At 41.5% G+C, this 64,110-nt stretch overlaps 1 protein-coding gene across 1 annotated transcript; it reads left to right on the top strand.

Moving 5' to 3' along the window:
* The first annotated feature begins 28,700 nt into the window (after positions 1–28,700).
* Positions 28,701–55,122, top strand: slc35b1 (solute carrier family 35 member B1). Its single transcript, XM_080213521.1, has 9 exons — positions 28,701–28,879; positions 30,738–30,835; positions 32,739–32,869; positions 33,981–34,011; positions 37,717–37,877; positions 44,090–44,216; positions 51,570–51,676; positions 51,846–51,999; positions 52,641–55,122. Exons 1-9 carry the CDS (start codon positions 28,722–28,724, stop codon positions 52,697–52,699), a joined length of 1,026 nt encoding a protein of 341 aa, XP_080069647.1. The 5' UTR covers positions 28,701–28,721; the 3' UTR covers positions 52,700–55,122.
* The last annotated feature ends 8,988 nt before the right edge of the window (positions 55,123–64,110 follow it).

Below are 64,110 nucleotides of genomic sequence, written 5' to 3'. Positions count from 1 at the left end.
AATATAAGGAGTGTATATGATGCTCATCACTGTTATGTACAAATCGGTCAGTTTGTAAAGGGGATGAGGTAACAGATAAATAGCAAAGCACTACAAATTGCTCATCAATTTGTGCTGTTTCTCTGCTAGCTTTTCAAAAATGCCACCTCCTTCCCATGAGTTTAATGAAGCTGCTGCATTTGCAGTTTAATTGTCTGTTAGACCCGCCACTGAAAGTTATGTTCAGTAACATCTGTGCCACACAAGTGCCAAGCAATGGTCACCAATAAGAGACACTGTAACCACCACCTCTTGACATTCAATGGTCTTACCATCACCAAATCCCCCACTGTCAACATCCTTAGGGTTACCATTGACCAGAAACTCAACTGGCATCACCACATAAACAGAGTGGCTACAAGAGCAGGTCTGAGGCTCGGGATACTGTGGTGAGTAACTCACCTCCTGACTCCACAAAGCCTGTCCATCTGCAAGACACATGTCAGAAGTGTGATGGAATACTCACCACTTGCCTGCAGCTCCAACAACACTCAAGAAGTTTGACACATCCAGGACAAAGCAGCCCCCCTTGATCGGCACCACATCCACTTCCTCCACACCATGAGCGCTAAGTTGCAGTGGTGTGTACTATCTGCAAGAGGCAATACAGAAACTCACCAAATATCCTTCGACAGCACCTTCCAAACCCTCGACCACTTCCATCTAGTAGGACAAGAGCAGCAGGTACATGGAAACACCACCACCTGCAAATCCCCCTCCAAGTCACTCACCATCCTGACTTGGAAATATACCACTGTTCCTTCATCGTCGCTGGGTCAAGATCTTGGAATTCCCTCTCTAATGACATTTTGTGGGTCATCCCACAGCATGTGGACTGCAAATGCTGGCCAGCCACCGAAGCCCATATCACTTGAATGAATAAAAAACTTATAGCGTAAGTTCCCTTCTGGTGATAACAATGCTTGTTGATGATGTCCAACTCATCTTTTGCTCAGAAAGCAAACAATCTTAAATGTGGTGTTGTATTTCTTCAGACTACAACTTGTTTTAGGAAGTTTTAATAATGTTACCTTTTAATTTTTTACGTTCATCTTGTTTTTCCTTTCTGTCTTTTTCTTGCTCTTTTAATCCAATGTTCCTTTCCCTCTCTTTATTTCTTTTTCTGTGCCTGAATTTACCAATATTAAATTCACACAGTCGAATTAGGCATCCTTTTAAACTCTTTCCCTGTTTCATTACCAAAAACTTACGCTTTATTGGTTATGGAGATACGGCCTACATTTTATAACCTCACTTGGGCGAGGCTTATAAAATCCATCCTGAGCCCAATGAAGAATTGTTCTGTGGGCTGCACCCACCCTGATTTTGGAGTAGAAGTGATGGTATAATTCCGACCACACTGTTTAATCCATTGTTCACCAAGCTCCAGGTGCCCTGTCCCTCTCACTTTTTTTTATTGATTCATGGGGTCTAACTACCATTGAGAAAGCGGTGGTGCACCAATTCCTTGAACTATTGCAGTCTGTGTGGTGTAACTACACCCACATTGCTGTTAGAAAGGGAATTCCAGGATTGTGATCCAGCGACCATTGAAGAATGGTCATACATTTCCAAGTCGGGTTGGTGTCCCACTGGAAATTCCCAACTGACCGTCAACTGCATTTCACATTCTCCGCAATCCTCCCACTAAAATTCCAGTGGCCGGCGGGATGGGAGAATTCCGGCCTAAGTCTTTGAGAGAGTTTCCGAAGCCTTGTGGAGCAGCGCAACTCCTCTATCTGGGGTGATTCTACAGGACTGCTTTATTTATTTTATTTATTAGTATCACAAGTAGGCTATATTAACACTGCAATGAAGTTACCGTGAAAATCCCCCCGTCACCACACCCCGGCACCTGTTTGGGTACACTGAAGGAGAAATTGGCATGACCAATGCAGCTAACCAGCCTGTCTTTCACACTGTGGGAGGAAACTGGAGCATCCTGAGAGACACTTTGATCCTTAAAAGGACAATCACAACAACCCTCCCCCTTTACGTCCTTTTATACAAATGTCAAGACTCAATTTACACCGTCCAAGAGAATTAAACATTCAGTACGCAATTTTAGTCAATTATAAATTTAGGGAGGAATTCTCCAGCTGCGCTGGTTTAAAAGCCAGAAGTTCCTGCCCAATGTCAATGGCGTTTCACATTCTCTGCAATCCGCCTGCTAAAATTTCAGTGGCAGGTGGGATGGGAGAATTCCAGCATGAGTCTTTGAGAAGCCTTGTGGAGTGGCGCTATCTCGGGTGATTGCTGTCAGCCGGAACCACAATGAGAGGTTCTCCTTCAGGAACAGGCAGTTCAGTTCTATCTGTTTCCATGGAGATGTTGGTTGGGCTTGCCACAGGACAACCAGGTGCTTCAGTGCTAAAACAGTCAGCGCCATTTTCTGATGGCAATATACTTCCTGATGGCAAAGCTGGCTGCTGGGCCTCTCTCTGTGTCTCAAACGGTCAATGTATTTTCAGATGATCCTTCCTTCCACATCCACTTGATAAGACGGTGATCCAGTTTTAGACACAATGATTCCAGGGACCCAACTTGACTCAATGCTAAAATTCCTCACATACAAAAGTGTCATCCACCATAAGTGTCTATATTGACTGACATGCCTTCTGATTGCTTTGGCTGGTCTCTATGCTCCCTGGCAAACATTGGAAACATTAGGCTCAGTCTCGTTCTGAGACATGGTGGTTCATTAACAGCTCTTCTGCCGGGACTCCCATTATTTTATGTGGAGTGGCCCCGGTAACCAAGAAGGAAGCATGAAATTCTGGTCTCCAGGATTTCTCCTGACTGCTTCTTTAGGCCAGACCTAAAAGTTTGTAATAAAATTGGACTGAGATTTTTCCAAATGCAGGAAGGAGGACTGCTGGAATGGATGAAGAAAGACGAGAGTGTCTCCAACAATGAATTAGGTAAAATAAAAGAACTTCAAGCGAAGGTCTATGTGGAACGAGGGGCAACCCCTTGATTCTTTAGGGTGAGACCATATCTTTACAAGAGGAAGTAAATACTGAATGAAAGCAATTGGAAGGACTGGGCATTATTCACTCAATTCAGTTCTCAGAATGGGCAGCACTGATAGCTCCTGTATTGAAACCCGACAAGACTGTTTGCACTATAAGGATTCTATGATTCTCTGAAATTAACCCACATCAAAGATCAGCCATGATTATATTGAACAGCAGAGCAGTTTTGGTGCACTTTAGGATTACAATGTGGTGTACCTGGTGACTACCAAATGTATCACATTGGAGTGTGTTAGGAAGCAACAGAGTGAAAGATAGTTCTGTTGATTTTCAACCCATTTCCAGGAGGAAAGGAGCAGGAAGGAAACAAATTTGCTGAAGTGGGTGACAGATTCACAAATCCTGTTTTAGGCACAGACGGCAAGTTAATAATCTACCCAATTATTTTCCAATTTTGCATTCCTTACTCTTCTACCAGCTGCAAATTAGTGGACATTTCATGACAACTATTCAATATTACTGCATCAGTAACTGAAACTGAGAGCTTCAGAAAGGTCTGGATTCACTGACATTGCTCGGGGCCTGGATTCTCCCATCCTGCTGCAGTGAACGGAGATTTGGCCGAGCGCCAAATTCTCCATGCTCGCTGGCAGCAGCAGCGGGGCGTGAATGGTGGAGAATTCCGGCCAATGACTCAGTCGGTCACGGTGGCACCGTGGTTAGCACTGCTGCCTCACAGCGCCAGGGACCCGGGTTCCATTCCCGGTTTGGGTCACTGACTGTGTGGAGTTCACACATTCTGCCTGTGTCTGCGTGTATTTCCTCCTGGTGCTCTGCTTTCCTCATGGAGTTATAGGGATAAGGCCTGGGTGGGATTGTTGTCGGTGTAGCTTCGATGGGCTGAATGGCCTCCTTCTGCACTGTAGGATTCTATGATTCTCCCACATTCCATATGTTCGATTGATTGGCCGTGCTAAATTGACCCTTAGTGTCAGGGGAACTAGCAAGTTAAATATGTGGGGATTCCATGATTCTAAGGTATAGCCCCCACTTGGTTGAGCTCTGAGTGCCATAGGCGTAGACAAAGGTCATGGGTGGAAGAGGGAACTCACAATGTTAAAATGGCGGCATGGGCTCGTTGGGCCGAAGGGCCTGTTTCCTGTGCTGTGTTGTTCTTTGTTCTTTGTTCACTAAGCCACAGGCACTGGAACATCCAAAGTTCTTTGCTGGAGCAGCTTAAGGCAGTACACCCGGCTTCAGCCCCTCAATGCCTGGGAGGGTAATAATCATGCGGAGGCCTGATCCTCATCATTAGTCAATAACTCCTGCTGGGCCGTGGACATGTGCTGGTGGGAAGTAGGATTGGCTGCCATTTAATTACCTTCCGCAATCAAATACTGGCAATCATGCGATGCGTTATTACAATCAGAATATACTGCCTGATAGGTTGGTGGAAGCTAGTTCAAATTCATTTGAAGCCTGCTTTCCCTTGTGAAATGACACTCCAGCAATGCGGATGCATCCAGAGAAGGCAGTGGAAAAGGGGGAAAATTGGGAACAAAAACATGGAGAAAAGAATCACTTAACATGTGAGAATAACTGTCACATATCCTAGTCGAATGTGGAACTAAATTCAATAGAATTCCAGGAGCATCGCTTAGACACACAGAAATTGGCCTGAATACAAGTACATACGGTAATAAAATACTGGGCAAGCACTTCTGACACAGATTTTGGAAAATAGATTATAATTGTCTATTTATTGGTAACAAATGATTGAAAATTTGAAGTGTAATGTCCTTTGGTCCCAATCATTTACTGTACAAAAAGTAAATTAGCATTTCCTTTCTGACAGACTTGCTGTAAATACATCTTCAGTTTGCACTTGGACCGAATCACTTAATGAGAGTCATTTTCCACACAGCAATGACAATTCATTCACTGTCACAATCTGGCAGCCATTCGCCAAATGATGAAACAATAGGCTGTGTGTAAACACGTCCAGGCTTCAGAAAAAGCAGGCGTTCTGGTAGAACTTCATACAAGGGACAGGATATTTCATGAGGGCATCTCTGGGTTCCTCCAGCCAGCGGACAATCCTAGCGAAATAAAGAGTATTATAACACATCAGCTCAACGGATAGTTTTGTTTGCCACCCATGAAACTAAAGTCTGACAGGCGGGACTTTCTGTCCGTGCTCACCCCAAGAACGGAAAATGTCACCCCAGGTCAACAGATTTTTATATTGTTCTGTCCCGCCCGCTACATGGAAAATTCCAGATTCAAAAACTGTCAAAAACATGTGCTCATGATCGGGAGTGGAAGGTTCCAATTCAGACAACCTTAGATCACAGTGCTAAATAACCTCTCATATAGTTTCAGAAGTAATATTGTGGTTAATCCTGAGACGCAGTGTCAGTCTGAGCTTCACTGAGGGATACTGGTTTCAGAAGGTTAATTGTAGTTTTCCTTCAGCTGTGACTCAATGGTAGCACTGTCATCTTTGCCCATAGGGTGTAGATACAAAGCCTATTGCAGGCACATGCGCACACAAACTCGACTAAGACCTCAATCCAGTGCCCGTTGTCAATCAGGAAGTCTAAGTGCTCCAATGTGAGGATTGCAGAAGCAAGAAGTCTGATGACTCCTCGCCATGCATCCTCTAGTCACTGATGTGCCCCCAATTCCTTTCCCTTCATAGTCGTGCACCTTATTCCCAGTGAAACCTGAAACTTTATTGTCTTGGGTAGCATTTCCTGCACATGTGAGAATGGTGATGCAGGTGCCTGGTGTTTGTATAGGGGCACTAATTCCTGCACTGCCACCTACCAAGGTAGCAGAAGCAATGTATATGAGTACGTTAACATAATTCTCCTATTCACTATTGTATTTAAACATAAATGAAACCTTTGGTCTCAGTCCGAGAGTTAGATCAGTTCATCTTAATCATAGAATCCCTACTGTGCAGAAGGAGGCCATTCAGCCCACTGAGTCTGCCTCACCACAATCCAACCCATGTCCTATTCCCATAACCCCACAAGTTTACCCTGCTAATCCCATGATACAAAGGGGGAATTTAGCATGGCCAATCAACCTAACCTGCACATCTTTGGACTGTGGGAAGAAACCCACACAGATGTGGGGAGAATGTGCAAACTTCACACAGTGACTGGGGCTGGAATTGAACTCAGGTCTCTGGCACTGTGAAACCGCAGTGGTAACCACTGTGTCACCATGCCACCCATATACTTAAGCACTATAAAAATCACAAAATGATGGCACCAGCTTGATACTGACCAACTCATGAGCCCATCCTTCCCACCTCAAGATATACACTGGTTCATGCAAGATTAAGCATGGTTTTGTTTGGACAATTTTTTCAATACAAACTGGCATATTTATATGTATGCATGTATTATGTACAAAGGCTGCAACATTTCCATTACACTGGGTATCTATCCTAACTTTGAACAGTTCCAATTTCCTTGGTATCCATTCCAATTTCCTTGGTATTTGTGGGTAGCTCGGAAAAAATAAATGGCAATTAAACAGCCGACTAACAGTTAGAGGAGCGTGAAAGTAACTAACAATGAGGTGGTGCTTTACAGCCAGTTTCTGCTGGGCACAGTTATCAATCTCTTGCGTTGAATATTAGTTAGCGAGTTTCCAGTGATTTTAATCAGCATGTCCAATAATGTAAGGCAGAGACTGGAATCCTATCAAACGTTCAGGCTGATGGGATTTTCCCATCTCGCCACAATGAACGGAGATTTGGCTGGCTGCCAAATTCCCCCACCTCGCTGTAGCTGGAGGGTGGCACAAATGGCAAGTAGGATCATGCCCATAATGTCGCCCATGTTTAGTTTTAAGGCTCACTCGAGCAGGAATCTTTTTTTGTTCCCAAAATGAACAAAACTGAGAGTTCCTCAGTCTTCTGACTCAACTTCCTGGGAAATTGGTAGTTCACTTGCCATTTGGCAAAGTTGCCGTATGTTGAAAAGTGGTAAAGCAAAAAAGTTGGCACCTGTACTGTCAGAAATGGCACAAAAGAAAGCTTATGCCTCACCTTAGGAAAAAGGTAAGACATTTGGGCATGATAGCTAGGCAATGAAGTATATGCATAAAGGGTGGTTTCCATCTCACTTACTCATACAAAATGCTTTCCAGCTTTGTCAAAAGGTTACAAAGAAAGCGACTACACATACTTGGTTGTTTAAATGTAGATCTGATAAAACTGAATGAGGAATCTTAGCTCATGTTGTGTGACTGCTTCTTGAAGTAGCAATCAGGTTCTAGTTCTATTGCATAAGGACAGTTAGATGAAACAGTCAAAGCTTTCACTCAAGTCACTATATCCCAAGTCAATTCATGACCCAGCCAACTAAATCTGGGCAGCAGTGGAATCCAGCAAAATCAACCTCATATTGCACAGTGTGGTCATGGGAGTGATTACCCCTACCTCACACCAGTCACTCAGTGGGCGGGAGGCAGTGCTGTGCTCTGGGTAGTAAGCACCTGTAAATGCCTCAATGTGTGTTCCCTACAAAATTTACATTTGTTTGCAACAAACTGGCTTCTGCCTCAAGTTATCACACACAGGTAACTAGCCATAACCTCTAACCTGTAAAAGTGTAGTGTATGTTCGATGAAAAGTGAGAAAAGCAAAGATAAACATTGAACACAAGGAGAAAAAGGCAAAAAACATAAATAGCTGAAGCGATGATTACAAATAAACTTGAAGAAACCAACTCAAATCGTGGAACTGTACTTTTTTCCCAAAACTTTTCACATAAGTTTGTTCATAGGTATTGACAGCTGCTCAGTCACTCCTCTTTAACATAAATTTTGCATCATTTAAATTTGCCTCCTTTAGTCTAATGATACCAGGATACAGGGCTGCAAATAAGAGATTAAGGACAGCTACCTTTCCACTGCATTTCAAATGCCTTATCAAGCGAAGTTCCAACACATCTGTAGCTGTATCTAACTACCGTGGTTGCCTGGGTCAACCCCAAAGACCTTATGGGCAACTTGCTTACATCACTGTTTAGTTTTAAAATTCAAACCAACTGCAGGATTTTTTGTTTGTACTTCTCACTGTACTTGATAAACTACCTGTTGAAAGTTTATTGATTTAACATGGTTCAGGTATTGTACAGAGACATCATATCTATTTTAGACTGTTAATCTCAATGTTCACATACGCACATAGACACACACATATGCGCACACATACAAGCACACGTGCACACATACATGCATGCACATACATGCACACACATACATACATTCATGCACACACATGCACACACATACATGCACACATATGCACACATACATACATGCCACATACACTTGCACACGTGCACAAGCACACACGCACACATACACACAAATACATGCACATGCACACATACACACACACACACACACGCACGCGCACGCACACACACACACACACGCACGCACACACACACACACACGACAAAACAGTTTGAGATACAGTTAAGTGTAAATGAAGTTGAAGACTTGTATCAATTAGGTCTTGGTTGTGTGTGGGATCTTTCCTTTTGGACCAGAACATTAGGAAAATTGGGGCTGGTTATGTTTGTTAACCACAGTGAAAAGAGTAGACCTGAGCAAAGCACCACTGAGAAATTCTCATATATTTGAATTAAAATTAAGAAAGGACAATTGGATTTGCTCAAAGTCATTCAAAACAAATTTGTGCATCATCACACAGCTGCAGCAGCAATATCAGCGTTCTGGCGCTAATGAGTTTAAGAAAGAAGATTTTAGAGTATCAATAACAACAATAAGAAAATTGAATCACAAATTGTTCTTATTCCAGAGCAGGCTTTGTCCAGCTGGAGGCTCACGGGTCAGATTGTGGCCCCAGACGCTAGTTTCCAACTCTTTTGTATTGAACAGTTTAAACCAAATCAAACAAATTGAGGGACAAAGTGAAAAGGAGCAGCTCGTTAAAGGGACACTGCCTTCAACGAAAGCAAATCATGAGTGAGACTTAAAACATTAAAATAAAATGTGACTAAAGGTGTTGATAAGGCATCCCAGTCCCTGCGGTGTCCAAAAGGTACGGAAGGCCTTGACGCTGCCAGTGGATAGAGCTGGTACCCAAACTGCCAGTTGTATAGATAAGTAGAGAGGAAGATTCTACAAGGAGCTGTTCCTCCAATCAAACAATAGTCTTCATCAATGTGGAAGAGAAACAGTCTGTGATTGGGGAAGCAGAGAACACCAGCTTTGGTGAGTTAGCTGGCGAAAACTAGGTTTTCTTTCTGGGGAGCAGATCAAAGAATCATAGAATCATACAGCGCAGAAGAGGCCCCCCCGGCCCATTGAAACTCCAACCTAATCTCATCTGCTAGCATTTGACCTAAAGCTCTGAATTTTATGGTGTGCCAAATGCTCATCCAGTTCCCTTTTAAAGAATGTGAGGTGACCTGCCTCCACCACCCTCGCAGGCAAAGCATCCCAGACCGTCACTATCTTCTGGGCAAAAAGATTTTTCCTCACATCACCCTGAATCTTCTGCCCCTCACCTTGAACCTATATCTCCCTGTGACTGACCCTTCAATTAAGGGGAAGAGCTGCTCCTTATCCACTCTGTATATGTCCCTCATAACCTTGTATACCTCCATCAGGTCACCCCTCGGTCTTCTCTGCTCCAACGAAAACAACCCCAGCCTACGCAACCTCTCTTCATAACTTAAATGTTCCATCTCAGGCAGCATGATGGGGAATCTCCTCTGCACCCCTTCCAGTGTGATCACATCCTTCTGATAATATGATGACCGGAATTGCACACGGTACTCCAGCTGTGGCCTCACCAAAGTTCGACACAACTTCGACATGACTTCCCTGCTTTTGTGATCATGGATCATGTTTTGGAGCCTGAATTGCGAGAAACTACTTGAGATGGGGACCAAAGGACCAGGGCACAGCAGGAAAGCCTGGGCCAACCACTGGGGGAAGCAGATTGCCAGGTCCAATGGGGGAGAAATTTGGGATGGGAAACGAGAGTGTGGGGCCTGACAGGGTTAGGAAAAAGAGCACCAGGGTCCAGGGGCAGACAAGGCTGCCAGGACCCTGGGGAGAAGAGGCTGTAATGTCTGGGAGTGAGATGCCATATATCTTGGAGTTAGAAGAATTTGGGGTGGGGACGATGCTGACTGGCATGTGTGAGAGATAGGGTGGCACGGCAGCCTCACAGCACCAGGGACCCGGGTTCAAGTCTGGCTTTGGGTGACTGTCTGTGTGGAGTTTGCAATTTCTCCCCGTGTCTGCATGGGTTTCCACCAGGTACTCCGGTTTCCTCCCACATTCCAAAGACATGCAGGTTAAGTGGATTGGCCATGCTAAGTTGCACCTTAGTGTCCAAATGATGTCTCTGTTTAGGGGATTAAATACGTGGATTTACAGGGATTGGTCTGGGTAAGATGCTCTGTTGGAAAGTTGGTGCAGACTCGATGAGCTGAGTGGCTTGTTTTTGCACTGTAGGGATTGTATTATATGATTTTACAAGGTGGGCTTGGCAGATATGGAAACCTTGAGTCATCAGGGGATACACCTTGGCTGGGAGTCCCCTGCACCAGCTTCTGTTTCGTGCTGTGAAAATATATTGTGCAGTGCCTAAAACTTGAAAAATCAAACTTCACATTGAGGGAATCAGTTAAAAATTTTTATTATATTTGGCGTCCTTTTATTTTACACATCAAGAAATTAGCAATTCTCCCATCTGATTAGGGCAGGGATGAGCAACCTAGGCTAGTGAGTGGACCTCCTTCATCTCAGTGGGCCACAAGATTGAGATCAAACTTGTTCACTAACCATGACCCCATGAATAAGATTAAATAAATTTAATACACTCTGAAGATTTCATAATGAGCTATAGAAAATACTTAATAATTTATATAAGATATGTAGAGCGGCAAGGTGGCACAGTGGTTAGCACTGCTACCTCACAGCACCAAGGTCCTGGGTTCGATTCCCAGCTTGGGTCACTGTCTGTGTGGAATTTGCATGTTCTCCCCATGCCTGCATGGGTTTCCTCCAGGGGCTCTGGTTTCCTCTTACAGTCGGAAAGATGTGCTGGTTAGGTGCATTGACCTGCTAAATTCTCCCGTGGTGTACCCGAACAGGCACCAGAGTGTGGCGACTAGGCGACGCTCACAGTAACTTCATTGTAGTGTTAATGGAAGCCTATTTGTGACACTAATGATTAAACTTTAAAAGTAGAACGGTTAACTTTAAATGGTAAATAAAGAAATATATACACTTTGGACCCGTAGGGAGTACACAGCTCTCACAATGTTGTGAGCAATCAGCACACACCTCACTTCATGTTGTTTTATGTGCGAATCACTTCAGTCACACACCGCTAGGAAAGAAAACTACACAGAGGGAAATCGAGGGAATGTGGCAACCGTGCACATGGCCAGCGGTCAACCAAATGGCTCATGGGCCGCGGCCAGAACCCTGATGGGCCACATGAGGCCCCTAGTGGCAAGTTGTCCACCACTGGGTTAGAAGGCATGATGAAGCATCATCCAGACTCAAAACATTGGCTCAAATTTCTCTCCATGGATGCTGTCAGAACTGCTGAGATTTTCCAGCATTTTCTGTTTTTGCGTTGGAAGGCATGTGTATCAGCTGTTCCTGGGTGGCACTCCTTTTAATAAATATATTGATGCATTCTTCATGCTATTTCAACAATAGTAAGTAGGCTGGTGCTGAATTAATAATGGGAAAAACAAGTGATTATATTGTGTTATGTTGTCATTATAATTCTCAATAAACAAAGCTTTAAAAGCTTTTATTCATCTGTGGGACATGGGCATTGCTGGCTGGCGAGTATTTATTGCCCATCCCTAGTTACCTTTGAACTGAGTTGCTTCCTTCAGAGGCAGTTGAGTATCAATCACATTGCTGTGGCTCTGGAATCACATGGAGGCCAGACCAGAGAAGGACAGCAGATTTCCTTTCCTAAAGGACATTAGTGCACCAGATGTTTTTTTTCTGAAAATTGACACTGGTTTCGTAGAGGTTTATAGAGGTTTGCTGCATGGCAACAGGCCCTTCGGCCCAACTTGTCCATGCCGCCCTTTTTTTTAAACCCCTAAGCTAATCCCAATTGCCTGCATTTGGCCCCATGGTCAGCAGTAGCTTCTTAATTTCAGATATTTTTATTGAATTCAAATTCCACCATCTGCTGTGGGGGGATTCGAACCTCTATCCCCAGAACCAGCAGCTTCTGAATTAATAGTCTTAACGATAATACCATTAGTCCATTGTTTGATAAGCAAAGGAGGGGGAGGGGGTGGGTAAAATGTTATTGGGGTAGTCAGGAATGTGAAGTAGAGGTTAAAATCCGATCAGCCATGATCTCTCAGAATGGGAGAGCAGGCTTGAGGGGCCGAGTGGTCTACTCCTGTTCCTAATTGGTATGTTCACATGTAATCCTTGCCACTAGTGTGAAAACAAGAACTGTTATGACTCAGCCTTGGTCCCGGTAGACCAGGTCATGTTCATAGTGGGCGGCTCGGTGACACAGTGGTCAGCAGTGCTGCCTCACAGCCCCAGGGACCTGTGTTCGATTCCCGGCTTGGGTCACTGTCTGTGTAGAGTCTGCTGGCCTGATTTTACCAAATGGAGCCAAAGGGCTGGATCTGGGTGTAACATGGATCCGAGCCCGGAATCCTTGTTCCAGAGCGCCTCTACGCTTCTTGCCGCCTCCGATCTGATGTGCGCTGTGGGCGGGGCTTAGCGCTAAAAATCAGAGGCAGCGTGCCCGGGTGATGAATAAATATAACAGCACGTCTGTTATACGCTCTGTCTGAGGCCAGTACTCTCCATTCACCTGACGAAGAGGGAAACCTCGAAAGCTTGTGAGTTTACTATCAAATAATTCGGTTGGACTTAAAGCTGGTGTTGTCAGACTTCTTACTGGGTTTCTATGATAACAGAGGCAGTTATCAAAGGAAGGTAGAGCTATCCCTCATTTGAACTATGTGTTGTTCTGTGTGTGATGGGTCAGTGGACTCAGGTTTAAGAATTAACAGTATGCTATGAATCTATGAGGTTCTATTGCACTGAAAGACAAATGAGAACACGGTGTAAGATGAATGTAGATAGGTTAAAAAGAATTTGACTGGGCTTTAATATACGGCTTCAATATTACAGGACAACGGCAAATGGTGCCGTGAGTTACTGAATCAGTAAAATATTTCTAAAATGAAAAGATTAGAATTGCTCCAGAAGACATTAATATATCCTTTCAAAAAATAATTCACATAAGGCCTGATATGTTGACAAGTCCGTGAGATGAAACTGTCAACTTTATGCATTGTAGATCTTTGAAATGTAATATACCCAGCTCATCCAGAGGATTTCCATCTCATATGAAAGTTAAAACTTTCAACCAGAACTGTAATTTGCACCATAATGTATCCTTCACATTTACATTTTTCCTTTATATTTCTTGCTGCTGCCTCGTTCAAGCAGGGTAGCAATAGCTCTTACTTAGTGCACGGTGATCTTTGATTGATGGTCCACTGGATTCTCCTTTCCCTGTGTGAAAAAAAGATTTATATCACATTTATATAACATCCTTCCTGACCATTGGGCTTGCCAAAGCACTTCAGGCCGGTGAGATACTTTAAAAGTGTAACCGCTGTTTTAATGTGGGGCATAGAGCCTGGCAAATGGTGCGCAGCAAGCTCCCAAAAACAACGGTTATAATAGAGCAAAAAAACGAAGGAAGTGACAGCACAGGAACAGGTCCTTCGGCCCTCCAAGCCTGCATTAACCCTGCTGCCCGACTGAACTAAAAACCTCCTGCCCTTCCAGGGTCCGTATCCTCTATTCCCAGTCTATTCATGTATTTGTCAAGAAGCCCCTTTAAAGTTACTATAGTATCTGCTTCCACTACCTCCCCCTGCAGCAAGTTCCAGGCACCCACTACCCTCTGTGTAAAAAAACTTGCCTCAGTACATCTCCTTTAAACCTTGCCCCTTGCACCTTAAACCGATGCCCCCTAATAATTGACTCTTCCACGCTGGGAAAAAGCTTCTGACTATCCACTCTGACCAGATAATTAGGTTTTCTGATGTTGAATGAGCACCAGAATAACTCTCCTGCACTCTTTAAAATGGCATGATCTTTCACATCCAACTGAAAGATCAATGGGAGCTTCAGCTTAATAACTTACCCAAAAGACAGCACATCCAACCATGCAGGTCTCCCTCGGTACTTCACTGGAGTGTCAACCTTGATTTGTTTTTCCACATTCAAATCCTAGACTAGGACTTGTACCCAGAACCCTCTGACCCACAGGCAAGTGTACTACCAATTGTGCTGCAAGTAACACTTTGGAGAGAGTGGATTGTACTGAGTGTATAGGTTTTGATTTTTGATTTGATTTATTATTGTCACATGTATTAGTATACAGTGAAAAGTACTGTTTCTTGCATGCTATACAGATAAAGCATGTTGTTCATAGAGAAGAAAAGGAGAGGGTGCAGAATGTAGCATTACAGTCATAGCTAAGGTGTAGAGAAAGATCAACTTAATATGAGGTAGGTCCATTGAAGAGTCTGATGGCAGCAGGGAAGAAACTGTTCTTGAGTTGGGTTGGTGCGTGACCTCAGACTTCTGAATTTTTTTCCCAATGGAAGAAAGTGGATGAGAGTTTGTCTGGGGTGTGTGGGTTCCTTGATTATGCTGGTTGCTTTTCTGAGGCAGCAGGAAGTGTAGACAGGGTCATAGATGGGAAGCTGGTTTTTGTGATGGACTGGGCTTCATTCACAACCCTTTGTAGTTTCTTGCGATCTTGGGCAGAGCAGGAGCTATACCAAGCTGTGATACAACCAGAAGGGATGCTTGCTATGGTGCATCTCTAAAAGTTGGTAAGAGTCGTAGTGGACATGCCAAATTTCCTTATCCTTCTGAGAAAGTGGAGGTGTTGGTTGGTTTTCTTAACTTAGGATTGGCATGGAGGAACCAGGACAGGTTGTTGGTGATCTGGGCACCTAAAAACCTGAAGGTCTCAACCATTTCTACTTTGTCCCCTGGATGTAGACAGGGGCATGTCCCCCACTACACCTCCTGAAGTCAATGACAATTTCCTTCACTTTACTGACATTGAGAGAGAGATTATTGTTGTCGTACCAATTTACCAGATTCCCTATCTCTCTCTTGTATTCCATCTGATCATTGTTTAAGATCCAACCCACTATGGTGGTGTCATCAGCTAACTTGAAAATCGAATTGGAGGGGAATTTGGCCACACAATCACAAATGTATAAATAGTATTGTAAGGGGATAAGGCACAGCCTTGCGGGGCACCAGTGTTGAGGGTAATCGTAGAGGAGTTGTTGTTCCCTATTCTTACTTATTGCAGTCTGTGGTTTAGTAAGATTAGGATTCAGTCGCAGAAGGAGGAGTCTGGCTCTAGTCTATGGAGTTTGGAGATGAGTTTCATAGGAATAATGTTGTTGAAGACTGAGCTGTAGTCAATAAATAGGAGTCTGACACAAGTGTCTTTGTCATCTCGGTGTTTCAGGTTGAGTGTAAGGCCAGGGAGATGGCGTCTGCTGTGGACCTGTTGCGGCAATAGGCAAACTGTAGTGGATCCATGCAATCTAGGAGGCCGAAATTGATTTGTGCAATGACTAACATTTCAAAGCACTTCATAATGATGGATGTCAGAGCCACTGGGTGAGTCATTAAGGCACACTCCCTGGTTTTTCTTTGGTACAAGGATGATCGTCTTCTGGAAGCAGATAGGGACCTTAGATTTCTGTAAAGAGAGGTTAAAGATGTCTGTGAATACCCCCACCAACTGGTCCGCATAAGGTCTGAGTGTTTGTCTGGGTACCCCATCTGGCCATTTCACTTTCCATGGGTTGACTTTCAAGAAGGCGAATCTGACGTCTGCAGTGACGACCTCAGATATCAGTTTGGCTGAGGTTTGAGGGTCAGAAGGAGTGCTCCTGCTCAAAACAAGAGGACCAGGGATCTGGGTTCAGTTTCCGGCTTGGGTTACTGTTTGTGGGGATTCAGCATGATCTCCCCTTGTTTGCATGGGTTTCCTCCAGGTGTTCCGATTTCCTCCCATAGTCTGAAGGATGTGCTAGTTAAGTGTATTGGCCATTTTAAATTCTCCCTCAGTATTCCTGAACAGGTGCCAGAGTGTGCAACTAGGGGATTTTCACAGTAACTTCATTGCAGTGTTAATGTAAGCCTACTTGTGACACTAATAAAGAAACTTTAAACTTTTAAATGGGCATTGAATGCATTGAGCTCATTGGGAGGGATGCACTGGTTCCGATGATTCTACATGCCTTCGTCTTGCAGTCTGTTATGTCTTGCAGATCTTGGCACCGTCGGTGGGAGTCTGTGTGGATAGCCTGGGACTCCAGCTTGATATGATACTGTCTTTTGGTATCTTTGATGATTCTCTGTAGATTGTCTCTCGATTTCTTGTATAGATCAGGTGCACATGACAGATCAACAACTTGAATTTATATAGCGCTGTTACTGTAAAAAAAATTCTGTGGCATCTGTCTGGAGAGTTTTTATGCAACATTTGTCATTGAGCAACATCACAAGTTATGACAGGATTGGTCAAAATCAGCGCCTGTAAGATGTGAGCTTCACCAGCTGGTGGATGATGTTCCAGTAAATTCCAGTTTTGTTTTTCAAAGTGCAAATTGTGAATGATCTAAATTTAAATTTAATTTATATTTCCTTGCAGCATATTATCTCTCTCATCATCATATATATAATTATATTTCATATAAACTGTGATTTTTATGCCTCGTCTTACTTGTTTCATACTTCCATTGATTTGACATTGCTCCTTGCCCTTGTGTGCACCTATGCTCTGTAATACTACGCTACAGTAATAATTTTTGCTTACTCTTCCCAACCCGGGCCTGTTGTGGGATCTTCTAAGTGATGACAGAGGCAGCAATGGGAGTTCTGTATTTCCTTGGGGTGGCACGGTGGCACAGTGATTAGCACTGCTGCCTCACAGCGCCAGGGACCCAGGTTCAATTCCTGGCTTGGGTCATTGCCTATGCGGAGTTTGCACACTCTCCCCATTGTCTGCGTGAGTTTCCTCCCACAATCCAAAAATGCGCAGGTTAGGTGAATTGGCCATGTTAAATTCTCTCTCAGTATACCTGAACAGAGTGTGGCGATTAGGGAGTTTTCACAGTAACTTCACAGCATTGTTAATGTAAGCCTACTTATGACACTAATAAATTAACTTTGATGTGAGGCAGATGCAGCATTCAGACGTTTCCTCCAAAAAGCTGTGGGCTTCCAAGGCTGGGTTACCAAACCTTTTGCTATTCGTAGTCAAGAATCATAGAATGATAGAATCCCTACAGTACAGAAGGAGGCCATTCGGCCCATCGAGTCTGTACCAACCACAATCGCACCAGGGCCTACTCCCACAACCCCACACATTTACCCCGCTAATTCTCCTGACATAAAGGTCAATTTAGCATGGCCAATCCACATAACTCGCATCTCTTTGAACTGTGGGAGGAAACCGGAGCACCTGGAGGAAACCCACACAGGCACAGGGAGAAAGTGTAAACTCCACATAGACAGATACACCATAGTGCACTATGGTTAGCACTGCTGCCTCATAGAGCCAGGGACCCGGGTTCGATTCCCTATCTCTGTCTGGGTTTCCTCTGGGTGCTCCGGTTTCCTCCCACAGTCCAAAAGACATGTTGGTTAGGTGCATTGGCCATGCTAAATTCTCCCTCAGTGTGCCCGATATACTCTGGCATGTTTTTAGTGGCTCAGTATCTGCTTGAGAAGCATCAAAGGGATCATCATAGCAGGGGTCAACACAAAAAATCTCAGCAGGCCTGACAGCTATGGCTACGATCTACACCCTCTCCTTTCCTTCCCTATGTACATTATGCTTTGTCTGTATAGCACGCAAGAAACAATACCTTTCACTGTATACTTACGCATGTGACTGTAATAAATCAAATCAAAAAGCATCTATGGAGCAAGAACACATTTTGAGTAAGGATGACCCCTTCTCAGAGCTGTGTTTATTATAGCAGGGGTGTTGTAACTGGCTACTAGTTTTTCATTGTCAGTAACACGACAAATCACACATTTAAAACCATATTGTTTTATGATTTTGTTCACTAATATTACTGAAAAATTTCCGATTCTCCTTTTTATGACGACAAGAATATTCGAAAGTTGTTGCTTTTGCTGGCAAGTTGCGAAGGTCAGGGAAATGTTTGGATTGCCAGTGTATGATTGGAAAGTAAGCAGCAAATTGCCAACATACTTTGGCATGTGTTTAAAGTGACATATACCAAAATATATTCCATTTTTGAACCAAAATATTTTTAATCTCCAATCACTATCAATTGGCATATCTATTCCGACATACTGTAAGCGACTTCTGAAACTCTGAACTACACTGATTTTGTTGTCTGGGAATGAAGGTTCATAGAATCCCTACAGTGCAGGAGGCCATTCGGCCCATCGGGTTTGCAATGACAACAATCCCACCCAGTGCCTAACCATGTAACACCACATGATTACCCCTGACACTAATCCCCCTGACACTAAGGGGCAAATTAGTATGGCCAATCAACCTAACCCACATATCACAGTGGCACAGTGGTTAGCGCTGCTGCCTTACAGCACGAGGGACCCGAGTTTGATTCCCGTTTTCCCATGTCTGCTTGGGTTTCCTCCGGTGCTCTGCTTTTCTCCCACAGTCCAAGAAACATAGGTGCATTGGCCATGCTAAATTCTCCCTCAATGTACCCGAACAAGAGCCAGAGCGTGGCGACAAGGGAATTTTCACAGTAACTTTATTGCAGTGTTAACGAAAGCCTACTTGTGACAATAAATAAATAAACTTTATCTTTGGACTGTGGGAGGAAACCGGAACAACCAGAGGAAACCCTTGCAGACACAGGGAGAAGATGTGAGCCCCACACAATCAACCAAGGCTGGAATTGAACTCAGGTCATTGGCACTGTGAGGCAGCAGTGCTAACCACTGTGTCACCGTGCCTGATTAAAGCAGGGAGGCACAGCCTACTGGTACAAATAGGGAGCAGAACTTTATCTTCACACTAACAATGTACATTTCTACAGCATTCTTCAAGTACAGAAAGGTGCTTCAAAATATTCAACAGGGTGAAGAACAGAACAGGCAGTTGAGGAGAAAATGGTTGAGGGAGTGAGATAATGGTTTTCGGGATTCTTAGAAGTCATAGAATCCCTACAGTGCAATAGGAGGCCTTCGATCCATCGAGTCTGCATCGACAACAGTCCCATCTAGACCCTATCCCTATAACCCCACATATTTAACTTGTTTATCCCCCTAACCGAGACATTCCGGGACACTAAGGGGCCATTTAGCATGGCCAATGCAACTAACCCACACATCTTTGGACTGTGGGAGGAAACCAGAGTACCTGGAGGAAACCCACGCAGACACGAGGAGAACATGCAGACTCCACACAGACAGTCACACGAGCCAGGAATCGAACCCAGGTCCCTGGAGCTGTGAGGCAGCAGTGCTAACCACTGTGCCCCCGTGCCGATACTCGTGTAAGATTAAGCTGCTTGAGTTCCAGAAAGCGGGGTATTTGGATCTGCAGCATTTGATCAGAGCACGGCGTCAACACTGGAGAGGAGCAGAGCAGCACTGTTAGGGATAGGAATGGGGGAGGTGGTGTTGGGGTGTGAGATATCGAGACATTTGAAGGCAAGGATGGACTCCAGAAAGCCAAAGATTAGAATTGGAAAGAGAACAGCTATGTATTTGTTACTTGCACATATTCACAATTTGGTTCTTTTGTGAATGGTTATATTGTGAATATTTATCACCAGGATTTGCTGACTTGTTTGCAAGATGAGGTCCCCAGGACAATTTTTCAGTGTGTGAGATTAGTCATGTTGCACATGGATCACACCCAATGGTTGAGGCAATCATTATCTTGCAGCAACAGCTACATAGCTGTGTTTTTGCAGTTGGAACTGACTCCTCCCTAGAGCGAACTAACAGCTACGTGTGGCCAAATGCAGCATGCTGTTTATTGCCCATTGGACATCGTCTGCTACATATTACCAGCTCACTGCTCACATAGCAGCTTGTTATGTACACTCAGCCATCTCACTGGACACAAGGCACCTGTTCTACATAGCATGAAGCTCACTGCTGGCGTGGTGTCCTCCAGCTGACTTCCAATGAGGCATCCCCTCGCTGCACATTGCCAATATTATGGGATTATCTATTCCTATTTTCCACGAAACATGTCCTTCTACTCATCATCGGCTCACTGCCCTGGAATGTGGGACCAGTGGAAAACAATGATAGTTGAGAACCATGTTAGGATGAGAAAGACTGATAAAGCAGGGCTTCAAGCTCACTGCCTGAAGTAAATAGGAGTTGGTATTGCTTGGTAATAAGATTCAACAAATAACTGGCAACTTGGGGAAGGAACGAAAAATAATCTGAATGCAAAATTACTGCAATTACCATCCCATGGGTGGCACAGTGGTTAGCACTGCTGCCTTACAGCGCCAGGGACCCAGGCTCGATTCTCAGCTTGTCTGTGTGGAGTTTGCACATTCTCCCTGTGTCTGCCTGGGTTGCCTCCAACAGTCCGAAAGACTGGTTAGGTGCACTGGCCTTGCTTCAGTGTACCCGAACAGGTGCTGGAATGTGGTGACAAGGGGATTTTCACAGTAACTTCATTACAGTGTTAATGTAAGCCTATTTGTATACTAATAAAATAAACTTTCAATTTCTTTGGTGACAGCTGCTGCTTAGCTCATCCACCAAGTGGCAGCTCCACATCAGTAACAGACAGACTGACGCTGTTGACACTGAATACGGATCTAATTGGATGTTTCAAATATAAGACGCCCAATTAAATTTACATTCTGTCTCTCGGTTCCTTATGGGGCATTTCGAAATCCAACGGTTCAATGCAAAAGATGCACTTCAGTCTATTTGAATTTTAAACCTTCCTGCCGATGCAAAAAACTGGGTGGACCCAATTTTAATTATTCTTAGCAAATAACAGCTGTTAAAGCGACTCTGCGTCCAAAAGATCATTACTTTGCTTAAACTCCACTGGGAAAGATTTAATCGCTAAATTCCACATATACAAGAGCCTCTTGAGGAATCCTGACATCTCCTGGAAGAACATAATGTCCATTAGATTTTGTTTTCACACAGATCCTGCAGCAGTTGAGAGCAGGGGGCAGTGAGAGAACAATACTGATCGCGATACCTCTGGCATCATTACAGGGACCTGCAGCAAAACGTGTCATATGTAAAATTAGCATTTAAATTTGTTTTCTTATTTAGATTTTAATGTCTTACTTAACTGTAAATGAATGTACACACACAAACCACAACATATCCCCCATATGATAGCTTATCATCATAAAATTATAGATTGCAGAAGAGGCCCTTTTCCCATCGAGTCTGCACCAACACATTATAAAGACCTGAGCTCTCACCTAATCCCATCTGCCAGCACTTGGCCCATAGCCCTGAATGTTATGATGTGCCAAGTGCTCATCCAGGTGCTTTTAAAGAATGTGAGACAACCCACCTCTACCATCCTCCCAGGCAGCGCATTCCAGACCATCACTACCCTCTGGGTAAAAAAGGTTTCCCTCACATCCCCTCTAAACCTTCTGCCCCTCACCTTGAGCCTTTGTCCCTTCGTGACTGACCCTTCAACTAAAGGGAACATCTACTCTTTATATGGGCAGCACAGTGGTTAGCACTGCTGCCTTACAGTGCCAGGGACCTGGGTTCAATTCTGGCCTGAGGTCACAAACCTCTAGCCTCAGGTGGAGTTTACACATTCTCCCCGTGACTGCATTAGTTTTCTCTGGGTGCTCCGGTTGCCTTCGGTCCAAAAATGTGCGGGTTAAATTGATTGGCCAAGCTAATTTGCCCCTTAGTGTCTGAGGGTTAGGAGGGTAAATATGTTGGGTTACGGGGTTAGAACCTGGGTTGGATTGTTATTGGTGCAGGTTCGATGGGCTAAATGGCCTCCTTGTGTACTGTAGATTCTACGATTGTCCATGACCTTCATAATCTTGTACACATGATAGTTCACAGCTTTCAAGAAAATGTTGACTAATGATAGAATTTTTGGAATCTTGTGCACTTGGTAAAACTAGAGCATTTATGTTGCAAAATGTTATGAATGAAACGATGATTGCAGAAGTTTATTAAATGGTGGAGCAGTCTCAGTGGGCTTGGTCTGCTCTTGTTTCTTACATTCTTATTGTGTATGAGGGCAGTTTAGTCATAACACTTAACCTTGTTAAAAAATATTAATGGGTGACACTGGCAAGTTTACATTTTGTAACTACGCTAAATGGTCATGAAAAAGAGATCGTGAGTCATCTTACAGTGAGATTAACTGTCAATTGAGTAACTCCCAACCGTTTATATCTTCAGAGGTCACTGGCAATATCCTTCTGTCTCAAGAGGCCAGAGTGAGAGATGTGCAGATAGCCTGGACGGTTCTTGGGGCAGAATGGTGGCACAATGCTGCCTCACACTGCCAGGGACCCAGGTTTAATTCCTGGCTTGGGTCACTGTCTGTGTGGAGCTTGCACGTTCTCCCTGTGTCTGCGTGGGTTTCCTCCACATGTGCTCCGGTTTCATCCCACAGTCCAAAGATGTGCAGGCTAGGTGAATTGGCCATGCTGAATTCTCTCTCAGTATACGCAAACAGACGTTGGAGTGTGGCAACTCGGGGATTGGCACAGTAACTTCATTGCAGTGTTAATGTAAGCCTTACTTGTGACTAATAAATAAACTTACTTACTTATTATCGAGATAGGCTGGGGCTGAGGCCAAAGAGGGATTGGTAAACAAATTAAAACTTGAAGCGTTGCTTAGCCTGGAGCCAAGGTCAGTGAGTGCAGAGATAATGGGCAGGATTTGCTTGAGGCCAAAGGACAGTCTCATTGTCTGCCTTTCATCTGATCTGATTGCCATGGCAGGTGGGGCAGTAAAATTCTGGCGAATGAGTGAATGAAGAAGTGAATGTTAGGATCTGGGCATTGAAATGATCAAATCCAGCAGCACCAATGGCAAGGATGAGGGTTTCATCAGCTGCAGAACTGAAGCAGGGATAGAGTCCGGTGATGTGATGGAAGTGGGAATAGGTGGCCTGAGTGACAGCATGGAGATCGGATCAGACCTCAAGGCTGCCAACAGTCTGGTTTAGCATCAAGACAATTGCTTGAGACTGGGCTGGAGTTGATGGCGTCAGAGTAGAATTTGTAGCAGGGAATGAAGACAACGGCTGCACTGGACACAGGTAGCCTGAGAATCTCGAAACAGTGAAGGGGTCGGGAGAGGAGATGGTGATGTAGAACTGGCTGTGGTCAGCATTCCTGTGAAAACTGACTGTTTTCAGATGTTATCTGTTGACGGAGACCCTCACTCCAGTTGACTAACAGACACAACATCATTCTTGAATCAAATCACTTTTTAATTAAACAAAAGATAAAATTCCAATGCTTATCACTACTACACCCTGTTTAAAACACACAAATCATTCTGCATTCCTCTAATACCACTACAAATCCCTCAGCACAGGTTTAAAGAAATAATACTTATCTAAAGCCTTCTAGTGAAGTTCAGATGTAACCACCTAATCATACTGGCCAGGCACAAATTCTGACAAGACTTCATCTTCAAGTTCAAAACTTAAGGATTTCTTCCAGGTTAGTTCTTCCTATAGGTTGTCAGTAATTTGGCTAAGTCTATGACAGACAATGAGTGTGCTTGCCTTTCTCCGTCCCTGACAGATTACAATGGCCTCCCAACCTTCACAGTCATTATCTCCAACTTCATGTGCAATGGGTGGTTGTTTATGACCATTTGTTCATTTCACATCTCTGGCACGTCAAACTGATAATGATCACTTGTTGAAGTCCAGGGACCTCTTGCTGTTCTGTATCCTGTGGCAGAACTGCCTATGGGATTCCTTGTAACTTAGCCACATTTCCTTTAGTGTCTTTTTCACTTACCCAATTTTCCAGCAACATTTGAGCAAAGGCAACACATCACTCAGAGATAATCCAGGTAATTACAGGCCAGTTTGCAGACATTTTCTAGATGAGAATGTAGATGAGAAATAGGCAGATGCCAAGGATAGACCCTTAGGGGAATACCAGAAATAATGATACAGGAGGAGGGAGAGAAGCCATTGCAGGTTACAAGGTTGCAGGACAGAATCTCTTACAAATTAGCAGTTCAAGGAAATGCTGTAATGTTGAAATTCCTCCTTGGAATTGAGGATGAAGCTGAGTAAGTTGAGTTAATGAAATCTTCCACATTCATTGTTCAGGGGAGAAAAATGGAAGCAAACTCTTGCTGGGTTCTCAGGACTTTTCCATGCTGGCATTATTGATGTGACTGTCAGTTCTGGGGAAAAGTCTATGGAACCTGTTCCTCAAGCAATCCAAGGACATGAAGATAAAATGCTGCTCGGAAAATACTGGTCAAATGACCACAGTTACGTTTGGCTGAATAAGCTCAGTGTTTGCAAATAAGGAACCAAGAGCTCATGAGGACTTAAAAATAAATAAAGCTCCATGTGATTTAGACCAAAAGGCATACATCTTTCTTTGGTTGATGGTAAAAAGATTTAAGATGGGAAGCACCGAAAATGTCCGCAAACTGGAATTAATTACAGGGGATGTCTAAGGGAACAAATTTACGTGTTTGCTGGAGAATGAAGGAACTGCTTTTTTCATTTGCAAAGTACACTTTATTCATAACACATCTGAAAGAACATTACAAACATTTTGGAAAGGCAATCACAGCAAGTGTAATAATATTCAGCTTTTCTACATAGATCAGTTTGCACTCTAAGGTGCTTTAATATAATTGTGATACAAGTATTGTTCACCATACACCTTTGATGTGAGTTCTATACAATTTCCAGACTCTTGGTGTATTATTACTGAAAAGTCTTAGACAGCGACCTTTCCCTGTTGTGTCTCTGCGGGGGCTGTCCCAACCTTGGATCTGTCCCTCAGCACAAAGTCCTGAGCTTCAGAATGTGCCAGTCTGCAACATTGGGTGGAGGACAATTCTTTGCACTGAAAGACCAACAAATTTCGGGCAGACCAAAGAATGTCTTTCACTAAGTTGATGATCCTCCAGCAGCAGTTGATGTTTGTCTCAGTGTGCGTCCCTGTGAACAGCCCATAGAGCACAGAGTCCTGCATCACAGCGCTACTCAGGATTAACCTCGACAAACACCGCTGCATCTTTTTCCAGATCTACTTTGCTAAGGCAGATTCCACAAGAAGGTGGACAAGAGACTCTGCCTCACCACCACAGTCAGTCTGAGGACAACATATGGATAGGGTGAGACTCTGGGTGCGTGGGAAGGATCTGACGGGAAGGCCTTTCTCACCACCAGCTAAGCTAGGTCTTGGTGCTTGTCTGAAAGTTCTGGCGCTGAGGCATTCTGCCAAATGACTTTGATGGTCTACTTAAGGAACCATTCAATAGGATCCACCATCTCCTTTTCCTGAAGAGTTTCCAGGTATTATGTATCTGATGAAACTGTGGTCCTGGGAGTTTCTCTGTATAACTCTTTCCACGAGATGGTGCAACACAGCCCAAACACTTGGAGTGTTAAAGGAACTTTTTTGTTGTCAAAATATACTTTATTAAATAAAATCTGTAAGAGACAAAATAAAATATTTCAATTTATTATAACAGTAAAAATGATGATTTTCACATTTTCTCCAGCAATAGAGACACACTCTGTGGTGCTTTAATATAGTAATGAGAATATCACAAACATTTCAATATTTTCATTACAGAGAGTACAATTCTTTAGAAATTATATAAATGTATCATTCATGTTGCACTCCGAGCGCTTCAATACATTTGATAGACTTAGAGTTGAACGTACAATCCGAGGGATTTTACCTCGTTACTAGCACCTCAGTCTACATTGGCTAAAAGCCTTACACAGCAGCCTTTCCCCATCGCGGTTCTGCAGCAACTGCCAAAGGCTTTAGTGTGTCTCTCAGTGCATTGTCCTGGACCATGGAATGCGCTACTTTGCAACACTGGGTCAAGGACAATTGTTTGCATTGGAAAACCAACAGGTTTTGGGTGGTCCAAAGAACGAATTTCACCGAGTTGATGTTTGTCGCATTATGCATCTCTGGGAACAGCCCGTAGAGCACAGAGTCCTGTGTCACAGAACTACTCAGAGCTACTTGACAAATACAACTGCATTGTTCTCCGGATCTACTTTGCTAAAGCAGATTCCAGAAGGAGGTGTGCAACCATCTCAGAGACATACAGCTTAGAAACAGGCTCTTTGGCCTACCATGTCTAAGCTGACCATCAAATACCACTCTATATTAATCCCATGTACCAGCACTTGGTCCATAGCCTACTCTGCATTGGTGATTTAAGTGCGCGTTCAGATACACCTTAAGTGCTGAGAGTACCTGCCTCCATCACCTTCTCAGGCGAGTATTCCATCATACTTCTGTCATGTACATGGTGGTCAAGCTTTAGAGAGTCAGGAGACGAGTTTTGACCACAGAATTCTCTCTTGCTTTTGTAACCATGTTTACATGGTAGGTCCAGCGTAGTTTTTGGACAAAGGTAACTCTCAGGATGTTGAGGGTGGAGGATTCAGCGATGGCAATGCCTTTTAATATCAAAGGGAGATGGATAGATTCTCTCTTGTTGCCTGGCATTTGTGTGCCATAAATATTACTTGCCACTTACCAGCTCAGCTCAGGTCAAGATTGTTGTGCAGATTTTGCTGTGTATAGGTACAGACTGATTCAGTTTGGATAGTGATTGTACTGAATAGCGTGCAAATTTCTCCATTTCTAACTTTAAGCTGGAGGGGAGGTCATTATTGAAGCATCTGAAGATAGTTAAGCCTCAGGCACAATCCTGAGAAACAGCTGAGGTCAGGTCTTGGGGTTGAAATGATTGGCCTCCAACAGCCACCCAGGTGCTAGATATAACTCCAACCAGCGGAGAGTGCCCCTCTCCTGATTCACACTGACTCCTGAGTCATAGAACTTTACAGCACAGAAAGATGTCCTTCGGCCCATTGTGTCTGTGCCAGCTATCAAGCACCAATTTATTCTAATCCCATTTTCCAGCCCTTGGTCCATAGCCTTATATGAGTGGCATTTCAAGTGCTCATCTAAATGCTTCTTAAATGTTGTGAGGGTTCCCACCTCTACCACCCTTTCAGTGAGTTTCAGATTCCCACCCACCCTCTGGGTGGAAACATTTGTCCTCAAATCCCCTCTAAATTTCCTGTTCCTTACCTTAAATATATGCCCCCTGGCTATTGATCCCTCTACCAAGTGGAAACGTTTTGAGGGAGGAAACTGGAGCATCCAGAGGAAACCCAGACAGACATGGACAGAACATGCAAAATCCACATAGACACTGGCCCAAGCCAGCAATCAAACCAGGTCCCTGGCAATGTGAAGCAGCAGTGCTAACCACTGTGCTACTGTGTCACCCCAGTTAGAAGTCTCACAACACCAGGTTACAGTCCAACAGGTTTATTTGGTAGCAAACACTACTAGCTTTCGGGGCTTTGCCCCTTCGTCAGGTGAGTGGGGAGCTCTTAGTGCTGTGAGACTTCTTACTGTGTTTACCCCAGTCCAACACCAGCATCTCCACATCATCACCCGTTAGACAGTGGGGGTTGGTGTTTAATGTCTACATAGATCATGAAACCTTCCAAATGAATGCTAATGCATTTCCTATTTCACAGGGTGTGGGCTTTTACTGCTGACATTATTTATCGTGATGTGAAGCTGCCTTTGTGAATTCCTGTGGTTACGGTGTTCCCTGTGGAATATTCCAAATCCTTCCCATGAATTGCAATACTGACTAAAAGTACTACACTTGTTAAATGTTATGGGGCACTCTGAGGCTGTGAAAAGCACCATCAATAAACGTATATATACGTATTTATATCCTTTAAAAATAATGCTTATTTATTATCCCTCCAATTAAAGTTTAAACCATTAACAAGTAGCCAATGGTGGGAATACACATTCACTATAGCCTACAGGAACTGCTTTTTAAGGTGAGGGAGAATCTCAATGACTCTGAGAAAGATTTTACTAAGCTAAAAAAAGCCTCCCACCCACTTCTAACTACACATCTCCCCATCCCTCAGACTGGGAGCTACTGCCATTCAAACTGCGCATGCGCTTTTACATGCTGCCGACCGCCGACACTCCCGCGCACGCGTCCTTATATCCTGCCGGTGGCCTACACTTCTGCACATGCGCTTTTACATGTTGTCCACAGCCCGCACCCACGCACATGCGCACTTGCATCAAGCCGCCCCGCAGCCATCTGTTCAGGACCCCTTCAACCGGGGTCGCAGTGGCCGCCGGTTTTTTTTTCCTCCCCACTCAGAAATCCTTCTCGCTTTAACCGAACATCTAAAAGTCTAAAGGGAGTGGCTGACGTCGTGCGATTTTTGCAGGGTGTGTTTTTTTGTTTTGGTCAGGCGGCGGTGTGGGGCCCTGCCTTTCCCGGGGTGGGGGCGGCGCAGGGCGCAGGGTCCTGGCTGGCGGCCGCGTGGGTTGATGGGACCGGCCGCGGGGCCTGATGGGACCGGCTGAGGTTGTTGCCGTGGAGCCGGAGGCGCCAGGTGAGGCGGCCAAATCTTCCATGGAGAAAATCCCCGGCGAGAAGCTGCGACTGCTCGTCTGCTTCCTGGGAGTCTTCGTCTGTTATTTTTACTACGGAATTTTACAAGAGTCGATGTGAGTATCGGAGCTCGAGATAAACAGGGGGAGAGTTTCCTGAATGAAATGGCGCTGCAGCCTGTTAATGAATCGTCAGCACTGGGGGAGATTGATGAGGTGGATTTGCAGCAGCAGTGGGGCTGATCAACCCCGGGGGCTGCCTCCCTTCCCCTCAGCTCACTGCAAACCAGACCTGCTTCCAGTACAACACATCATCACATTGAAATAATGCACAGATGATTATATGATGCGGTGTTAACAGATGACAGCTTTTGGTTACTCTAATTGTAGAGTCACTGAGGTCGTCTTGTATGCACGCATTGAAAACAAGTTTAAGAATACATACTCCCTGCTTCATCTTTGTTAACCAATCTGCTATTCATGCTGCGATAAAGGCGAAATAACTGCAGCTGGTATCTGAAACAAAAACAGCAAATACTGGAGAAACAGGACTGACAGCTTCTGTGGAGAGAGAATAGAGCCAACGTTTTGAATCTGGAGCAGGTTCCATTCTGCCGAATGGCCGTTCAGACTCGATACTTTGGCTTTATTCTCTCTCTGCAGATGCTGTCAGACCTACTGAGTTTTTCCAACAATTTGTTTTTGTCCTCCATTCTTGCTAATATGTTACCTCCTCAACTCAATGGCCCTTTATCTTGTGTATTTGCCTTTTGTGCAGCACCTTATTTGAATGCCTTTTGGAAATTCAGTAGTAGTACATCTACTAGTTCCTCCTTATCTATGCTACTAGTTACAGCCTCCAAAAAAACACTCAAATAAATTTGTCAAACTTAATTTCCCTTTCCTAAAACTATGCCTGATCATATCATGATTGATCTTCTCAGTACATGTTAAGACTTTCTTAATAAATAGCATTTTCCCAAAGACTGATGTTAGGCCAACTGGCTTCTAGTTCCCTGTTTCTTCTCTCCATTCTTTTTGATTAACAGTATCACATTTTCTAACTTCCAATCAGCTGGTACTGTTCTCAAATTTTGGAAAGTCACAATCAGTGCATCCATAATGTCTGTAGCTATCAATTTCAGTGTCCTTGGATGTAGGTCATTAGGCCTTTGGGATTTGTTGGCTTTTAGTACCTTAAGTCTTCAGTACTTACTCCTTGCAGATATCGATACATTAGATTCCTCATTCTTATTAGCCCTTGATTACCATCTTTCTGTAAAGTATGCCTTTTACTGTGAAAGCAGACGCAGTATTTGTTCCAAGTCACCGCCGTTTTCTTGTACCATGAGATAATTTCTTTTGTTTATGCCTCTAAAGGGCGGATGGCTGTTTTAACTGCTTTATTATACGCTTGTAAAGCTCTTACAATCTGTTTTTATGTTCTTGATTTTTTTTTTAAATCAATTTTTTGATCCCATGCTAACTGATATTAAAAGACTGATCCCTTTCCCAGCACTGTTCTGTTCCCTTTCAAATCTATTGTCAATGGCCACCTCCTCAAAAATACCAACCTGTAACTCCACTTGGTATCAATCTGTCTTAAAGTAGCTATAATGTAGCTATGTTGCACTCAATTTAGGTCTGTGACCGTTCTGTGTTAGAATAACATCCTAGTGATATCTCGTTTGAGCTTGCTAAGCACAAAACGATGCTTAATCCAGTGTCTTTAGAAACAAATCTGATTTTGTTTGCGCCCCACCCCAGTGCTTAGTTGGCATGAAATATGAGATCTGTCAACCAAATTTGATTTGTATATGTTAGAACTAAACTCTTTTTGGATTTGTGCATTTGAAGCCTTTGTTTGCAGTCTGTTGTAGGTGTTCTTGCCGGTAAATTTCTTTACATGTTTTTGATAGCAGAAACAAATTGTGGCCTTTGTTCATCATGAACATTTAAACCTTGTGTGTTACAGAACCAGAAGCAAATATGGAGAACAGCAGGAATCATTCACTTATGCAAAATCACTTGTGTTTGTCCAGTGTATTATCAATGCCATCTTTTCTAAATTAAGTAAGTAATTTCAATTGTATGTTTAAATATTGTGTATATATGTATGTGTCTATATATTACATACATTTATATGTATTTCATATAAATATCTTAACATATTTAGTTCTCAGACTTGTTCGAGTGGACATTTGTGATGTCCTTTAGGTTGTAATTATTGCGCTGGATCTTGTGGTCAGCAGTGGAGGCAAACACTGCTGACTGCATTTAAACCAATGTTCCTATCTTTTTTATTTGCTACAATTGGAACATGCTTTCCTGGCTGCAGCATAAATAAATAGGGAGACTGAGTGGTCATGTGCTCTTCTGTCCAAACCCATGCCCCCTTTGAGGTGTGCCTTCAGTTCGATAATGGGCAAACATTTTTAATGAATTTTGTTTCCTTTAATCAACCATTAATTCCAGTTGTCAAATCGACACCCCTGATTCTGCTTCCATCTTTCCCCAGCACCGCCCTCCATCTTTTCACACCTCTCATCCGCAGCTCTGCTCCTCCATCCCTTCCGTAGACTTTTCCCGATATCAATAGGTCTTAAGGAGATGAGAGGGGAAAGTGGAGCTAGACATGTCAGTGTTAGGGGGTGATTTACAGAGTGTGTGGGATTGTTTTGATGCTCCTGATTTATAGAGCTGCACTACTATAAGTTATCATAAATCAGTGTGAATAGCAGTCAAAGTAGAGAACATAAGAAATAGGAGCAGGAGTAGGCCATCTAGCCCTTCGATCCTGCCCCGCCATTCAATAAGATCATGGCTGATCTGTCGTGGCTCAGTTCCACTTTCCCGCCCTCTCCTCATAACCCTTAATCCCCTCTCTTATCAAAAACCCATCAACCCGCGTCTTAAAAATATTTAGCGAGGCAGCCTCCACCACTTCAACGGGCAGAGAATTCCAGAGATTCACCACCCTTTGAGTGAAGAAGTTCCTCCTCAACTCTGTTCTAAACCGCCCCCCCTTTTATCTTGAGGCTGTGCCCCCTAGTCCTACTGTCTTTTTTGAGCGGGAAGAGTCTCTCCACCTCTATCCTATCCATCCCATTCATCATCTTATACGTCTCAATGAGATTACCTGTTGCCAGGTTCCACTAAGACCATCAGCATGGGCTGCCTGGAAATCGAAATGCTGTTCTGATTGTCCATGGTGAATGCCTCAGCTATTGGGGCTATAAAATCCAAATTATGTCAAGGGAGTGAAAAAAGAATTGAAGTTGTAACTTTAGTTCAGTCAGAGAAGGAGGTATCTTCATGTAGTCAAAATAAAAATAAAGGAAATGTGATTTTCATAGTAGCTTGCAACAAGTTCAGGATGTTATAGACTGCATGTGTATCTTTAGGGAACTAAAAAAAATTGGATCGAAGTGGTCAATTTGCTAGTATAATTTAAATGTGTCTATATTACAAGTTTTTTTTGAAATTAAAAATTGTTAAAACAGTGCATAAAAGTTTTTGAGTTAAATTTTAAGGTTTGTTTATTAGTGTCACGAGTAAGCTTACATTAACACTGCAGTGAAATTACTGTGAAAATCCCTACTCGCCATACTCTGATGCCTGTTCAGGTACACTGAGGGAGAATTTAGCATGACCAATGCACCTAACCAGCACATCTTTTGGACTGTGGGAGGAAACCGGAGCACCTGGAGGAAACCCATGCAGACACGGGGAGAATGTATGTTCTCTGCACACACAGTGATCCAAGCCGGGAATTGAACACAGGTCCCTGGACCTGTAAGACAGCAGTGCTAACCATTGTGCCACCATGCTGCCAAGTCTGTATCTCTGGCCATGTATATTTGCATATCCAACGAATTGCACAGTATTTGAGTAGTGGAATCTGATATTCAGAAATACTAACTTGTTTTCACTATGCTTAAATTGTATTAACTCATATATTTTACCTGTTTTCCAGTAATACAATTCATTGAAAAACCTTCACCTGAACGAACGCCACGCTGGCTGTATGCGGTTTGTTCGATGTCCTATCTAGGAGCAATGGTCTCCAGTAATTCTGCACTCCAGTATGTAAACTATCCAACACAGGTTGGTAGTTGATGTTACATCCTCTTTTTTAGAAAAGAATATGTTTTAGTATTCAAGCCTAATTCTACTTTCCTGCAAGATTTAAAAAAAAAAGATATTTGACATTTTGACATATTTTTATAATTATCCTGGAGGACATTATTTTGAAATAAATAATTCACGTGTAACATCAGCTGACCCTATTAATTGTTGTTCTAACTTATTGAAAGAAACATTGTTGAATTCATTCAAGTCTGTCTCCTCTCGATTTCCCTCATCCCCCAATCTAATAAACGTTTGGTTCTCCTTGAATAACACTTTTACAGATGTAAATATAAATAGCTCCTGTTGTAGAACAAATGTTGAATAAATGTGAGTACTTAGAAGACAAGTACCCATGTGTGCTTGACAGAATAATAAACCTTAAGCAATCCATAAGATTACCGTGGAATAGTATGGATCCAGAAGACTGGTTTTACAAAGTACACAACCTCAAATATTATTTAATAATTAATTATATGCAAAAGTTTGTTCATTCTAAATGGTGTAATACGTTGTCCAAACATGCATTTCAAACTCACATGCGTGTATGTGTAATAGTATAAATGCCAATCAGTTCTCTTAATTCTTAATAAAAAAAAGTTGTTTTTTTTAAAGTTGAACCTATGCCTCAAAATTAAGTATCCACTAACTTGTGTGGGTATTACTAAACCACCTCATGAAGTAGCATGCAGAGAATATGGGGTCATTGTGTTTGAATGCACTGCGTCCTGTTGAGAGCAAATAACCTTGAAGAAATAGAATGGATAAGCATTAGGGGAGCCTTGAATTAAAAATATTTCTTTTGCTTTACCTTCCTCATTTTGATCTATGTAATGCTAAAAATAGAAAGCCTGCTTACTTGTACATTCTCTTTGGCTGTTACTAATTTTCCCTTGGTTGGGCATCTTCCAGTGGTTTGAAGCGGTTTGCATTTCGTAGATGTACATTGCATGTTTAGATAGGATTATCAAATAATAAATTGTGATTGAGATTCAAGAGTAAAGTATGCTTCATTCATTGTTTTGTTTAAAAAATAGTGTTCCTCATAGCAACTTATATTGTCAACTAATGGGAATTCTTTCTATTTCAGGTTTTAGGAAAATCATGTAAACCTATTCCAGGTAGGTTAAAAAGATATAGCAAGCAAAAACGTAAACTGGCACAGGATCATGTTCTATGCCATATCTTGTATGTATATGCCACTTGAAAGAGATATAGGAAAAATGAATGCTAATTTAGAAGCTTGACTGAGAAGTGAATTTAGAGAGGATTTTGATAGAGGAATGAGATGTTAGAGGGCTGTGGGGAAGGAATAACATAATATCAAGAAATACAAGATCGTCAATTGTTGGCCAACACGAGGGGGAGATGCAGAAGAGTCTAGATGTTGAGGATGTAGAGCCCAAGTTGTGTAAGACTGGCGTGGGTGGGTGGGGAATGGTGGTGGGGGGTGGGGTCTGGGGTCTGGTTGTGGTGCTAGGAGGAGGAGGTGGATCAGGGATAGGAAGTAAAAAGTTAAAATAGAATCCTGCTGTGGGGAATTGCTGAGGGTGGAGAATTGAGTCTGGCCAGAAATTCATTGGCGCCTTCACATCTGGAGGTGATATAAGCATGAATGAGTTCATATCTACTGTTGAAACAACATTCTGGAGGCGAACCAGGCAGTCTTTGTGACAGGGATGCTATTAAATAGGAAGCTCAACTCAGTCATTTTGGCTGAATTTAAGATAGTGGTGTCAACATCTTATCTATTACATTATTAAGGTTTGTTAATGTATTAATATTGCTAAAGTTAGTTATTGTCAATTATATTAAGGCAAATGTGATGGGTTTTTGAACACAAAGCTAGGGGATAGCTGGGGCACTGGGTGTGGGATGTATTTTGACACTGGACAAATTCAATAAACTCAGTAAGGGAAGGCTCTGTGTCTTAGTTTTGATTTCACAGAAATGGCTTGAATCCTAATAAACATTGGTAGCAAAGAATGATTGGCCTAAAGGTGAAAATTGGAAACTAAGATACTTTTCAGATAGATTATAATTGAAGTTACTTTAAAGAAGAATTGTTGAAACCACCTTTGAAGCTGAACCCTATAATCAGTTAGAGAATGAAGTGGCATTTGGACGCAGGTTAGTACTTGGCAAAGAAAAATGGCCATACAGTGTAATGGAGGACATGGCCTTGTCTACATCAATGAGGATGAAGTTGAAAGAGTCGAGAGCTTCAAGTTCTTAAATGTCCAGATCCACCAACAACCCGTCTTGGATCCCCCCATGCCGACACTGTAGTTAAGAAAACCCACCAACGCCTGTACTTTCTCGAAAGATTAAGGAAATTTGGCATGTCTGCTAAGACTTTCATCAAAATGACACATTAAAATCACTAAAGGGAATGATGATTCCAACTAAAATAGCCAGGGATGATTTAATCCTGGGTGTCAGCTCAGATATGATATCATTACTGTTGAGCAGCCTATGAAAAAGGGTCTGATGAAACTAGATATGGAACTCAGGCAGTTCTTTATGGGAAATCTGTGGGTTTACACTTCACTAATGAATGTAAAAGTAGATGCAAAGATATGAGCAATGTAGTAATGAACACGGCAGTGAATGTTCCTTTAGTGATGGGATTTATGGAATAAATCATGCAGCGATTAGATGCCTCACACAAAATCTTGGGAACTGTAAACTAACATCTGCCCCTGTGTGGGCTGTCCAGACAAAGAATTCATTTCAAATGGTTGAGGACTAAAGTCCTCAAAATACTGTTGGTGATATGGGATTATCCGCCGGCTGTGGAAGAAACTCTGATTAATACTTTTTTTTTTCTGAGCATTTAACATGCAGGGTAAAAGACGCTTATTAAAGCTGAGGTTTTCAGGGAAAATGCAGTCAGCTTTACAGTGCTGCATGAGGCCAGCAGAAATAAATTTGAATCCAGATGACATATTTATACTTCAAAGAGAAGGGATGAATGGAAGGGTTCCATTAAGATTATGGACAATGATGGAAAATTAGTAATTTTACGTCATGGCAATCAACAGTTGGGGTACAATCGTGGAAGCTGATAGGCACTGAATATACAATTACAAAATCTGAACAGGTAATCAAAAATAAAGAGGCACCAATCAACAATTTTAGAAAATGTCAGTTTTTTTCCCGCCCAATAAATCAGGCCAGGTTTTCAGGATAGGAGGATCCTGCACCCAAGGATGAAACAAGTTAAGTTTGATTGAACGGTGAATTTGTCATGTGTTCAGACCAGACCTGATATTAAGTATGTTGTATTGGAATTGAGAATGATTATGAAACGTTGTAGTTAAGGAAGATCTGAGAGCAAATAAAACATTAAAGAAATTAAATTCAGGGAAATGCACATTCGAATTTCTGGCTTTGGGTGATCTAGAATATTAAGTTAGTCATTTTTTAATGATGCTTTGCATGCTAGTCTTCTGGATGAATATTTTAAACACAGCAGGATTTATCGTATTCTTGGTGGGTAAGAATAATAAATGTTGTCCGTTGGCTTTGGAAATGAAGAAAATAAAAAGGGGAGTTAAGAGTATCTTAGCCGCTGAAACGTTGGTTATAGTAGAAGCAATAGGCATGGAGGTATATTTATCTAATATACAAGGGGCAATCTGAGAGAGGAGTTGACTGTGTGGACAACTGTCCTCTTTGGCGTTGTCACCTTTTGTTAACTTAGCAGCTGGTTTATTAGTTTTAAAGGTCTACAGTTAGAGGATAGCCAGGACACCGGGTGTGGATGAGAAGTGTTCACAGTGGACAGCATCAATAAGCACTCTCAGCAAGAAAAGGCACTGTGTCTTAGTATTGACTTCTCCAACTGACTTCAATTCTGTTTAAAAAGTGACCTTAGAAAAGGATGTTGTTGGCTAGATTACAGCATTTATGACATGGACTAAAGACAAATGCTTTGTTCTTCCTCATGTTTCACCATCCGGATGTCACAAAGTATTTTATTTCCTGAAAATCCCTTTTTGAACTGTAGTTACATGGGTAATAGCCAATTTCTATGATCACGAGTGATTAATTATTCTATTTCTGATGGTTTATGGATGAGTGTTGGCTTGCATAATAGGTGTTAGCCTTGAAATAATGTTACAGAATAATTTATATCCACCTGAACCATAGACCAAACCGAGGCTCAATTTAGCATAATCATAGAATCCTACAATGCAGAAAGAGGCCCTTCGAGCTTGCACCAACCACAATCCCACCCAGGCCCTACCCCCATATCCCTACATATTTTACCCGCTAATCCCTCTAACCTAAGCATCCTAGTACACTGTGGGAGAATTTTAGCATGACTAAGCAACCTAACCTGCACATCTTTGGACTGTGGGAGGAAACCAGAGCACCCAGAGGAAAGCCACGCAGACACAAGGAGAATGTGCAAACTCCACACAGAAAGTGACCGGAGCCGGGAATTGAACCCAGGTCCCTGGAGCTGTGAAGCAGCAGTGCTAACCACTGTGCTACCATGCCGCCCAATTTGAAATCTGAATAATCTGGAAGTAAAGCATTGCAAAACATTGGTTGAAGCTGTATGCAATGTTCAGTGTTTTCATATGCCCAGTGGGCATTTCCTTAATGCCCTAGACAAATCTGAGACTGTTCTTGCACTAGATATCATCCACATACAAAGTGAATACTGCAAACTATTTAGTGGTAAATCAGCAATAAGGGGTTGACTTTTGACTCGTTGCTTACATTGTTGCATTAGTTACTCGAGTGCAGATACTATCCTTAATAACATTTTGATATGTACTTAAGTCTTCAGGGTTGGTTGTTTTGTTTTGCAGTGATGGTTTTAGGAGTCCTTATTGGAAAGAAAAGATATCCTATCACCAAGTATCTGTGTGTGCTACTTATAGTTCTTGGAGTGGCATTATTTATGTACAAACCTAAAAAAGGGATTGACAGTGCAGATGACCACATCTTTGGATTTGGGGAAATGCTGTTAGTAAGTATATGTCTTCAAGTATTTTTATTATTTGTTATAAACTTATCTCTCATTTTGTATTAGCCTCGGGGCTTAGCAGATCAATGGAAATTACTATCTCTTGGGCCAACTAGATTAGTAAGTTTTCAAATTGTGCTTCATGTTGTGATCCTTGGCCTGACCCCAGGAGATTGGCAGAGATCCGATTAGGGACCAACAGTGTTTTTGTTTAAGGGTGATAAAGGTTGAGGTTTAAAACACCTGCTTTCAGAATAAAGCACAAGATTCCACAGGTCTTGAATAAAATTTACTACGTAAGTTCCGAAAGATAAAATAATTGCAGTATGTATCTTGTACTCTAATGTTCAGGGTAAGTATGAAGCACATGTGAATTGTGGTCACACGACACACTGAAGAGTAAATGGCAGACACAATCAAGACAGAGTCCATGGATTTCTGAAGAACCCTCCCAGATTTTAGTAAGCACCAAATCAAACAATCTCATTGACACTCTGTCTCACAAAGGATATCCAGCTTCACCTTTGAAGATCTCTCCCTGGAAATCTCTGTACTTAGTGGCCTACCTCACAAGGTTTTAATGTTCCTTTCAATGTTCCTTCTCAAATCCTGTATTTGTGTTTCAGCCTCTTCTTAGTTGTGTAATTTCAGCTCTTTGCTGGATAGCTAGCTTCAGTGAGTCTCTCTGAATTCCTGTCTCCTGGCTGTAAATGACCTCCAGGGGCTTTCCTCGAGCTCACCTCGATTAAAAGGGCTTCCTTGACCCCTCTCCAATACTAGGGCTTTGCCGAGTCCTCTCCTTTGCTCCTCAGACCTAACCACAGACCTTTGACTGCATGGAACTTCTTCCCCCACTCTTTCCTGAAACTGACTATTTCAAGAAGAGTTGTTCACTGACCTTTGAAGCGTTCTGGTGATCTATTAAAGTACTCCCAGAGAGTCCCGCTTGTTACTAGACATGAACCATTGTTACAAGCATTTGGCCGTCTTGTACCTTAAATGTTAAATAAATAGCTAATTTAGCACCCAGGGACACATCAATCAGTAGATTTCTTGACATTGTAATGATGGTTTACATGATTCTGTGATGATAACCCACAGTAACTGCTGTGGTTATTAGTTCATGCATTTTCTGTAGAGCTGGTGATGCTCTACCTGAGAGACACAACTGAAATTACAGATTTCAATAAATACTTGAATTTCAGAGATGTTAAAACAGCAACTTGTATAAAACACTATAATGTCATAAAACATCCCAAAACTCACAGGAGTATTAAAGGACAACATTTGACAGTGAATTACATGAAACCATATTGGGCTAGATGGCCAAACATTTGGTTAGCTATAAGTTTTAAGAAGTGTCTAAATGATTGAAAACAAGAATCAGAGGAAGGCTGAGAGATTCTGAAACTTAGGCCCTTAACAGCTAATGATGTGGAAAATCAGAGCTGCTCAAACTTTTAAAATTAAGGGAATTGTGATGTTGTGCTGTAGTGGTGCAATTTACTACCACATCAGTCTAGTATTAATCCATCAGCAATCTTGGAGGAGTTCCTGCCAGTGCTATTAAATGATACAGACTCACTAACAACCTGCTCACTGATGCTCAGTTTGAGTTCTGCCAAGGGCCCTCGGCTTCAAGGTGTTACTGTCTGTGGAGTTTGCATGTTCTCCCCTTGTCTGTGTAGATTTCTTCCGGGTGCTCTGGTTTTCTCCAAAGGACATTCTGGTTAGGTGTGTTTGCCTTGCTAAATTCTCCCTCAGTGTACCCAAACAGGTGCTGGAATGTGGCGACTAGGGGATTTTCACAGAAACATCAATGCAGTGATAATATAAGCCTACTTGTAATGCTAATAAATAAACTTTAAACTTTTTCCAAATCATATAGCCTTGGGCCAAAAGAGCTAAAGTGAAACAGCTAAAATTCTAGAGCTAATGTGAAAGTGACTGCCTTGACATCAAGGTAGCCTTTGACTGTAAGGGCCTCAAATGCTCAGGTAAAATTAAATTTAGGACTAGCAGGAAGACACTCCACTAGATGGAGTCATACCTAGCACATGGGAAGAAAATTATGATTGTTGGAGGCGGTGGTCTAGAGTTATTATCACCAGACTGTTAACCCAGAAATTCAGCCAATGTTCTGGGGACTTGGGTTTGAATCTGCCACAGTAGATGGTGGAATTTGAATTCAGTGAAAAATATCTGGAATTAAAAATCTACTGATGACCATGAAACCATTGTCGATTGTTGGAAAAGCCCATCTGGTTCACTAATGTTCTTCAGGGAAGGAAATCTGCCAACCTCACCTGGTTTGGCCGACATGCTACTCCAGAGCCAAAGCAATGTTGTTGACTCTCAGCTACCCTCTAAGCAAGGGTTGGGCAATAAATGCCAGCCTCTCCCACAAATGAATAAAAAAAATCATCACAGCCCCAGGCTGTCACTGCAGGAGTTCCTAAAGTCAGTCATCTTCAGCTGCTTAATCAATAACCTTTCCTCTATCAGAATGTTAGAAGCATGAATTTTAGAATCATAAGAGGTTTACAGCATGGAAACAGACCCTTTTAGCCCAATTTGTCTGTGCCACCCAGTTTTTAACCATTAAGCTTGTGCCAATTGCCTGCGTTTGGCCCATATCCGTTTATGCCGATCTTAACTGTCTAAACGTTTTTTGAAAGACAAAATTGTATCCGCCTCTACTACTACTATCGGCAGCTTGTGTGAAAAAATTGCTCCTCTGGACCCTTTTTTATATCCCCCCTCTCACCTTAAACTTATGTCCTCTAGTTTTAAACTCCTCTATCTTTGGGAAAAGATATTGACTATCTAGCTGATCTATCCCCCTTTATAAGATCACCCAAAGCCTCCTACGCTTCAGGGAAAAAAGTCCCAGTCTATCCAGCCTCTCCTTATAACTCAAACTACCAAGTCCTGGTACCATCCTAGTAAATCTCGTCTGCACTCTTTCTAGTTTAATATCCTTTCGTTAATAGGGTGACCAGAATTGTGCACAATATTCTAAGTGTGGCCTTATCTTACACGTCTTGTACAAGTTCAACAAGACGTCCCAACTCCTGTATTTAATGTTCTGATCAATGAAACAAAGCATGCTGAATGCCTTCTTCACCACTCTGTCCACCTGTGACTCCACTTTCAAGGAGCTATGAACCTGTACCCCTGAGGTCTCTCTGTTCTGTGAGTCTCCCCAATGCCCTATCATTAACTGAGTAAGTCCTAGGTAAGTTTTTAAAAATGGTTTTATGAAACAGTCCTTGACTTGTGAGGAGTTGATGATTGAGTGTTGCGATTTGAGATTCCAGTAGCACTGACTTCAGATTAATAATTGGTTTTGAGGTTCCAGTGCTCTGCAGTTTGGTGGAGAAGCTTCCCTGTTTCCTTTTCAGCTGTGGTCTCTGCTTCAACAATCAAAGAGAGAGAAATAGAGATATACCTGCAAAAATCTTTTCATGACATCAGCCAGAAGTCATGCTGGCTGACTTCTCTGTTTCACACGTTCTGATGTGGGAATGCCGGCGTTGGACTGGCGTAAACACACTAAAAAGTCTGACAACACTAGGTTTTAGTCCAACCGATTTATTTGATAATACTCACAAGCTTTCGAGGGGACTGCCTCTTCCCTGACGAAGAGGCAGTCCCCTCGAAAGCTTGTGAGTATTATCAAATAAATCAGTTGGACTAAAACCTGGTGTTGTCAGACTTTTTACTGTGTCCACACGTTCTGACGACACTCCAGCACTGATTTACATATACGCATACACACTTAAAGCAGCCTTTCAGCTGCCTTTCATCCCAATCTTTCTTTGTTTCTGGAAGGCAAAATCCACAAATTCGTCCAGACATTATTCACAGGATATCTCTTGATGAGATACCAAACAGGCACTGGAGTGTGGTGACGAGGGAAATTTCACAGTAACTTCACTGCTGTATTAATGTAAGCCTTACGTGTGACTAATAAATAAACTTTATTTTAATCAGAGCCTGAAGTTGTCACTGCTAGCACGTTTTATTTACTTACCACATTCCTTCCAGAGCCACTGAGACTGGCAGTCACTTCATGGCTTTTAAGATTTGGAGTGAAAAGTTTCAAGTAAACCCAGTGTTTCTAATACAACTGATTAATTATTGATTAACCGTAACTCAGTTAAGGCTTATTACTTATTCAATCGTCTTGTGTTCATTGGTGACCCTCAATACAGTTGTTCTGATTAATACATTTGATTAATACTCGATATTGCATATTGTATGCAAAATGGCTTCTTCAGCTGATAGTTCATCTCCAATGGTTTCCTTGACCTTGTTAGTTTGCTACTGTGGACACAGTATGAAAATAACCTATAACTGGTCAAGTTAAACTTAAAACTCACCACCCAGGCTGACTTGCAGTTCTTAAACTCTACTGTGCCCAATGCCTTTGACTTTTTCTTGGTGAGATATTGAATCGGTCATTTCGTGCAACAGATGATGATCTTTCAATCTGTTACAAATCATCAGACCCATTTTCTTGCATTTGGGTACAATGCTTTCTTGATTTCTGCTTTTTCAATTTTGATTTGCCAGCTTTATTTAATTTCTCATAGTTTCTTTACAAATTCTTAAGCCTAACTTCATTAGTTGGACAGCTGGTTCATGATGCCAACAGTGCAGGTTCAATTCCCATACCCGCTGAGGTTATTCATGAAGGTCTGCCTTGTCAGCCTTGTAAAAAGTCTGACAACACCAGGTTTTAGTCCAACCTATTTATTTGATAATATACTCACAAGCTTTCGGGGTTAGCCCCTTCGTCAGGTGAATGGAGAGTTCTGGCCTCAGACAGAGCATATAAAGCACAGACAGTTTAGAGATTACTGATTAGAATGCGAATCCTTACACCTAACCTGCTGTTCAAGACCTGAAGTGGCTGATAATGTGAGTGGAAGGAGCACTGATCACAGGTTAAAGAGATGTGTATTGTCTCCAGACAGTACAGTAAGTGAGGTTTTGCAAACCCAGGCAAGTCACGGGGGTTACAGCGTCGACAACGGATGAATGAACATCGCTCGACAGTCACCAGGCAAGACTGTTCCCTTCCTGTTGGCGAACACTTCAGTGGTCACGGGCATTCAGCCTCTGACCTTCGGGTAAGCATTCTCCAAGGCGGCCTTCACGACACACGACAGCGCAGAGTCGCTGAACAGAGACTGATAGCCAAGTTCCGCACACATGAGGACGGTCTCAACAGGGATCTTGGGTTCATGTCGCACTATCTGTAACCCCCGTGACTTGCCTGGGTTTGCAAAACCTCACTTACTGTACTGTCTGGAGACAATACACATCTCTTTAACCTGTGATCAGTGCTCCTTCCACTCACATTATCAGCCACTTCAGGTCTTGAACAGCAGGTTAGGTGTAAGGATTCGCATTCTAATCAGTAATCTCTAAACTGTCTGTGCTTTATATGCTCTGTCTGAGGCCAGAACTCTCCATTCACCTGACGAAGGGGCTAACCCCGAAAGCTTGTGAGTATATTATCAAATAAATAGGTTGGACTAAAACCTGGTGTTGTCAGACTTTTTACTGTGTTTACGCCAGTCCAACGCCGGCATACCCACACCTTGTCAGCCTTGCCCATAGTTTCGGGTGTGATGATCCTCAGATTAAAATCATCACCAGTGGTCATCTGGGACTATGGCAACTTTACCTTTTACCTTAGGTTTTACTCACTTGCCTAAAATGTTTTTTTGAAACCAAAAGCTGTCATTTCTGCTCATTCACCAGTTGTAGTAAAATGTGTAAACTTTCAGATTAGAATTTCCCAATGCGGAGAAATTTTAAGTTTATTTATTACTGTCACAATTAACACTACAATGAAGTTAATGTGAAAATTGCTTAGTCACCACACTCTGGCGCTTGCTCAGGTATACTGAGGAAGATTTTAACATGGTCAGTGCACCTAACCAGCACGTCTTTTGGACTGGGGGAGGAAACTGGAGCATGTGGGGGAAACCCACACAGACACGAGGAGAACATGCAGGCCTTGTACGGAGACTGACCCAGGCTGGTAATTGAACCTGGGTCCCTGGGGCTGTGAGGCAGCAGTCCTAACTACTGTGCCACTGTGCCGTCCTTACATTGCTGGCTATTTGTTACTGACCTACCCTATGCCTATCAATTTATATTCAAAAGCATGACTAATATTGATTCTTTTTTCTTTACAGTTAGTCTCCTTGACCTTGGATGGATTAACTGGAGTTGCGCAAGATCACATGAGAGCTAATTTCCAGACTGGTTCAAACCAGATGATGCTGAATATAAATGTTTGGTCCAGTTTGTTCCTGGGAATAGGTAAAAATGTTATAAATGTATCTTGTCATTGTAAAGAAGTTTAATGAAGTGAAAAATATCTTGCAGTAAATTGAACATAGAGAACATAAATTATAATAGATGGAAAATGTGTGAAGCACGCTAGACAGGCAGCTACCCTAATGGACCTATTAGTTAATACGGTGGGAAATATTCCTCCAATTTAAAGCAGTTGCAGTGTACTGCGCAAATACTGGACCGTGCTGTTCTGTGCTCTGTCACCATACAAATGATCCCTATCTTAACTCCCTCCTTTTCCCACCTCTTTCCAGCTCCTAACTTTCTAATCACGATGTCGAGATGTTGGTGTTGGACTGGGGTGGACAAGATGAGAGGTCACACGACACCAGGTTATAGTCCAACAGGTTTATTTACAATTCGTCAGGCGAAATGATAAAGATGCAGCACTCCGAAAGCTTGATTTCAACTAAAAGTGTTGGACAATAATCGGGTATCGTGTGACCTCTCATCTTAACTTTCTGATTAGCATTTTACATTAAGTCATTGTTGAATTCAACATCTTTTGATTACGAACATTCTCCTCTTGATTTTCTTCTTCAGCCCTCTCACATCAGTGTCTCCTTCTCAAATGTCTTTGCTTTCAGACAGCGTTGACCTTTATGCCGCTATTCATACCTACTCTGGACCATTGCTTATATCCTTAATACTATCATTACCGTTCCTTTTGTTCTATTTGTCCCTTCCCTGGACCCCACTACTCAATTGCATAAAACCACACATTATTCTATTCTGAAGAAGAGCCATAGTGGATTCAAAATGTTAACTCTGTTTTTCTTGTCACATTTGCTGCCAGACCTATGTTTTTCCAGCATTATTTTTTTATTTTGGATTTCCAGCATCTGCAGTATTTTGCTTTAATTTTAACTTCAAATTAATGTTTTGTGATATTTATAATTCTTAACATCTGCCAAGATTTCAGCTGCAGCAATGCCTTTGCGGGCCCTTTCATTCATTGTTCATCTTCCGTGTATAAGCAAAGCAACCCCACAGGGCAGGAATGGCATACTGTTCTTCCAAAAGCTTCTTGTGTGGCACGTGATCTCCTTTCACCAGCATTGTGCATAATGCCTTGTCTTTGCATTCTTTTTCGTTATTGGCAGCAGTATTATACTGTTGCTGTATAGTATATGAAAAGGAGGATAAAATAATTTTATTTCAAAATAGAAAGGTTGCATGTGCTCATCATTACCATTAATCTCTTCCATTAGGTTATTTACCAAACATGGTTTAAAGATTCTTAAGCAAGTGTGTATATAGACAACAGCGGAGTGCAAGATGAGACAAAGTGAAGAGGCTAGCAGCAAAATTTGAAAAAACACAATTATGAAGGCAAAGTGGAACAATGAAATAAAATTATTAAGGAGCATAAAACAAAATAGGAAAATATTTTCTGGGTATTTCAATAAAAATGAAAGCTAAAGTAAGAATATTAAGGGGTTGACATGATAATATCACAGATAACAATAGAAATATTACTTTAATTTGAATATTGCTGAAAAAAGATGTTGTGAAAGCTTTTCATCTTGTACTCATCAGGGCAGATGCAAGAATGTCAAATTTCAAAGGGAGCAACAACTTATACTTCATGAATAAAGGCTGCTGATTGGTTGGCATGTAAAGTCTGATGAAGACATTGCCACGAAGAATCCACCAACGAACATTACAGCGCAGTACAGGCCCTTTGGCCCTCGATGTTGCGCCGACCTGTGAAACCAATCTAAGGCCCATCTAATCTACACTATTCCAATATCATCCGTATGTTTGTCCAGTGACCATTTAAATGTCCTTAATGTTGGTGAGTCCACTACTGTCGCAGGCAGGGCGATCCATGCCCCAACTGCTCTCTGAGTAAAGAACCTAGCTCTGACATCTGAATATATCTATCACCCCTCAATTTAAAGCTATGTCGCCTCGTGCTAGCCATCTCCATCTGAGGAAAAAGGCGCTCACTGTCCCCCCTACCTAATCCTCTGATCATCTTATATATCTCTATTAGCTGTAGGTTCTTTCATAAAACAATAAAATAATTTTGATAAAAGCAAATTACTGTGGATGCTGGAATCTGAAACCAAAAGAGAAAATGCTGTAAAATCTCAGCAGGTCTGGCAGCATCAGTGCAGAGAGAAACTTGGACGTTTTGAGTCCAGGTGACCCTTAGTCAAAGCTGGACACGAAACATCAGCTCTTTTCACTCCAAAATAATTTTACTTCTTCACAAACAGCTACTTTCCTATTCTCCATCCATTCTGACCATTAATTGACTCTCATAAATTCAAACTGATTCTTTTTTGAAAAGTGGTTAAGGATAAATTCCAAATATGTTACAGATTCTTAAAAATTGGTAGAATTGTCAAAATCTTAGACAGTGGATGTGGCATCGGATGATGAGATGAGTAAAGAGATAAATGCACTTTAGAAAAAAGAATAAATTAATCAAACTGGAAAAGGATAAAACCTCTCCATTTTAAAATAATCTAGGCAAGAGATGTCAGAGGCATTACTACCCATTTAATAATTATTACGGAAAGGTGTAATGCCAAAATGTTGGCGAGTAATTGATGTAATGCCTTTATTTATGAAAGGGGTAGAATGTGTCCATGGAATTATAGACCAGTTTGCTCAACATCAGCAATAGGAAAAAAATTGGAATTCCTCCTGTAGAGAACCAAAGAATAACTAGAAATAACACAATAAAATAATGAATAGTCAACTTGAATTTCAAAAGGCAAAATATTACTTGACCAAACTTAATTTCTTGGCAAGGCAACAGAGAGGGTAGATAATGGTAATACAGAATTTGTAATTTATCCAGATGTACAAAAGGCCATTGGTAAGGAGTTTTTTGAGAGGCTAAGGTCAGAAGTTATGACGTTGGACAAGTAGCAGCATAGATTGCTTACTGGCATTAAGACAAAGCAAAGATTGAGAGTAAAGGGTAATTATTCACTGATAAATGGTACGTAGTGGTGTTCTACATGGACTGATTTAATGATTTGGACTTTGTAATCAAAAACACTAGTTCTAAATTGTAGATGCCACTAACTTGTGGGGAAGAATTGACAAGACATTTAGAAAGAATGAGTCAAAGTAGAGGTAGAGGAAGAAAGGAATCTCAAAGTCAAAGTACATCAATCAGTCACAGGTTAGCAAGGCTCTTAAGAAAGCAAGCCAAGTACTATTGCTTATTTTGTAGACATGGAGATGAACTCTTAATAACGGTATATGTAGTGATACTGGAGAGGCTGCAAAGGAGAAATAAATTGGTATCCACATCAGAAAAGAAATGACAAACTTGGTCTCCTTCTTGAAGAAAGGAGGGTGAGGAGTGACTAACAGAGTAGATACAGCGAATGTTTCCTGTTGTGGGACAGAACACAATTAGCCATCAATATAAGGTAGTTACTAAGAAATTCATCTGGGAATTCAGAAGACGCTTCTTTACCCAGAAACTTGTGAGACTGTGGAACTTGCTAGCGTAGTGAGTGGTTGAAGTGAATACTATAGATGTTCAAGGAAAAGCTAGTCAAGCATAGGAGGATGAAGGGAATGGCAAGTTGTGATAAATTTAGATAAGAACAAACTGGAGGAGGCTCTAGGGAGTGCAAACACTGGCGTGGACTACTGGTTGGGCTGAGTTGTCTGTTTCTGTGCCGTATATCTATAATTCTATGATTTATTAAACCTGTGATAGCTTGCTGTTGTACTGCAGCTACTGGTTTTAGATGAGGCTTGCTGCTATACTTGTGAGTTTAGATGCACGTGTGCAGTTCTGCTTCCTTAATGCTTATTGACATTGAGGGAGAAGTTGGAGCTGCACCTTCAGCAATTAAAAAGAGCAATAAACACCATTTGACATTTAGGATGAGTTTTGAATTGGGCTGGGGTTCTGCTGCACTTTCACTATGTTGTATCAAGTGGTAAGATACCAGCTTCTAAATTTGGTCTTGTACCTTTTGGGTTTCAGTGCACGATGGGATCAGTTTAGGACTGAACTTTCAAATGAATTACTTCATGTCAATACACTTTGGAAACCTCTGTGTGAAAGTTGCAGTGCTGCTATAATTAAATTCAAGATTAGTTTTTGATTTATTTGTCTCACAAGTAGGCTTACATTAACACTGCAGTTTACTGTGAAAGCTTACTGTGAAAATCTCCTTGTCACCACACTCTGGCATTGATTCTGGTACACCAAGGGAGAATTTAGCATAGCCAATGCATCTAACCAGCATGTCTTTCAAACTGTGGGAGGAAACCCACACAGACACTGGGAGAACGTGCAGACTCTGCACAGAGTGACCCAAGCCAGAATCGAACCTGGGTCCCTGGTGCTGTGAGATAACAGTGCTAACCACTACGCCACTGCGCCACTAAGCTTAAATGTAAATTTTGGGCGGGGAAATGGAAAATGGGAGCCACTGTACATATGACTGCACACGTTTGTGTAGTGATTGTCAGCTGTAATTGTCAAAACCTGAAGTTAATGGAACCTGTATAGCTTTTGTTTATGAATTGCAATATATCATCTGCAAAATGTTCTACGTTCTGGCAGCAGAGTTAGTATCGTTTGTACGATTGTATCTTCAGAGTTTTGATAGTTACGTTGCATGTTTGATAACACATGCCTCTCTAAGCCACAAGAGGGTGCTCAAGTAAAGACATCCGAGTTATGATAGGTCCATATTGTAGCTAGGCTTGACATTTGAACCCAATTCAGTTCTGCCTGGGCGAGTAATACACTTGTCGCTAAAAGGCGGAATGAACTATACTATACTATGCTAATGTATTGACTTTATTCAGATGTCTGCATTCTCATCCCTGAGTCAGAAGTTGCAGGTTTACATCTTAACTTGGGAGCTGGGCATGAAATCTACTGGGCTCCACAGTACAGTACTGAATGAGTGTTGAACTGTGAGGTGCTGTATTATGGGTGAGACATCAAACTGAGGCCATATCTATCCTGTAGTTTAGAAGATCCCATAGCACCATTCCAAGAAGAGCAGGATACTCTTGGCTTTCCTGAACAATAAGTAGGGCTGATTGTGGGTTTCCTGGTCAATATTGTATCTATCAACTAACGTCACTTTAACAATGATCTGGTAACTTTACGTTACAATGATGATTGCACTTCCAAAAGTAATGAAATGCAAATCTTTTTTTTCCTTTCTGTTGTGTACACAGATTAATAGTACTTCAGATAAACATTTACAGTATTTGTGAAGGTTGGAACAGGAATCTAGAGTCCATAAAATGCTGGCGGTCATATTCCTTCCTACAGATGTTTTAGCACTTCTCTGCGGCACAGTGCCATCTGTAGACATTTGCTGTCACAAACCTTGCTAGTTTTGAAAGCAATTATTCCATGCCTAACATTTATTTATCCTGAATAAATCTGTTACCAGTTCTACTAGAGCAGTAATCCTACATGATACGACACGGGAATATTTATGAAATGAGATGTAGGATTAGATTGGGGGTTTGCAGGTACGCAATTTAAACATAATATATCGAAATACATTTTAGATAGCTAGGAAGATAAATTAGAATTAATGGAACCCTTGGTGCACAAATGGACAGGGATAGAAAACTGCATTTATTTTTTTCTTGGCCTACTTGTCGCTGGAATCAAAAGAGCAATAACCTCAAATCATATGGTAGTAAATGATGCTTTTCTTTGTTTTCATTCTAAAATGTGTTAACATTTGTTCTGCTGGAGGAGATGATGAAAGTTAAGAATCACATGTTTACATGAATATGTGTTCTGGTTGCTCATGGCATTTTTTCTTTAGTATGGAATAGTTCAATTTATGTGCTGGTGAACACATTCTATCAAAGAGGATAGATTATGTTTGTAAGCCGATGAGTGTACTACTTGTGCTGGGATGGAAGTAGACCCGGCAGTAAACACTTCAGAGATAAAGCATGTTCTGTTTAAATATGACAGCTTCTTATCTGAATAAATTTAGAGCAACTGAGGGGCTCAAACATTAGTTCACAGAAAATGTCCTATTTCCCACATGAAATCCAGTGGCATCTGTCAATAAGATCCCCTTAGAGCATGTCCTTTTCTCAGAATTGATGCCAGTATATTTGGCCTGTTCCCAACCCCATAGAATAGCTTTTCTTCCCAATGCCTGTCATTTTATGCTGTTCAGTGTGGGATGATTGTTCTAACTTGGATAGCTAATTACCATACATGAAAAGGTTAGTGCTAGATTTTCATGGTGTCTTGATCTGCGAAAGGTGGGCTGGCATGATTTTTCTGGAGCAAAGCTGTGTGTTATACAAATTGTGTGGGGGAAAAGTATTTCCTTCAATAAGTTTGTTTGTCTTGGATAGCATTAATGTCGTTTTCTGTTCAAACTATGCTGAGCTCTGGTGCTTGGCCATCTTGCGCATTAATATTAATTTTTAAAAATCTGAATTGTATTAAACCTGAAAAGTGCTCCAGGTGATGAAAGCAGCTCGGAATATAAAGAAATCAGGAAAGAATCTCCAAGCAGACAATGTTTCAGCTTGCAGATTGCAATGGGAATTGGACATTCAGATTGCAGAGCTGCAGACAAAGAGAACTGGCTCCTCAAAGAACTACCCACTTGGAATTTTAAACATTTTTTTAAAAAGTGTTAAAAGTTTATTTAGTAATCATAAGTAAGGCTTATATTAGCACTGCATTGAAGTTACTGTGAAATTCCCCGAGTCGCACACTCCGGCGCCAGTTTGGGTCAGTGTACCTAACCAGCATGTCTTTCAGACTGTGGGAGGAAATCGGAGCACTGGAAGAAATCCTCATAGCCACGGGGAGGATATGCAAACTCCACACAGATAGTGACCCAAGCTGGGAATCGAACCCGAGTTTCTGGCATTGTGAGGCAGCAGTGCTAATCACTGTGCTGTCATGTTGCCTTAAATTAGTACAAAATAAGGTCTTATTACTTTGGTAGAACAGTTGTTCTGAAGAATTGGTTCACTTTATGATTTTAAAATGTGAAGCAAATTAGAGGGATTTTTTAAAAAATCCATTCCGCTTTAAAAGCCTATTTTACTGCTGTACATTTCCATTCAGAGTTAATTTGTTGGAAATAAGTTGCAAGAGACAAAACAATAAATGGAGCTTTCTATTCCTTTCAGTTTGTGCACCAAGGGTGCCATTAATCCTCATTTCTCTCCCTTGCTATCTTAAATATATTTAGGTGCATTATGTGTCAATTGTATATCTAAGCTGTTCACACTATTATTTTACCTATCATTTTTGAAAAAGTACTTGAAATTTCAAATGAGCCCTCGTTCTATTAACAGTTCCTGCTTTTCTTTTAGGTGTCTTGGGGACTGGAGAACTATGGGAATTTTTGAATTTCACTGAGCGTCATTCCAGTATTCTCTACAGGATACTTCTGTTTAGTTTAACTAGTGCCCTAGGCCAGGTCAGTATCAGAACTTCAAAGGATCACAAAATATAAATTTGAGCAAATTTGAAATAAACATTTAATAGCGTAAACCATAAGCTTTATTGCACGCACCCTCCTGCTACAAATGGAAATTTAATGTAAATGCTGAATTTCTATCACCTAATGTGTCTTTTTTCTTCTCCAGAGTTTCATTTTTATGACTGTTGTTCACTTTGGACCTTTAACATGTTCGATCATTACTACAACCAGAAAGTTCTTCACTATCCTTGGTTCTGTGCTCATTTTTGGTAATCCGATTAGCTCCTTGCAGTGGTTAGGCACTATCTTTGTATTCCTAGGTAAGTGATTTAATCTTTTTTCTAGCAGAAGCCTACAAAATAAGAAATCTAACATATCAGTTTAATTAGGGCAGTTTGCTTAAATGCCAGTAACTCAGGCATTTGACTAGGTGGCTATTAGATTGTAACACCAACCCATAGACCTGGGTCATTACTGTCCCAAACCCCTGTATTATAATGGAAAAGAACTGAACAAAAGCTCTCCCACGCCTACAGGACCTTTGTGTGTAGATATGAATATTTTTAGTGTCTTTTTAATGCCATCTTGTATTTTATGGAAGTCCTCAGTGATTGAAGTGCTCGCTTGTTCTGATGTGGTAGAGTGATGTTGTTTTACCTTAGAACATCTGTTTTTATTGATGTAAAATCAGTGGTGCTTAATCACATTTTCTAAATCTTTAACCTTATGTCCTATATATGAATGACTGAGTCTGTTTTAGAGATTCCTGCAACCTCATGCTCATTAAATCCTCTGAATCCATAAGTAGAAAGAGTAATCTTTTCTTCTTGATTACCAAATTGGCTTGAGATTAGAAGAATCTAGTTTGAGATGCCGTTTATTGAACCTGCAGTAGCAAGGGCATTTTCTTTTCATAGACCTCATTAAAATTGTTTTATTTTCCTTTTTTCTCTCTCTTCAGGGCTTGGTTTAGATGCCAAATATGGAAAAGCAGTTAAAAAAATCATCACTAAAAACTGAAGTAATTACTTAATCAGAAGATTTTCACCAACAATAATGCTGTCTGAACTGGATGCATTGATTTTTAAATTCTTTGCTAAGGCTGTTAAGTCACTTAAATGTTGGAATGGTTCACTTTTTTTAAAAAAAGTATTTGTTTCCAAGATTTTTGTGTGCCCATGTGAGTACTTTAAGGGTTTACACCTACACTTTGTGCAATACTTGACTTATTATCATGGACATGTTTATTAAGTAACGCCTTGCTTCAGACGTTACTGCTCAGTGCTGTCAAGAAAATTCTAGAATTGATAACGGTTCTCAAAATTTGGCATGGATTGTTGAGCAAAAATCCCGCAATTCTAAAAGATAAAATTGTTTTTGATAATTTGATTGTATTGTTTGTGTGTGTGTAGTGCCTTTTCAATCATCTTGCTTACTTAAGTTTTTAAAGTCTCTGAATTTTTAATTGCCTTGTGAAATGTCTCAGAAGCCTCCCATCCTTTGGTTTTTTAAAATGTCAATGTCTAGTGCCATAAAACAGATCAATGGTTCTGCACAATTAGGATATTGGTATGATTATATGCTCATGGTTTCAAGTCTTTTTATTTGATTGCTAGACTACAGGACCCAGTTTAAAACACCTCCAAAGATGTTTATTTCAATCCTCCTCAAGCCTTAGAAGAACAGTATAATTCAGGTGCTGGAAATCTGAAATAAAAGCTGAAAGTTCTAGAAATACTCAGCTGGTCTGGCAACGTGTGAGCGAAGAGAGTTAATGTTCAAAAGTCATCAACCTGACCTGAGTGTTTCCAGCATGTTCTATTTTTTAATACCCAAGTTTTTGAATTGTTTCAAAAAAAAGTCCCAAAATGTAATAAAGGGTAACAAATAAGAACCTATCCATACAAACAACCATTAACGATAGAGATTATTTTTAATTTCAGCTTCTGCACTTTGGAGTGAGAATAGTTAGCAATTCCCATTTGCTACTGCCAAAATGACTGTAGTCTGTGTGAAATTGAGCACAGCTTATTTAATGCCATCTTAATTTACATTTAACTGTACTGAACGCAAAGTGATCTTTAGTAATGACTTGGGAGGAAGGAAGAAATGGCACGTTACATGTTGGGAAACAAATCCACCACAATCTGATTTTGTTAGATTTTATTCTGGACAGCCCATGTCAGTGAGCCATCTGTTCTTTGCCCATTGCCTCACATGGCTCACAGTATGGCTTTTGTCAGTTGTGGAAGTTTTCCAAAAAAAAACATCTATTTTCAAAATAAAAGCTTTAAATAATGTCTTCATTGTAATATATTTTGTACATTTTTATGGTCCTTGTGATTACTGTGTGCATCACTGAAGGTGATTAATCAGACTAGTTCTTAGTAGGGCAGAGAAGATAAAGCATGGAAATTGATAGAGGTTTTTATAATTGAATGGTTGGAGCAGAGTAGATAGAAACAGACAATTTTCAGTGGTCAGGGATCCAACAAAATGTAATTTAGATAAAAAATTAAATGAGAGATTTGGATGGGAAGCAGGTGATACCTTTTACAAATGGTTGAGAGACTTGAATGCGCCACGAGAATTAGTAATTTAAACAGATAGTGAAAGAAAGTTGGGGGGGGGGAGGTGGAGGAGGAGGAGGAGGGGATGTAGAATGGACACATGAGATTAGGATTACTGCTTTGGAGGATGAACAAAAATGTGAGTGATTGAACCAATGGCCTGTCCCATGTTAGAATTCCATATAAGTGGTATTCAGCCCAGTTATGAGTTGAAGGGTAGCAAATGATGAGGTTTCTGTAGTGGCATAGGATGTAGGTTAATCCTGTAAATATCAGAATGGTAAGTTTTGATTCTAGTTGGGAAATATTTGTAAGGCTTAGGGACAAGACATGTCTACATCCATAGGTCTTCATTTGGATGATTTCTTGGTTTGGGAGTGGTATGTAGAATAACAGGTGGCAGAGGTACTCTTTACAATTTATGTGAAATTGTTAACTGCCCTCAGTGGAAGTGTGGAAGTATTTTCCTTTTGGCAAAAGATGCCGGATCTTTGTGATATCAGTAAGTGGCCATGGCTAAATTTTAGATGTATTTTTATTGTACGGTTAGTGTAGATATGAAACAGAAATCAGTTTACCTGAAATCGAAGGTCCATTTCTGTCTTGCAGTTCCACTTCCTGGAGTCAGTAATCCACTATTTTCTGGGTCCCTAGAGAAGAAGGAAAACAATGATGTATATTTAACTGTTTTGAGCCTTGAAAGTAATACTATAACACTTTTGCTTTGTATGTTGAGCTGAGTGTGACTTGGGGGTATGACTGCATTAATCATTTTTGTTCTTATGTATGCAACCCAGTTATTATTTGTTTCCTGGATGGGGGAGTGAATAATGCAATGATATGTTTAAAATCAAAATAAAATGTTATTTCATATTTTTGAGTCTCAAAGTTCAACAACTAAAAACTCTTTTCAATAATTGGCTTCTGTCATACAGGATGTCCTTTAGTCTGTTGCACAAGGTCATCACTTCAACATTTGATCACAAAGGGTCTATAGTCCCAATACCATTGTGCAAATCAGGAGTTGATCAAATTTTGATGAACCATGCTGGTGATTATTCAGCCTGTCACAATAATATTTAGTGTGATAATCATTACTGTCTGATCTCATCGCAGTGTACTGCTTCTGCCTAATTCTCTGCTGTCAGTTTGTACATGTGGAGCATCTGGCACTTTATCCTTTGAATTCCAGGTGGCTTTAGGTCCTTGAGATTGAGTGTACCTGTATTTACTACTGAAAACTACTTAACCAAGTCCTATGTTCTAAAGTAAGGACTTTTTAAAAAAAAAAATTGGCAAGTTACAATATCTAATGTAAAATTAGGTTATGATTAATTAAACATTGTGACCCAGATGAAAAAATAATTTCAGCTTCTGATTCACCAAAAACCAAAATTCAGAATGAGGTCACAGCTGTAACTTGAAAGACATTTGTTCTTAGAGATTTTCTCAAGCACCTAACTTAACCGGTCCCCATATATGTTGTTTCAATCAGTGTCATTGGGTTGTGCTTAACGAGTGCATGTGAAAACACCACACAATTTTAGTTTGCACCATAGTTTCCCACTTAATCGGAAACGTGTAAATGTCTGCTTGTATTAATTTGTAACCGTCATGCTGTGTGTGTGGTCTCAGACATAAATGAAAAAGGATTTAGCAACTTCCACATCCTCAGAGTATGCTGAGACAATAAGTAATCTTTACAGTGACTGCTTTTGAGGCAATTGTGACAACTAGTTTTCACACAGCAAAATTCCACAAACAGCATGAGGTAAATCATGAAGTAATAACACAGATGAAGAAGTCAAGATAAAAAAGCGTGCAGGCAGGATCCTTGGATTGATAAATAATGGCATTGAGATCAAAAACAAGGTGGTCATGTGAATCATTTACAAATTGTTCATTGGGTCTCTGTTGGAGTATTGTCAAATTTGGGAACCTGGTTAAGAAAGGATGTTAAGGACTTGGCGAGGGTGAAGAGGCTGGAATGATGCCACAGATGAATGTTCTTAACAGCACCTTGTGTTTATATAGCAACCAATGGGCATTGGCTTAGTGTGGGTACAGAAATGTGACTAATTGGGTGTCTCTGCTAAACAGCCCATGCAGATGTGATGGTTCTAAAGGCCTACATCTGTAGCTATTAATTGGGATTTTAATAAGAAGTTCCAGGGATGAACCAAAATTTAATAGAAAAATATACTTCGGATTAGCTGAGGCAATGAAGTCTGTTGAGAATTTGTAGATGCCACAATATCAGTGGTGGAGTAGTACAGATTCACTTCTCAGCACAATGGTTGGTGAGTATACCTCATCAGTGAAGCCTTGGAGGAGGAAGGTTGAAAGCATCTGGATTGAGTATGAGAAACAGCAAAGCACATAGAAAACCTGCATGTTACAATCCTCGCAGAGACCAATAACTTTTTTAAAGAAATGAACTTCCCTAGTGACAGATGGAAATAAACCAAAGGAGAAGATTTCACATTTTAAGACTTTTATGATAAAAAAAAGTAAAATCAATTTAAATTGAACACTGCTGAACAGGCAACAAATGTATCAAACTAAAGAAAGGGCACTTTAACCTAAATTAATCACCTCAAGACAATTGCGATGCATCCTGCAACTCTTGCAACATGCCACACTTCTGGCAGTATTACAAGGTCCACTCCCAAATTATTCCCAACTTTCCAGCAGACTTTTCCCTGCTCTGCTGGGTTCAATTTTCCAGTGTCCTTTCACATGTCTAGGTGAGTAATCTGGCTTCCACTGGCACGGCCCATCTTGGCAACTCCTTGTTCTTCAAAACTCCAGAAGTCCCACCTGTGAATTCTCTTATTTTAGAACCCAACCAGCTCCCACCTGCACACTGCTTGGCTGCTAACCTGTCCTTCATAGGAGCTCCATTGTCTCTCACTGTATCTTTGTACTGAAATAGCTGCTGTGTCAAGCTGTGAAAACTGTTGCATGGTTTTCAATAGGTTTCAGTTTGGATCTCATTTCTATAACAACCAGACTACATGGGCCTGTTTGTGGGCAGAGGTTTAGTATTGTTACCATCCTCTCTATCCAAAATGTGCAATTTAACCTTCAATTCAAGGTAAAATGTAAGCATCTTGTAAAGTCTGACATTTGTGGCAATGTGGTCATATTTATAGTCTTGATTTGGATCACCAATGAAGTTTCAGGGTTTGAAGTTTTGATCCTACATAAAATATGCATTAAGTTTACTTATCTCTGATATTCTTCTTTAAATGTAGTTCAGGAATTGATGGACACTACTTACCCCTTGTTGCAAAGCAGTTTCCATTGTGCTCAGTCCTTTTATATCAACAACATACTTGATTCACAGTTTTTGCAACTTTTTATTTCAGCCAAATGAAGGACGATATGTTTCTCCCTCTTCCAACAACATATGTGTGCATTTAAATTTTAAGTTTCTTTATTTGTGTCATAAGTAGGCTTATATTAACACTGCAATGAAAATCCCCCAGTTGCCACACTCCAGCGCCAGTTCGGATATGCTGAGGGAGGATTTAGCACGGCTGATGCACCTAATCAGCATGTCTTTTGGAGGAAAGAAATCGGAACACCTGGCAGAAACCTGTGCACATACAGACAGAATGTGCAGACTCCACACAGAACGTGACCCAAGCCAGCAATCTAACCTGGGTCCCTGGCATTGTGCGCCAGCAGTGCTAACTGCTGTGCCACCCACTAATCAAAGCATCTCCTGAAAAGGATACCATCATTCCTCTTGCATCCTACACTGTTTTTTGGTTTGTTGCTCAGCTACTTATTATTTTACATTAGGGTTGTCATTCCGGTTTCATGTATCCCCAGTGCTTTGCGCATGTGACCTTTGATTAATATGGTATTCAATGAAGTGACACAACTCATACTTAATCACATGATGTTTTGATAACATGACACTTCCCACCGTTGTAAATGTTAGTGGAATTATCTCAGTTGACTGATCTATCACCAAGAATGAAATATTTGACCTTCTGTTTTACCATGTGATGAATATTATAATTTATAAATCCAACAAAGCGCATATGAACAGAAAGATGTAATGTTTAAATAAAAACTACTTCTATAATGTTTCTGCAATAATAATCTCAATGGGAAACAGAGTAAATATCACTCAATAAAAACATTATCAGTATAAGTAGCTTCTAACAGAAGTTTTGTTTTGCAATTCACAGCAAGTTACAAAAATAATAAAACCAAAGCCAAATCTAATTCAATTTACTGTTTCCCAGCTTTAAGGAGATAAAGTATAACCCTCAACGCAAAGCTCCCTGACTCCTGGAACAGATGAACATAAGAAAGAGGAGTAATACTGAACCTACTCCTTCATTCAGAATGTGGGGTGGCACGGTAGCACAGTGGTTAACACTGCTGCTTCACAGCTCCAGCGACCTGGGTTCGATTCCTGGCTTAAGTCACTGTGTGGAATTTGCACATTCTCTTTGTGTCTGCGTGGGTTTCCTCTGGGTGCTCCAGTTTCCTCCCACAGTCCAAAGATGTGTGGGTTAGGTCGATTGGCCATGCTAAAATTGTCCCTTAGTGTCCTGAGATGCTTAGATTAGACGAATTAGCAGGTAAATATGTAGGGATATGGGGGTAGGGACTGGGTGGGATTGTGGTTGGTGCAGACTCGATGGGCTTCATGGCCTTTTCTGCACTGTAGGGTTTCTATAATTTTATGATCTACCTCAACTCCACTCATATCCCTGGATTCCCTTAGTCAAAAAAATCTATCAATCTCAGCCTTGAGTGTACTCAATGAGCTTCCACTGTCCTCTGGAGGAGAGAATTCCATAGATTTGAAAACCTTATACAATACTGTACATCACAGGTTAACATGAAGAGCCCCCCTCCCTCCAGTTTGTTAGTCTGTTCCTCCAGCTCCACTCCAAATTGTGTTTCTTATCCTCCTGCACTTGCTCCAGTTTGTATTGTCCTCTCTTGCATTCCATCCTCCAGTTTCTGTTGCTTTTTCTTCCCCTCCCACCTCCCTATTGCTTACAGAACTCCATGGGTTAGAAGATCCTGTCGGAGGAAAGATCTTGTCCTCAAAGCTTAAACATTGACCCTGTTGCCGCTATCATCTCAAACATCAAAGAAGCAGTATATTCCAAATAGCCAGGAGATCAGCAGGGTCAAAGCAAAACAGATTGGTTGTAAATCACAATAGCCAGGGTGTGTAAGTAATGCATGATTTCTATGTGCAAGTACCATTTTACCAAATCACCAGAAACTAAGGCCACTAAATCCCCATTCATTAGACTCCTGGCCAAAGGGGGAAGATTGCAACCTTAATCTATGTTTAACATCATCTGCTACCTATCAGCCTGCGTAACTAAACAAAGGAAATCTTTTGCAGTTCAGCTGCATTAAATATGTTTGGAGAAATCTATTGCTTCTAAAATCATACTGTGATCACCATGTAATGATTTTTAGATGAATGGTGATAGCTCAGTTAACTGTCCTTAGCCAGGGCAGCTGTTGAAGTGCCACAATTTGTCTCAGTGCCCTGCATCAGGGAGATGCAGAGCAGCAATAGCAACAGCTTACAGTGAATGGGTATATCTAACAATGAAACATTCCAAGGTGCTTAACAAGCTCAATATCAATAAAACCACTGAGCCACAGAAAGCAATATCGGGACAGATGTGCAAATGTTTGATTGAAGAGTCAGATTCTATGGAATATTTAAGAGGAGTGAAACTTAGAGAGGTCTATGGAAGGAATTTCAGAGATTAGGGCCTAGCACTGACACTGATCATAGAATCCATACAGTGCAGAAGGAGGCCAGTCGGCCCATCGAGTCAGCACCAACAGCAGTCCAGTTAGGCCGTATCCCCATAACCTCACATATGTATCCCACTAATCCCTCTAACCTACACATCCCTGGACACTAAGGGGCTAGTTATCATGGCCACTGCACCTTACCCGCACATCTTCGGATTGTGGGAGAAAACCGGAGCATCCGGAGGAAACCCACACAAAGGGGAGAATATGCAAACTCCATACAGTGACCCAAGCTGGGGATCGAACCCATGTCTCTGGCGCTGTGAGGCAGTTGTGTTAACTACTGTGCCACTGTGCTGCTCCAAAAATTTACTGGTCGGTACAGGGATCAAACTCACGCCTTTAGTGTTATTAGCACCACACACTGCCCATCTGAGCTAACCAACCCATGTGGACAGATACGAATCAAGGATGAACAAAAGGCCAGTAGCAAGAAGAGGAAAGGTTTGTGGGGGGAGAGGAGCCTATGGAGATTCAGAGGTGTGAGAGCAGAAAGGGATTTGGGAACAAGGATGATGATTTTAAAACTGAGGCAATACCGGACCGGGAGCTGGTTAAGGTCAGCAAACTGAGCGGTGATTGGTGAACAAGATTTGGAGCAAGTTAAGGGATAAATGGCAGAATTTTGGAAAAGGACAAATCCCTGCACAAGTCTGAAGCACAAGAACCATGGTTCCTGAAACATTTGTATGCTCTATTGATAAGCACAGAGTTGGGTTTTCATGCGCCCATGGTTGAAAATGTTGTCTATAGTCCATGTCCTTCTACATATAAGTTGGTTATTGAGTGAAGGCGCCAGACAATTACCCGTGTTTCTAGAAATGAACTCCAGCAAAAGCCAGTGGTGTCAGGGAAGGAGGATGTAAAGTTGGATAAAGTTAAATTCACTAATTTTAGTTTTATTTTGCATGGCGTTGTGATGGACTGAAAAGTTGTTCCTTATGTATGCAATCATGAAAGCATTCAGCCAGCTAGGTCTGTCACTGTAGCTATTTAGTATTCTGCAGCATGGAGTGACCTTATCATTTCTCACCGAGCCATTTTAGAAGACTTCAGTTTTGATATATTTCATTCAAAGTCCTTTGAATGTCAATTAATCCGGCTAATGTGCAGCTCTGTACCTGTTTGGCAGCACTAAAAACTGACAGGAAGGGGAATAGTGAACAAATGTTCATCATTTGTGCAATTTTCTATCAAATATTTCTTGTTCAAGTTAGATTATTAGGGCAGTAACCTTTGAAATGAAATATGTGGTGTAAAATTAAGTGTCATCTTTGAAACGTTCATTCTGAAATTAATTCCCTGAAAATACTTTTGATTCGACCACTCATTGCCTGAATCACAAAACATAAAAGTACATTTTTTGCTGTTTAGACATGCATTTACTGGATGTGAAGCTGTACCCTCCAGCAAGTAGATGTGTGGCTTTTGCAGTTGACTTTGAACCATTTATTCTAGCCTACCCTGGTTGAACTTACCACAAAGGTCTCCTCCCATTTCTTTTATAAAATTGGCTCACAGCTTGTGATGGGCATTCTGTTTCCTGTTTAACTACCAAATCAACTAATATTGCTGGGCTAGAGCATTTTACCGCTTTTCTCCACAATGTAGGTAAGTATATCAGAGCCTCCTTCAGGTCTGACTTGAATCTCTATATGGACAACCACACAACTGTGGACCATTTCACCTCAAGAAAAATAATGTGTAAATAATGTGCTTTTTGGTTTTGATAGTAATCACAATGCCATTTTCTAACCTCTAGACATGAAAGTGAAGATCAGGTCCTTCATCTTTCTTCGTCACGTTGAGTAAAGAAAACCAGTGTGTCTGAAAAATTCATTCTGAAATATTGTATATCAGCATTCCCTTCCCATTATTTTATGTTGGGTGGCACAGTGGTTAGCACTGCTGCCTCACAGCACCAGGGACCCAGGTTCGAGTCCTGGCTTGGGTCACTGTCTGTTTGGAGTTTGCATGTTCTCCTCATGTCTTGTGGGTTTCCTCCAGGTGCTTCGGTTTCCTCCCACAGTCCAAAGATGTGTGGGTGAGGTGGACTGGCCATGCTAATTGCCCCAGTGTCAGGGGACCAGGGCCTGGTTGGGGTAGTGGTCGGTGCAAACTCAATGAGCCAAATGGCCTTCCTCTACACTGTATGATTCTAAAATATTCTCTCCTTCCTTTGGATTAACACCTGTTCACTATGTTTCAAAGGCTTACATCTGGGCAATCTGATCCCAATATTAGTTTTATGCTAAGATTATTTTAATTGAACAAGAATAGGTGGTACTTGATAGCCCAGTGACACCAAGACAAGAAGTAGCTCTATAAGTACTCCCTCAGGAAGAGAACATCACTAATAAAACTCTAATATTTCAATTCAACGAGAAGTTCTCGAAACAAAATATACCCAAATTATTATTATGCCAATAACATTAATGATCTGCTTAACAATCAGGCAAACTTTAAGCGTATCATGTAACCTGTCTTCAGGTTAATTTGCACTACACAAAACTCTGGAAGAAAGGCAGACATTTTAGCTCTCATGCAGATCCTATGCAAATCTAGACCTGTGGATGGCCAAGCATGGAGGAGACCAAATTATCATTTGTTGCCTAATCAAGTTTCTCCAATACACTGAGCCAAAGAATTTCTGTTATAGTTTCTGACAGATTAGTAAAACCTATTTAGTCGCAAACTACCGCAGATGCAGGAAATCTGAAATAAAAACAGGAAATTCAGGAAATGTCCAGCAGATCTGGCAGTATCTGTGGAGAGAAAATAGAGTTTGAGGTGTCTGTATGACTCTTCAGAGTTGAAGAGAGGTAGGAAGGTCATGGATTTTATGCTGTTGTCAAGCAGAAGCTGGTGGGATAGCCGGGTGGACAGAAGAATGGAGGGGAGGGTTTGGGAATGGGGGATGAGCAGGGGTGTGGAGCAAAATAGAAGGTCAGGGAGAGGTTGGATGTCAGGAGAGATAAGGTGACTAAACTGTCATGGATACAAGTCACATGGTTGATAGGGACCATCCATTTTGTGACACTCTGGTCCACTCTATCACCGTCAACACCTCATCCCCTTCCCATGGCATCTTCCCATTACTGGATAACTGCTTCACGGAACACCTTTGTTCAGTCCATAGGCATGACTCCGACCTTCCTGTCGCTTGTCATTTCAACTTGCCCTTTTGCCCACATGCTCATATTTCTGTCCTCACCCTGTTACAATGTTCCAGTGAAGTTCAACACAAACTCAAAGGATCGCACCTTATCTTTCGATTGGGCACTTTACAACTCTCTGGACTCAGCAAAAGTTTAAAACTATCATCTTTGTAGTTTTACAAATCAGGATAGTCTGTGGCTTGGAACAGTATAGCCCTTCTTTCACTGTTGCTGGTCAAAAGCCTGGAATTCCCTCTCTCACAGCTTTGTTGGTGTACCTGTGCCATGTGGACTGCAGTTGTTGAAGGAAGTAGCTTACCACTTTCTAGAGGGCAATTAGGAATTGGCAACAAATGCCAGCCTTGCCTGTGACACTCACATCCCATAACAGAATAAAAAGAAGCACCTTCACTGATTGAATTCAGTCCTGTTGTAACTAGCACACCAAGTAATACCGGTTGAACACATTGGTAAGGAGTTATAGAATTCCTCTTCATGATTCTCTTCCTCTGCCCAGAGACATGTGAGGAAGATGAACACATGCTTACCTTTGTTCTCATGTTTGTTTATCCTGAAACAGGTCACTAGCCTGTGGCCAAAGCTTGAGGAGTGCCACATCAAGCATGACTGGCCAGGAAACTGTCCCATTCTTACCACCTGCCATAGTCATAATGGAAGGCTTTGCTATATGACAATCAACCTGTTTAGTTTTGTTATGAATGTTTTTTCTACCAAAGTTGTTAGCTTTACGCTTATTCATATTATATTCCAACTGCCATGTTCTTGCCCATTCATTTAGCCTATCCAAATCCCATTGAGAGAATGGCCCATTTATTCCTACTTTCTATTTCCAATCTGTTAACCAATTCTCAATCAATACTGATTG

This window comes from Carcharhinus amblyrhynchos, chromosome 27 (assembly GCF_965287045.1).
Source record: "Carcharhinus amblyrhynchos chromosome 27, sCarAmb.v2.hapA, whole genome shotgun sequence".
Taxonomy (NCBI): domain Eukaryota; kingdom Metazoa; phylum Chordata; class Chondrichthyes; order Carcharhiniformes; family Carcharhinidae; genus Carcharhinus; species Carcharhinus amblyrhynchos.
The sequence above is the reverse complement of the archived record's forward strand: the minus strand, read 5'-3'. Positions and strand labels throughout refer to the sequence as shown.

Coding starts and splice junctions, on each gene's coding strand:
- slc35b1 (XM_080213521.1), top strand. CDS start 28,722: ATGGGACCGGCTGAGGTTGTTGCCGTGGAGCCGGAGGCGCCAGGTGAG. Junction 37,878..44,089: donor GATTTGGGGAAATGCTGTTA/GTAAGTATATGT, acceptor TTTTCTTTACAG/TTAGTCTCCTTGACCTTGGA. Junction 51,677..51,845: donor TAACTAGTGCCCTAGGCCAG/GTCAGTATCAGA, acceptor TTTCTTCTCCAG/AGTTTCATTTTTATGACTGT.